Source organism: Bombina bombina, chromosome 1 (genome assembly GCF_027579735.1).
Source record: "Bombina bombina isolate aBomBom1 chromosome 1, aBomBom1.pri, whole genome shotgun sequence".
NCBI lineage: Eukaryota > Metazoa > Chordata > Amphibia > Anura > Bombinatoridae > Bombina > Bombina bombina.
The window spans coordinates 1,038,829,011-1,038,901,099 of NC_069499.1; the positions used below are offsets into that span (position 1 = coordinate 1,038,829,011).

Below are 72,089 nucleotides of genomic sequence, written 5' to 3' on the forward strand. Positions count from 1 at the left end.
CCTGTCTGATATTTATAGCATTCCTTGCTCTCTATTGCCTAATATACATACTGCCAAAGAATCCCTGTTAATGTCTGGCAGTTGCCTTTACACCTTAATTAAATCATAGGACACTAGCTATATTAATACTCCAGCCCAAGTTAAAATTAATAAATAGATATTCCTTAGCACAGCGTCTGAACATCCAACTATTGCCATTAGATGGACAAGGCGCTGCAGGAGAAATCTTTTTGTTCCTATTTAAAATCTCTAAAAAATTCATATGTTAAAAAAAATTGTACATTCCCTGTGTCAATAAAAAAACTCCCTATTTCTTATATAAAGAGTGTAATTAAAATATAAGTAGACAACAGATATACATAAGTAAAATCAGATCATCAAAGGCATTTAACTACAGACAAAAGTAGTTTTGGTATTTTGATTGATGTCTAATTGTATATTATTATATATATTATTTTCTTACAATAAATAAATAAATAAGGGCTGAGATGACCCCAGCTCAAGTTAACTGATATACATAAATAAGGAAGTGTAATTGTACATTATGTTAATAAAAATACCCCCAAGTGTATAAAAATTACACAGGAACTTAAGGTAACAAAAAAGGTGCCAATTTAAAGGGGACTTGAAAATATAAAATTACACAAATTAAAAAGTCTAACATTAAATAAAATAATAAACCAAATTATATAAAAAAAAAATCAACCTAATCCCTATGAAAATAGAAACCCCCCAAAACAAAAAAAAACCCTAATCTAAACTAAACTACCAATAGCCCTTAAAAGGGCCTTTTGTAGGGCATTGCCGTAAGTTAAACAGCTCTTTTACCTTTAAAAAAACGAGCCCCCCTCTAACAGTAAAACCCCCACCCACCAAACTAAAAAATAACTAACGCTAAAAAATCCTAAACTACCCATTGCCCCTAAAGGGGCATTTGTGTGGGTGTTGCCCTTAAAAGGTATATAAAAATAGTGTTGCGCTAGGACAATTTATATCACACTCCTCACTATAAGCAACTCCTTCAAATTGCTAAAAAGGTCAAATTAAAATAGGTAGAAAATAAGTGAGGGCACTAAAACAGCTAAACATATCAAAAACTACTCATGGGTGTTATATACATTTATAAAAAATATATATATACAGTATATGTGTTAAATCTAACAACTCAATATAAAAATGGGATGTCTCCCTTAATCATCTGTAAAATCTGTTCAGAGGCATGTACATAAGTACAGAGTACCCAATATAAAATAGACTATACAATGTTAACTAGACCTGACAGTACAATGTTAACTAAATCAATCCTGTATACAAAGTATCGTAAAATAAACAATGGAAACTAATGTGCCATACAGTTAGCTGACTTGCATAGTATACACAATACTTTGAATGTGCTGAGTATGAATGTCTCTTTAAACCATAGTCTATTAGGCATATACCATCAATCTTGTGATCTACAAAAAATGGAAATTAGTACCTCTCTCAGCAGTTGGTACCCGTATCCTGCTATAATATATAGAGGGAAATGGAGCTGAAAAGTCGATATCTTCCAGGCGATTTACTACCTTTTAGTTCCTTTTAGTTAGCTCCCTTTAGGTTAGATTGCCGATACTATCTGTAAATAACAAAGGTACCTGTTTTCTTTTGGTTCTCATACGAGTCTTGGAGTGTATTTGGCTCTTGGTTCACACAGAAATGAGATCTGCTTCTTCACCGATGGCGGCTGACGTCACAGGTGACACTCACATTTGACGATATCGTAGATATCACTTTAGCATGAGCTATCAGTGAATAGCGGTATACTTGTTATTCCTCCACTTAGTGCTCTGTACGCAGGGAAGATCCTTGTGAATTGCTGTGTTTTTCAGCTATAATATAGCTGGATGGTGTGAGCAAAGTCTTTAGTGAGTAACCCGGGTTAAAACAATTGATAATAAGAACAATAATAGTATTGTCACACAATGCTGGATGCCACAAATACGACGTGTTTTGCCCTTACCAGGGCTTTAGTAGTTTTTTATATCTTTAGCTGTTTTAGCACCCTCACTTATTTTCTACCTATTTTAACAATGCCCCTAAAAGGGCATTCAGCTCTTTTACTGCCCATTAAATCCCTAATCTAAAAAATATATATATTTTTTTTAAAAAGCCTAAGTCTAACCCCAGATAGGTACTCACGGTTCCTGAAGTCCGGCGGTGAAGTCTTCTTCCATCGTGGCGACCTCTTCTATCTTCATCCAGGATCGCGGAACTGAAAACCGGCGACCGCGAAACTGAAAACAGGCGAGCTGTTGGCTGTTCAAATCAGCCAATAGGATTTCAGTAGCTCTCATGGTACAGACTAAACGTATGGTACAGACTAAACGTATGGTACAGACTAAACGTTTTTTTCCTTACCACTTTACAAAAAAAATGCAAATAAAATTATAATCACATTTCTTACCTGCAGCTACTGTAATTTTATTTTTATTCTCCAGAAAAGCTTTAAAATGTATGATCTGGAGTTAATCTTAATCTGCTATCAAAGAAAAGATTAAAGTCTCTGAGAAAGAAAGGGGTGTTACACTAAAACATAGCCCCACCCCTAAAGGTGTGGAAAAGGCACAAACCAGAAATATCTTTTTATGTGTGATAACGGAGGAAGGGAGGAGTTTATGAGGAGGAAGCACAGTGATTCATTGCGTGACTGAGGTAGATTGACAGGAAGGTGGAGAAAACTCCTCCCTACGGTGTCCATTCTCCTCTGAATCTCTGTCAATCAACAACCCATACTCCCTCCTACCTCCTAAAAAATTCTGTCAGTCATCCAACATCCAACAAAACTTCATCCTCCTTCCTAACAAACTCCATCCATTCTCATGCATCAGACATCATAGCTCAGGCAAAAGAAAATGACCAATGGCACTACTAGTATAATATTTGTAGACTTATATCCAATATTAGGATACTTGGGTATTATTGATCCAAGTTCCAGGATAGGTGCTGTGTATATTAGGAACTACAATTTGAGAAAGTTGTGGAGAGGAGAGAGCTCTGCACAACAAGTATACACTTGTAGCACTCTAGAGTGCTACAAGTGTATACTTGTTGTGCAGAGCTCTCTCCTCTCCACAACTTTCTTAAATTGTAGTTCCTAATATATCCACAACTTTCTCAAATCATAGCTCAGGCATCGCACAATATCACAACACAATCCATGAAATATCAAAGCCATCCTTGTATATTTTTTTAAATTTTGTGATATATATTTGTCCAGGAGTGTATATGCTACAAGCTAAAATGTATATTTTTTACATCTAACAAATATATATTTAATTTTTTTCGTATATCTTTACAGTAACGAATATAACATATAAAAAAGTTATAATTGCGCTATATAAGCTTCTGACTGGATAGCTAATATTTTGGAAAAATATAATAGGATGGCATTGATAGTTGATGGATTATGTGGTTGCCTGATGAAAACAATGAAAATACAGTCCTGATACCTGATGTCTGATACCTGATGTCTGACACCTGATGTCTGATACCTGATGTCTGAGTCCTGATGTCTGACAACTGATGTCTAATACCTGATGTCTGACACCTGAGACCTGATCTCTGACACCTGATGCCTTATGTCTGACACCTGATGTCTGAGACCTGAGTCCTGATACCTGATGTCTGAGACCTGACTCCTGATGTCTGACACCTGATGTCTGATAACTGAGGTACAATGGAGTTTTCAAGGATGGAGCATAGAGTTTTAGAGGATGGAGGAGGGAGTTTTACAGGACGTAGGAGAAAGGAGGGAGTCTTGCAGGAGGGAGCATGGAGTTTTAAAGAATGGAGGAGGGAGCAAGGATGTCCTAAAATGGACACTGTACACTTAAAAATATACAAGCTCAAAATCTTTAGATACATTTTATTTACAAAAGGAGTGTGTGTTATTTCTTACACAATATAGCAATTGCTGTTGGGAACTGTTATATGATATAATAATTTCCTAATAATTGAAATAGAGCAGTTCTTGGTATATTAAAGTGTCAATTCATGTACAATACATCAGTATAAACCACCCAGTAATTGACATGTCTTTATTTTTGAGTTTTGGAATCCAATGACATGCTGGTTACACACATATTGATTCAAAACAATTATGATCATCTGATCTAGATTTGGACAGCTAGAACATCAAAATATCATCGAGAAAGATGTAATAAATGGTACAGGATGCAGAGAAACAGCTCTCTCGATTTATTGGTGGAGATAGGCGTCAGTCAACGGCTGACCAATCTGTTAACATATCCGGCTATTGACCAGATTACAAGTGGTGTTTTTTCACTTGCGCTAACACCACTCCAAGTAAACTTTTAACGCAGGCGGGTTAGCGTGTGTATTACAAGTTGAAAATAAAAAGTTAGAGCGAGCAAACCTGTTGTGCCCTAACTTCAGGACTTCGGATATCACGTCCGCATTAACTTCTTCTCCCCATAGACTTCAATAGAGTGCACTTAAAAACCCCAAAAATACTAACACTTATCCTTTGCTCGTTAACCCAACACTGCGTTAGACAAAATGTGCTAAACCTGAAGTAAGTTAATAATATTTCACATTCCATTGTTCTTCACATAGAAGCAAATGTTTATATAAAGTACAGTTTTCGATGTATAGAGTGATTTTCAGCTGAGCCATGTATTAAAGGACAAATGCAATATTATTGGTCCGCAATTGGGAAGTTCCAGTGGTTGAGTCATGGTTGCCCTCCAATGCGATGGTACAGATGGGGAGGCAGAGATATCACACTTCAGTCACAGTAAGTTCAACAAGCAGTTTAATAGACCAGACATAGTGGAAGCCAGTGAGGTATGTTGTTTTATATCTGCGCGGCATATATTATAAACTGTTTCAACTTCAGGATATCCCTTGATTGAACAAATGTGAGAATGTATGTGTTGGTTACCTTTATAACATATATCTCCCTGAGAGGGTTGCCGCAGCAAGAGTGATTCCCACTACTATTTGGGCCAATAGTTTAATTATGGATTCCTCACTATATTGCAGCTGCATATAATATTTGGGAAGGCAAATGTTGCTCTGCCTCCTTTTTGCATTGGATTATCTATATATATATATATATATATATATATATATATATATATATATATATATATATATATTATTTGGACATACGCTGCTATACAAGATTTAAGAAGTGGGCCCACTTTGCAGTTCTGGGAATATATGGTGGACTGCCATTATGAGAGACTTTAATCTGACATTATAGCATATTTAGTATCTTGTATCATAATTTGTAAAATAAATTGGAGATAGCTGTGGATTTGTCTATTCCTTTACCTAGGAAGTGAACAATATTCTGAGTATATGACTCGTGTGCTGGATATGGGAGACTGTTGTTTCTTAGGAATCTATTATTTCTTTTTTGATTTGAAAAACCCCCCAAATATATATATATATATATATATATATATATATATATATATATTTCTTTCATGTAATTAGCAAGAGTCCATGAGCTAGTGACGTATGGGATATACATTCCTACCAGGAGGGGCAAAGTTTCCCAAACCTCAAAATGCCTATAAATACACCCCTCACCACACCCACAAATCAGTTTTACAAACTTTGCCTCCTATGGAGGTGGTGAAGTAAGTTTGTGCTAGATTCTACGTTGATATGCGCTCCGCAGCAGGTTGGAGCCCGGTTTTCCTCTCAGCGTGCAGTGAATGTCAGAGGGATGTGAGGAGAGTATTGCCTATTTTGAATGCAGTGATCTCCTTCTACGGGGTCTATTTCATAGGTTCTCTGTTATCGGTCGTAGAGATTCATCTCTTACCTCCCTTTTCAGATCGACGATATACTCTTATATATACCATTTCCTCTACTGATTCTCGTTTCAGTACTGGTTTGGCTTTCTACTACGTGTAGAGGAGTGTCCTGGGGTAAGTAAGTCTTATTTTCTATGACACTCTAAGCTATGGTTGGGCACTTTTATATAAAGTTCTTCATATATGTATTCAAACATTTATTTGCCTTGACTCAGGATGTTCAACGTTCCTTATTTCAGACAGTCAGTTTCATATTTGGGATAATGCATATGAATAAATCATTTTTTTCTTACCTTAAAAATTTGACTTTTTCCCTGTGGGCTGTTAGGCTCGCGGGGGCTGAAAATGCTTCATTTTATTGCGTCATTCTTGGCGCGGACTTTTTTGGCGCAAACATTTTTTCTGTTTCCGGCGTCATACGTATCGCCGGAAGTTGCGTCATTTTTGACGTTTTTTTTACGCCAAAGGTATCGGCGTTCCGGATGTGGCGTCATTTTGGGCGCTAAAAAAAAATATGGGCGTCACTTTTGTCTCCACATTATTTAAGTCTCATTATTTTGTGCTTCTGGTTGCTAGAGGCTTGTTCTATGGCATTTTTTTCCCATTCCTGAAACTGTCATTTAAGGAATTTGATCAATTTTGCTTTATATGTTGTTTTTTCTATTACATATTGCAAGATGTCCCACGTTGAAGCTGAGTCAGAAGATACTTCTGGAAAATCCCTGCCTGGTGCTGGAGCTACCAAAGCTAAGTGTATCTGCTGTAAACTTTTGGTATCTGTTCCTCCAGCTGTTGTTTGTACTGTTTGTCATGACAAACTTGCTAATGCAGATAATATTTCCTTTAGTACTGTTACATTACCTGTTGCTATTCCGTCAACATCTAATATTCAGAGTGTTCCTGATAACATAAGAGATTTTGTTTCTAAATCCATTAAGAAGGCTATGTCTGTTATTCCTCCTTCTAGTAAACGTAAAAAGTCTTTTAAAACTTCTCATTTTTCAGATGAATTTTTAAATGAACATCATCATTCTGATACTGATATTGGTTCTTCTGATTCAGAGGATTCTGTCTCAGAGGTTGATGCTGATAAATCTTCATATTTATTTAAAATGGAATTTATTCGTTCTTTACTTAAAGAAGTCCTAATTGCATTAGAAATTGAGGATTCTAGTCCTCTTGATACTAAATCTAAACATTTAGATAAGGTTTTTAAATCTCCTGTAGTTATTCCAGAAGTTTTTCCTGTCCCTGGTGCTATTTCTGAAGTAATTTCCAGGGAATGGAATAATTTGGGTAATTCATTTACTCCTTCTAAACGTTTTAAGCAATTATATCCTGTGCCATCTGACAGATTAGAATTTTGGGACAAAATCCCTAAGGTTGATGGGGCTGCCTCTACTCTTACTAAGCGTACTACTATTCCTACGGCAGATGGTACTTCCTTTAAGGATCCTTTAGATAGGAAAATTGAATCCTTACTTGTGTTCAGGTAATCTTCTTAGACCTGCTATATCTTTAGCGGATGTTGCTGCAGCTTCAACCTTTTGGTTAGAAGCTTTAGCGCAACAAGTAACAGATCATAATTCTCATAGCATTATTATTCTTCTACAACATGCTAATAATTTTATTTGTGATGCCATCTTTGATATCATTAGAGTTGATGTCAGGTATATGTCTCTAGCTATTTTAGCTAGAAGAGCTTTATGGCTTAAAACTTGGAATGCTGATATGTCTTCTAAGTCTACTCTGCTTTCCCTTTCTTTCCAGGGTAATAAATTATTTGGTTCTCAGTTGGATTCTATTATCTCAACTGTTACTGGAGGGAAAGGAACTTTTTTACCACAGGATAAAAAATCTAAAGGTAAATTTAGGTCTAATAATCGTTTTCGTTCCTTTCGTCACAACAAGGAACAAAAGCCTGATCCTTCATCCTCAGGAGCGGTATCAGTTTGGAAACCATCTCCAGTCTGGAATAAATCCAAGCCTTTCAGAAAACCAAAGCCAGCTCCCAAGTCCACATGAAGGTGCGGCCCTCATTCCAGCTCAGCTGGTAGGGGGCAGATTACGTTTTTTCAAAGAAATTTGGTTCAATTCCGTTCACAATCTCTGGATTCAGAACATTGTTTCAAAAGGGTACAGAATAGGCTTCAAGATAAGGCCTCCTGCAAGGAGATTTTTTCTTTCCCGTGTCCCAGTAAACCCAGCGAAGGCTCAAGCATTTCTGAAATGTGTTTCAGATCTAGAGTTGGCTGGAGTAATTATACCAGTTCCAGTTCTGGAACAGGGGCTGGGGTTTTATTCAAATCTCTTCATTGTACCAAAGAAGGAGAATTCCTTCAGACCAGTTCTGGATCTAAAAATATTGAATCGTTATGTAAGGATACCAACATTCAAAATGGTAACTGTAAGGACTATCCTGCCTTTTGTTCAGCAAGAGCATTATATGTCCACAATAGATTTACAGGATGCATATCTGCATATTCCGATTCATCCAGATCACTATCAGTTTCTGAGATTCTCTTTCCTAGGCAAGCATTACCAGTTTGTGGCTCTACCGTTTGGTCTAGCAACAGCCCCAAGAATTTTTACAAAGGTTCTCGGTGCCCTTCTGTCTGTAATCAGAGAACAGGGTATTGTGGTATTTCCATATTTGGACGATATCTTGGTACTTGCTCAGTCTTCACATTTAGCAGAATCTCATACGAATCGACTTGTGTTGTTTCTTCAAGATCATGGTTGGAGGATCAATTTACCAAAAAGTTCATTGATTCCTCAGACAAGGGTAACCTTTTTAGGTTTTCAGATAGATTCAGTGTCCATGACTCTGTCTTTGACAGACAAGAGACGTCTAAAGTTGATATCAGTTTGTCGAAACCTTCAGTCACAATCATTCCCTTCGGTAGCTTTATGCATGGAAATTCTAGGTCTTATGACTGCAGCATCGGACGCGATCCCCTTTGCTCGTTTTCACATGCGACCTCTTCAGCTCTGTATGCTGAACCAGTGGTGCAGGGATTACACAAAGATATCTCAATTAATATCTTTAACACCGATTGTACGACACTCTCTGATGTGGTGGACAGATCACCATCGTTTAGTTCAGGGGGCTTCTTTTGTTCTTCCGACCTGGACTGTAATTTCAACAGATGCAAGTCTGACAGGTTGGGGAGCTGTTTGGGGGTCTCTGACAGCACAAGGGGTTTGGGAATCTCAGGAGGTGAGATTACCGATCAATATTTTGGAACTCCGTGCAATTTTCAGAGCTCTTCAGTCATGGCCTCTTCTAAAGAGAGAATCGTTCATTTGTTTTCAGACAGACAATGTCACAACTGTGGCATACATCAATCATCAAGGAGGGACTCACAGTCCTCTGGCTATGAAGTAAGTATCTCGAATTCTGGTATGGGCGGAATCCAGCTCCTGTCTAGTTTCTGCGGTTCATATCCCAGGTATAGACAATTGGGAAGCGGATTATCTCAGCCGCCAAACGTTACATCCGGGCGAATGGTCTCTTCACCCAGAGGTATTTCTTCAGATTGTTCAAATGTGGGGACTTCCAGAAATAGATCTGATGGCCTCTCATCTAAACAAGAAACTTCCCAGGTATCTGTCCAGATCCAGGGATCCTCAAGCGGAAGCAGTGGATGCATTGTCACTTCCTTGGAAGTATCATCCTGCCTATATCTTTCCGCCTCTAGATTCTGAAGGAATGCTCGTTTGTTCTGCTGGTAGCTCCAGCATGGCCTCACAGGTTTTGGTATGCGGATCTTGTCCGGATGGCCTCTTGCCAACCGTGGACTCTTCCGTTAAGACCAGACCTTTTGTCGCAAGGTCCTTTTTTCCATCAGGATCTCAAATCCTTAAATTTAAAGGTATGGAGATTGAACGCTTGATTCTTAGTCAAAGAGGTTTCTCTGACTCTGTGATTAATACTATGTTACAGGCTCGTAAATCTGTATCTAGGGAGATATATTATAGAGTCTGGAAGACTTATATTTCTTGGTGTCTTTCTCATCATTTTTCCTGGCATTCTTTTAGAATTCCGAGAATTTTACAATTTCTTCAGGATGGTTTATATAAAGGTTTGTCTGCAAGTTCCTTGAATGGACAAATCTCTGCTCTTTCTGTTCTTTTTCACAGAAAGATTGCTAATCTTCCTGATATTCATTGTTTTGTACAAGCTTTGGTTCGTATAAAACCTGTCATTAAGTCAATTTCTCCTCCTTGGAGTTTGAATTTGGTTCTGGGGGCTCTTCAAGCTCCTCCGTTTGAACCTATGCATTCGTTGGACATCAAATTACTTTATTGGAAAGTTTTGTTCCTTTTGGCTATCTCTTCTGCCAAACGAGTTTCTGAATTATCTGCTCTTTCTTGTGAGTCTCCTTTTCTGATTTTTCATCAGGATAAGGCGGTGTTGCGAACTTCTTTTAAATTTTTACCTAAGGTTGTGAATTCTAACAACATTAGTAGAGAAATTGTGGTTCCTTCATTGTGTCCTAATCCTAAGAATTCTAAGGAGAGATCATTGCATTCTTTGGATGTTGTTAGAGCTTTGAAATATTACGTTGAAGCTACTAAGAATTTCCGAAAGACTTCTAGTCTATTTGTTATCTTTTCCGGTTCTAGGAAAGGTCAGAAGGCCTCTGCCATTTCTTTGGCATCTTGGTTGAAATCTTTAATTCATCATGCTTATGTCGAGTCGGGTAAAACTCCGCCTCAAATTATTACAGTTCATTCTACTAGGTCAGTTTCTACTTCCTGGGCGTTTAGGAATGAAGCTTCGGTTGATCAGATTTGCAAAGCAGCAACTTGGTCTTCTTTGCATACTTTTACTAAATTCTACCATTTTGATGTGTTTTCTTCTTCTGAAGCTGTTTTTGGTAGAAAAGTACTTCAGGCAGCTGTTTCAGTTTGAATCTTCTACTTATAATTTAAACTTTATTTTGGGTGTGGATTATTTTTCAGCGGAATTGGCTGTCTTTATTTTATCCCTCCCTCTTTAGTGACTCTTGCGTGGAAAGATCCACATCTTGGGTAGTCATTATCCCATACGTCACTAGCTCATGGACTCTTTCTAATTACATGAAAGAAAACATAATTTATGTAAGAACTTACCTGATAAATTCATTTCTTTCATATTAACAAGAGTCCATGAGGCCCACCCTTTTTTTGTGGTGGTTATGATTTTTTTGTATAAAGCACAATTATTCCAATTCCTTATTTTTTATGCTTTCGCACTTTTTTCTTATCACCCCACTTCTTGGCTATTCGTTAAACTGATTTGTGGGTGTGATGAGGGGTGTATTTATAGGCATTTTAAGGTTTGGGAAACTTTGCCTCTCCTGGTAGGAATGTATATCCCATACGTCACTAGCTCATGGACTCTTGCTAATATGAAAGAAATTAATTTATCAGGTAAGTTCTTACATAAATTATGTTATATATATATATATATACCAATCTCCCGTAAAGGATAAACACAGTCTTACACAGTTATCACAACTCACAACTGCCAGGGTGCACTTTATAATCATATTAACAATCTCCATCGTAGAAAAGGCACTCACTGGTCTACATCAAAATATCATATTTATTTCCAAAAGTGAAATAATGTCTCTGTAATACTTTTGGAAATAAATATGATATTTTGATGAAGACCAGTGAGTGCCTTTTCTACGAAGGAGATTGTGTGTATGTATATATATATATATATATATATATATATATATATATACACAGTGGAAAAATATTACTTTGACTTACTAGTCAGGGGTTAAAAGCTACTAGCCCAGAGGGAAAAAGTCCACTCAATGTTAAAGATAGGAAAAAGTCACATTTCTAAGTCGTCTGCTGCAATTTCTAAGTTGCCTGGGACTAGTGGACCACTGTAATTTTCTAGCTCTGTATATATACAGTATATATACAGTATATATATATATATATATATATATATATATATACATACAGTATCCCACAAAATTGAGTACACCCCTCACATTTTTGTAAATATTTTATTATATCTTTTTATGTGACAACACTGAAAAAATTACACTTTGCTTCAATGTAAAGTAGTGAGTGTACAGCCTGTATAACAGTGTAACTTTGCTGTCCCCTCAAAATAACTCTACACATAACCATTAATGTCTGAACCATTGGCGGCAAAAGTGAGTACACCCCTAAGTATTCCCTCAAAGAAGTCAATAGAGAAAGAAAGTGGGAAAAAAAACCTAACAACCTACTCTCATGCAAACACGATTGCATATTCTCCTTTGCGCTAACCCAAGATGAAAATATGAATAACTCATATTCCAATGCTTTTTACATAACTGAATATGTTCTATTAATTCCTAAATACATATGTCTACATATATCCAATGCACAAATATATATTTATACCTATATATATATATATATATATATATATATATATATACAGTATATATATATATATATATATATATATATATATACATGATTATATATAGGTATAGAAGATATATACAGATCTATATAGAAATATATATTTAAAAATACATACAACATATTCTGCTATGTGCAGAACATTGGAATGTGAAATATTTACAATAAATACACAGTTAAAAACCTTTATTAAATATGAATATTGCAAGAATATGTTTTTACATGTTTTTCTCTACTTAAAGTGAATGTCAATTTTCAGCAATGAGTGCCCAGTTTTTAAATATACTTGTAAAAACAGGGGCACTTTCATTGATGAAAGTTTACATTGCACCAGATTTGTAAAAATACATACATATACATTTGTAAATACTGTATGTGTGTGTGTATATAAATATATATATATATACATATGCACACATATAGTTAAGTGCATTAGAGCCCTTTGTCGTTAAAGTGAATTTAAATTTGCAACGAGTGCCCAGTTTTTAAAAATACTTTTAAAAACAGGGGCACTTTCATTGATGAAAGTTTACATTGCACCAGATTTGTAAAAATACTTAACTTTTACTTCTCCAAAACCGGATCGCCGATCCCCGCATTTTTCTTCCTGCTGTACAAACACAGCAATGACGAAATTGGCTTACTCCAATCATAGCCGGGCATCATGAGATGGACGCTCTGGGGGGGAAGCCATGATTGGAGAAAGCTGTTTTTGTCATTTCTGATGTCAGTACAGAGGAACTGAGGCTGGGATCGGTGATCCGGTTTTGGAGAAGTAAAAGGTAAGTATTTCTACAAATCAGGTGCAATGTAAACCTTCATCAATGAAAGTGCCCCTGTTTTTAAAAGTATTTTTAAAAACTGGGCGCTCGTTGAAAATTTAAATTCACTTTAACGGCAAAGGGCTCTAATGCACTTAACTATATGTGTGCATATGTATATATATATATAATATATATATATATATATATATATATATATATAAAAATACATTAATATATATGTACATATATATATATATATATATATATATATATATATTTATATACACACACACATACAGTATTTACAAATGTATATGTATGTATCTCTATGTCAAAGCTCTTTACCTGATTTTTTTTTTCTTCTAACACCCGAGATCTCATATCTTTGAGCCCTTATAACTTTTGTGTGCAATATTTTTTATGAATAATTTTTTTTAGATAGTGTTATAATGAGTGCAACTGTACTTTGTAATGTATTTTTTATGTGTTTTCTGCATCTTTATATTTCCGCGAAACAGTTAACCACAGCTCTGAGATTGCTGCAATGATTCTAGCGTAAATTGTGATTGTGCTCACGCAGTCGTGTTTACTTTCAACTTGTAATACGTGCGTTAAGCCCAATTAGCGTAAAACCTAACGATTGCGCTCCACTTGTAATCTATGTATCTTTAATACTTTCAATACTATCCAATATGAAATTTGATATAGAAAGTATACACAGTTGGCACGTGTTATCTGTGCATTTCTATTTCTATTTATCTTTTGTGCCATGCCTCTCATTTCTATACTACCCAGGGATAGTGTTCTGTTAATTTGTTTAACAAGATTACTGCTACAATAAAATTTGTATCTATTCCAAGCAGTAATGGGTTTTTAATTAAGAGGGCAGCAGGCATTTTGTTTACTTTGGCTGACTTTTTTATATAGTGGTTATTAAAGTTTTAAAGTAACTTTGCAAGTTATGTAATATATTGTTTTTGTGCTAATTAGCATTCTCTTTGATTATCTATTCTGTCAAAGGTTAACTGTTTTTGCAGTTTAACTAATGCAATTCCAAACCTCTGGGTTTTGACCTAGCAATAGCACCTAATCAAGGCCACCCTGTAGAATACGACAATACAAAAAGTTGCATAATTGGGCCTTTTTCTTTTTGGGGGCTAATGTTTACATCAGATGTCGCCTTAAAAAGATAGGAGCCGGATTTAACTTTGGTGAGTACAATCTTTTTTTTAGGAGGGGACTAGCAAAAAAGCTAAATGCCCTTCTAAGGGCAATGCCCAACCAAATGTCCTTTTCAGGGCAATTGTTGAGTAGGTCTTTTTAGATGGTGAGTGAGGGGTTGCTTGTAGAATGGCTTAGTATTTTTTTTGTGACAATAAACTAAATCACTTTAGGGCAATGACCTATAAAAAATATCATGCTATAGTTTAGTTTAGCGTTAGTATAGTTTTTTTTATTCTGGGGTGTTTTTTTTTGTTAAGTGGGGCTTTTGTTTTAGAATAGGCATAATAGGTTTTTTTAATTTTTGGTAATTGTTTTTTTTCTGTAATCGTAAATTTTTAATGTAATGTATGGGTTTGTTTTGTCTTCATTGAAGGTTAGTTTTTTTTTTTGGTAACTTAGGGGTGTTAGGTTAGGGGGATTAGATGATAGTGGGTATTTTGCGATGGAGGTTGTGGCGGTTTAGTTTTTTTTAGTATAGAGGAGTATTTTGCGATATGGGTTGTGGTGGTGTAGGAGTTAATAGTGTAGTGGGGTACTTTGAGATGTGGGGGTGTGGTGGTTTACTGGTTAATATTGTAGCTGGTACTTTGTGATTTGATGGTGTGGTGGAATAGGGGTTAATAATGTAGCAGGTACTTTGCAACATGAGGGCGTGGCAGTTTAGGGTTAAATAGTGTAGTGGGGTACTTTGCAGTGGGCTGTGTGAGGGTTTAGGGGTTATTAGAGTAAATGGCTTATGGCGATTCAGGTTAGCATGCAAGTATGTTTTTTTATACTTTTCTTGCTTCGTTGAAGTCTATGGGGAGTACTTTAATGCGGTCACAATATTCTAACTTCGGCTCTTTGTGCGTGTCATGTTAACACACAAGCAAAAAAAATACTTTCAACTTGTAATACGCAAGCTTCCCGACACGCGCAGACAGCCAAAAGTCGAGTGGAGTTAGCATGCAAGTGGGAGCGGTAATTACCGCTCCAGTTGTAATCTAGCCCTTAATAATTTTTTTCTAATCCAAGTTTTATTGAAAATTGTTTTTGATACATTTTACATTAACTTATATAAGTATAATGACATTGTATATAGGCGGATTCATAAATATTAAACAAATAATAATATAATAATAAAATTAATAACAAATTAATACTACATAGGTACTCCCTTTGGTTTAAGCCTAGACATTTAATAATTTTAATAAAAGTTACGTTTTATTAACAATATGCAACAAGCAATATAGAGGATGTGCACATAAACTCATATTTCCTATTTACATACACCTGCACATAGACCCCTGATTTGAAATAAAAGTGTAACTGTGACTGGTTACCTTATTTTAAATCTTTTATAAGGGTGCTAAAGCTCCCTGGTGCCCAGCAACGCAGGTCATCGCTATTACTATGACATCAGCATATATTCCACTCTTTCGAATGAGTGATTTCATGTCCCACTAAGCAGCTAATGTGGGGCAACAGGGGATCTGTAATACACTCCAACTCCAATACTATGCCCCTGATATATAATGGGGCCCAAGTGACTCGTCATTTAAGAAGAGCTTTCCCTCTTTCAAATAACAGATCATCTGTTTATTTGTATTGCATAAGTATGAGATAAATGTTTTGTCCTCCACCTCACTACACATCACTTGGTGCTCGGTGTTGCAGGTTCTTCCCCTCTTTCGAATACAGAGTGGGAGCTGAGCTAAAGGCTTCATTACAGAGCCCAGGAGCAATACGGAAGTGCCTCTGACTCGTTATTTAGTACCTAGAGAAATAGCAAGTGGGTTAATGGACAGCTCAGTCATGTCCTCCTCACCAGGCCGCTAGGTTGCAGATGTGTCTGAGTAACCTACATCATTGAAGAAGTTGGATTATGGTCCTTTAGACCAGAGATTAACCTGTTAAATTAAAAGACGTGTGGGTTGGCATTTAAATAGTAAGACTTTGAGAAGAACCTACTTCCACTTTTGTAGTTGTAGTGCTGACTCTGGGAAATAAAATGTTTGATTACACAGAAATACCAATGTATGCTAAGCTTAACAACAAGGTTTTCAGTGTACATCTTTCAGAGTTGATTACAGATCAGGGCTTTAAAATATCCTTATGTGTACAAACTCAATACCTGAGCAACTTATTTACTGAACTGGGCTCACAAAGTTGTTTTCTTAAACCTGCTCTATATCAAGCTCTCAATGATCCCATTGGACAAGCCAGCTTTCTACTATTTATTGTGGTTAAACTAACAGAAAGATAATAGGCTCACACAAGAGCTCAAAATGCCAAAATATATCAAATGTCAGCCACTTTTAATAGAAAACCGATTCTTTTGTTTTTTTTCCCAAGAGATTTTTTAAAGCTCTGCAGAATTGTCAGTGTATTTGTCCTCGGTTACGTCATTGTCATTGGTTGTCCTTCTATCACTGTTTCTCACAGCATTCTCAAGAGCTTTTTGCTGTCGGTAAAAGTGCGAAAACTTATTAAATATAATTGTTATAGGCAGAGCCACGACCAATATCCCTCCTAAGATACAGCCAGAGGCAGCTAGTTTTCCTGCAACAGTCGCGGGCACTACATCTCCATAGCCTACAGTGGTCATGCTCACTGTTCCCCACCACCAACAAGAAGGGATTGTGTCAAATCCTGTGTCTTCATCCTTTTCTGCAGTATATGCCATTCCAGAGAAAACAGACACGCCCACTGCCAGATAAAGGAGCAGAATTCCCACTTCTCTGTAGCTATGCTAAAAAAGAAAACAAAAAATAGCATTAATCATTCAAAAGAACATGAAAAACTTTAGTTTTATGTACTGAGTTGGCTTTATTGCAGGCAGTTATTTTTACTGAATAGTTATACACAAACAATACACCATGGGGGGAATTTATCAAGAGGCAAATTCTATTAGTTGCAGTCTCCCTCATCTGATATTTAAACCAGAGTTGGAAGATACTCGTGGAATGATAAATATGGTGACTGAAATTCACCCCGCAATTAGTGAACTCGGAGAGTCAGGTTCACTACATATTAACCTTGCACAATAATAAATCTGCCCCATGGTCAAGTACAAAATTCTTTACATTGAATCTAGCAGGAAATGAATGAGGTACATTGAATGAAAACTACCCCAGTTAGTGAAGTCTATTATGTGTATTACGTATGATGAAGTGTATAATAGGGTTTGGACTTAGTAAAGCGAAACTTCAGTTTTATAGCATATTATGTAGCAAATGGTCTCCACTATGCAAGAGGGGCCGCTCTTGGACACCTTAGCTTATAAAAAAATGAGTACGTGGGGAGGTGGCGTTTGTCTTGGCCAATCATGGGCCATAGTACATAGAGGAGAAAGGTGAGCTCAGCGGGCAAGAGCCGCTTGTAATAAAGGGGGGGGGGGGGAGAGTGGGGAGCTCTCTAGTCTGCCAAAGCATAGTTATGAGAGAGTGGAGAGGGTGGGCTTATAGTAAAAATAGTGGGGTGAAGATGTCTGAGGGTAGGGGTCTATAGAAAGATAAAAGTATGGCAAGATATTTACACTGAGTCTCCACTATCTGTTATCCTGAGCCGGGTTCCAATCAGAGCGTGAACATTATAAGCTATTACATGCACTAATTTGCTATATCCCATTATTAAAGATCCTGGAGTTCATAAAGGAGGGTGGTTAACCCTGTAGTGAGTGGTGAAAAAACACAATCCATGGGTACTGAACTAACTGCTTATTGAAGGTGTATAGTGTTAAAATATATCGAACTGACTTACACCATAGGTCTGCCAACCCATGCTATGTAAATGGTACAAAACACAAAAGCATCAATCACAAATTCTGTACCCAATGTAGTGAAAGAAACAGTAGTGGCTCATGGTGAACTTACAAGTTGATCCTGACCAATGACCATACAATAGTGATGCTGTAGTGTACAACAGGGAGAGGAGAAAGGTCAACGCCCCTGATCTAATACAACATAAGAATGAAGTAATACGATCGGCTACCAGCATAAATAGCCTGAGAAATCAACTTTCATCAAATTGTACAACAAATGGATATAAAAATATAGTTGGCTGCAAACCTTTATGAGCTGACGCTGACCACTTCATATATAAGATAAGTAAACCAGGTTAAATAAAGGGCCAACAGCTCAACCGCTGTCTAGAGGGAGTGACATTCCAATGGTTGCTAATAAACCTTTATGAGGAGAATGACCCTGGGATGTTAATTAATTAGATCTTATTTATTTATCATTGCAATATGTAGTCGAACCTGCAGGCAATAGAACTATTGGGTGAGAATGTATGGGATGGAGAATAATTACAGAAGTGATCTAAAGAATAGTAAATAATAACTGCTCGATATAGGGGAGTATGTGAGGAAAATGATGCTAGTATATATGTTCTAAGCTAGGAATCACTGAATTGTATATTGGGCTCAATTTGGGTTTCTGTTCTTAAAATGTCAGTTGAAGATATGGTATAATAGAAGTATAAGGGAGAACTAAAGTCTCCTAATAGGATTTGCAGTAGAAGGAAATTTCTGCAAGGGGATGAGTAATGGGTGATTAATCTCTAAATATATAATAAATAAGAACCCCCTTTGGGAGCTATGAGTTTACGCTCCGATATTAAAGTATTGTGGGACATAGGGCTCATGCAGTCTAAAGACCATAAGAACACCATTATCCTTATTTTAGTAATCAGCCTATTCTAACTAAAGTTAGACTTGTGAAAAACAAGGCAAACATCGTTGAGGATATAGGTAGACCCCTTATGTCCGGTCTTGAGATCTTCATCCTGGGGAGTAGTTAGGTATGAGACCGTGTCACAGCAGATAATATATACCAAGTAAATGAACTAAGGATGATCTCCTATCATATAGTAGCCTCTTATGTTACAAATTAAAGGGAGGAGAGGCTCCTTACATTAGGAGAATCAAAAAGTTGCTAAACCCAGGAAAAATGAACAATTTAAAATAAATTAAGTTAGCCCTCTGTATGTCAGCGGTAAGGGGTGCATCTAAATGTATTATTGACTTTAAATGGGGTAAGTAATCTAAGGGGGGATGAACACATGCCTATGCTATTACCCCTATGTGTTCTGATGTGAGAGAGAAGTTTCAGTTGGTAACAAGTGTTAGTGAGGGTAATTGGAGAGTTATTGAGAACTTATAGTGGTGCTATAATGGATAAGCATTTGGGTCATTAAATTGATGTGCTATCTTAGAATGCATACACCAACCCCTTGATCAAAGGTGTGATCTTAAAAGCACAAATTGGGCTCTCACATATGATAGTTAGGGATATAAAAGAAGTGTGAGTTTAAAATAAATAAATGCTTATATACCCATACTGTATTATGGAGCGAAGTGTATGTGACCTCTATGCAGCTGTGATTCTCATAATGCTGCAAGTAGTCTCTTGAGTTATCAAGTGGTAAGTTGAGGCACCCGACCTCTCCAGGGAGGCCAGCCGCATTCCCATACGGAGCCGTTGAGGGCAGTGTCATTCCCACCATGTCCGGGAAGACTGTTGCAGGCTTCGTTGTTAGCAGATCAGGGCATATTGTGAGTTCTTGCGCTAGATGCTGTAGTGATAGGAGATGGGCTGTTGAAGCTTTTGCGCTCGTCTTTAAGTCCGGTACAGAGGTTAGTGGTGTAGTAGTTTCCCAAAGCACTATCTTCAGGTCATCAAATCTACGACTCATCAGGCTGTCAAAGGCTTCCAGCTGAGCTAGTATAATTGCTTGGAACTCTTCCATGTTTCTGAAGCAGCTGCTTCTCCTGGAATGATACCAAGTAAACAGCAAATATAGCTAGGGTTTCACGTAGGTGATAAGATGGCTGCTCCCTAATGGCCACTGCGATTACCTTTGCGGGGATAGATTATGTCGATCTCCTGTAGTCAAATTGCTAAGGGTTTGAGGTGTCTCCCTGGTACATATACCCCACCTTAGCAGCAAATTGGACTGCACGGAGCAGTCAGAGATGAGTAGATTGTCGGAACAGGTCCGGAGCTGTTGTGATAGGCGACCTCTCAGATGCAGAGCTTGCTCCGCCACTCCAACATTTTTTTTTTAATAAATGGTTTTGTCTGGTGAAAAAAATAGTTACTTTTTTAAAAACGCATGTTCCTGTCCTGAATAAGTCAATGTTTTTTATTGCCCATCTTGCGACACCAATAGTGTTTCTGGAGTTCTCCTTATCAACCAATAAGCATTAGTAGAAACTGATATTGCTGTTTTAGTTTTACTTTACATTTAAATTGCTTTTATGTAACATTTCTTTACCCATAAATATTTTTTTTTAAAATGCTTCTCTATCATGTACATGAGAGAAAAAATAAAATACATAAAAAAAAGCTTAAAGTAAAAAACAATGTATCAGCAAAATCTAGTTAAACACAAAAGGCCAGATTACAAGTGGCGCTTTCACTCTCTCGCAAACATCGCATCGACATCATATTAGAAGTTGAAAGTAAAATGTTTGCATGTGAGTGAAAGCTGATGCAAGCTAACTTTATATATACAGTATATATATATATATATTTTTTTTATTTTTATATATATATATATATATATATATATATATTTATGGGTATATACAGATATATGTATTTAGGAATATCTATTTAAAAATACATAGATAGAACATTTCCCCTATGGGAAGAACAGAGGAATGTAAAATATTTACAGTACATGAACACTAAAACACATATTAAAATTGAAGTAATTTCCCCCCCATATGTGCAGGTATTTGAGTGGAAAGGGCTCCAAAGTACAGTATAAATTAATATGTATATATATATATATATATATATATATATATATATATATATATATACACACGATACAGGAGTGCCACATGATTTCAAGTGTGTTTGCTGATTTTCCAAACAGAGGAAAAGTGACAAAAGGACAGAACTCCCATATTGTGATCATCATGTACCATAATGGAACACTGTGTGTAGCATGCAATGGCGTTAGGCAGCATAAAGATAATTGTAACAAATTATATTGTGGGGGGGGGGGGGATACAAAAGCATATATCAATATAAAACTAGAATGGATACTTTTTGTTAGAAAATGTTAACATATTTCCTTTATGAAATGGCATTCAGTTTCATGAAATATGTGATGGGAGCTCTGTTGGCTCATTACTTTCTAGCGGTCTAACAGAAAGATTTCCCTGTGGTTTTCCAGTAGTGCTATTCACATAACAATGAAATGCTAGATGTGTGCAGTGATATGGAAGCATGTGTATGGCATCCTTTCATTATTAAAAATAACATGCAAAATATCAGTATGATTGGAACCTATGTAACTGAATACAAGTGGCCCTCGTTTTACAACGGTTCAATTTACGCCGTTTTAGAATAACAACCTTTTTTCCCAGTCATGTGACTGCAATTGAAAAGCATTGAGAAGCAGTGCATTTATTAAAATAGCCAGTAGGTGGAGCTGTCCGCTTATGTTGCAGCAAAGCCAAGCAAGCTGAAATTAATCAGTTTAACCAGACCTGGGCTATCGAGCAGATTTCAAACTAACATGATCTTCCTGTCTATAAATCAGTCCAGATTGGAATGCATAGAAAGAACTGTTTGCAGAAAAATGCAAGTGAAGTCTGTGTTGTGTGATTATTTTATTAGTTTTATAATGCTGCTTAGCAAATGTTTTTGTTCATTTAACTTAGTTTAATTATATATTCTGTGTTGTGTGATTATTTTATTAGGTTTATAATGCTGTTTAGCATTTAAAGTCTTCATTTCAAAGCTTTAAAAATAATGTATTAGGTGTTACTTATGACAATTTTGAGAGGGGCCTGGAACCTATCTCCCTCACTTCCCCTTAACTTACATTATAAACTGGGTTTCAATTTACAGTGCTTTCGATTTACAACCATTCCTTCTGGAACCTAACCCCGGCGTAAACTGAGGGCTACCTGTATACTTTTCAAACCGCCTAGCATTTAGACATTGCATGATTAGCACATGTTCTATTTAGTGCCCTGGTAACCGAGACCCACATCTGCCCCCCCCCCCCCTCATTCTATTCCTGACTTTATTTGATTAATGGAAAAAGTAGTTTCTGTTACCCTCTTTTATTATAAAACAAACTTCCTGTGGCTTTGTCAATACTTTTAGATTAAAATATATTAATAGACGTCTAACACATAAAACTTTTAAAAGACTGAGATAACAATATTTACTTTAGGAAGCTTTTTTTTAAGTATATACCTTTGTGAGCGATAACATTCTTATTTTTATCTTTTGGGGGTTTTCATTTATAGCACCTATATCAAAAGCACTTGAAATATTGACACAGGAACTCACATTTTAATAAAAGATCTACAGTTACAGCACATAGTTAACATGCACACAGGAACATGTTTAAACTAAAGTAGCCTTGATGTCATATTCAACATCAATACAAATTTTTTGGTGAAAAGTGAAGTTAGATGTCTTCTTAAATGTCAAATACTTATTATTAAGTTTCAGATAGTATTCAAAGCAAAGAGGATACTATGCAGATAAATTATTTTAGTTGTTTAAATATTAAAAGAAAATAGTAAAGTTTGAGTGTCCATAAATCCAAGGGCACTGCCATGTTGTAACTTAGGTATTCCTCTCTGCTGAGGCCAATTAGAAAAGTTATAAATAGGTCACTAGAGTGTACAACCAATAACTGTGTGGAATATAGCAGTGTTGAGTCTGAAGCTCACGTTTGCTTCCATGCACTAAGTTGGAGAGGCTGCTTTGGTGCCGTTGTGGTGCCTGCTTACCCCAAGTAACAAAGCAGCAGTCATACAGCCATTGCTATTTTACCTCTTTGTCACCTCTGAGGTGGCTCAAACTCGCTTGTTCAGAGTGATTGAGGCCCTGCTTTCACTCAGGGGACACACTGCAAAAGGAAATACTTGCGTAGTAGTAAATAACTACAAGCAGTGGAGTTCCCAAGTAGACTTGACCGTCCGTACCTTACTTAATATTATTAAACTTTTTTTTAATTTATAATTTTTTATAAAAACATTTCTGGATAAAAAATTCAGTGAGGAAGGAACATTTGTGGAATATGTCGTCGGGGTCATCAAATTTCTTTTGACTCACAATTATTTCGAGTTTGGAGGGGAGTTCTTTCTCCAGAGACGTGGGACAGCTATGGGGGCAAAGTTTGCCCCCCTATGCTAACCTCTTTATGGGTTGGTGGGAGCTGTGCCACGTCTTTGGAGAAACAAACCCTCACAGACGAGAAATTTTGTGGTATGGTCGCTTCATAGATGACATGCTCTTCATCTGGAAAGGCACAGAGAAGAGCATGTGTGCATTTGTAGCCTACCTCAATGAAAATGAGGTTGGCATAAGCTTTACCGTTGAGTCACATGAAACAGAAATACATTTTCTTGACCTCACTCTTATGGGCAAATCAGATAGAAACATAGAAGCAAAGATCTACCGTAAGCCAATATCAGGCAACTCACTACTCCATGCCTCTAGCTGTCACCCACAAAGAGTATTTGAGGGAGTAGCAAAAGGACAGTATATACGGTTAAAAAGAAATTGCACAAGTGATGGAGAGTACGAGAGGCAGGCTGATGATTTAATAGTAAGATTGAAGGAGAGAGGGTATAAACACTCTACCATCCAGAAGGCGAGGCGAGTAGTCAAAACATTGGATAGGGACAACCTTCTCAAAAAGTCTAAATGTAAGCAGATTAGTGAAATAGAGAGGCATAGCAACAAGGTATTGTTTACCACTGAATACTCCCGTCAATATACCCAGATTTGCAAAATAGTGAGGAAGCATTTCCCTTTAATTGCAGCAGATGAAGGTGGAATTAGATTTACCTACAGGAAGGGTTTGACTATTGGAAACATTGTGGCACCCACGAGGCTTAAGAACACGGTTGTAGACAATTCAGCTTAGCTCCGAATGAATGGAATGTATCGTTGTAACAACATGACCTGTGTGGCTTGTGTCAAAGCATCTATTGGCAACAGTTTTAAATCATTGGTTACAGGAGAGACATTTCACATAAAAAGCTGTCTTAACTGTCGTTCCACTTACATTGTGTGATGAGAGCAGGATGTGATGTCACTAGTATGTGGGCGGGGCTTAGGTCCGGTGTCTGTGTCGCAGTTAGTTTAGTACAATCAACCTGTCTGGATGTGTATTGCTATGCTCTGTAATAAAATAGAGTTGTACCATCATTGCTGTGTCCTGCATATGTCCTGCATCTCATGACATGGTGTCAGAAGTTCTGGACTGCGCTTCTGTTCCTGATCGATTGTAATGTCAAAGTTTACCCCACCTGAGCCTTTTGACTTTTCTCAGTCTGCAGCTTGGCCCACATGGCGTCAGCGGTTTCAGCGCTTCAGGATTGCATCCAAACTGAACAAGGAGAGTGGTGAAGTACAAGTTAATTCTCTTTTATACTCTATGGGGAAAGATGTAGAGCCAGTGTTCAATGCTTTTACTTTCCAAGAAGGGGAAGAAGTTAACTTTGATATAGTTATGGATAAACTCAGTGCCCACTTTGTGCCCAAAAGAAATGTGATTCATGAGAGAGCTTGTTTTCACAAACGTAATCAGCGTGTGGGAGAATCTGTGGAGTCATTTGTGCGCAGCCTGTATGAACTAGCTGAATTCTGTGAGTTTGGTGTTGCTAAAGAAGAGCAAATCAGAGACAGAATAGTTATTGGAATTGCAGATGCTGAAGTCTCCCTGAAGCTGCAGTTAGAGCCTGATTTAACGTTAGACAGGGCTATTAGGATGGCCCGCCAGAGTGAACTGGTGAAAAAGCAAAGTGCTGATCTGAGGTCTGAGAGTATTGTGGAGGAAGTGCAACAGTCTAGGAAAATTACTAGTGAAAGGCACAGTGTGAGCGGTAGATCTAAAGTACTGGAAAGGCCTAGAAGTGGATGGGCGCAACATGGCTGATGCACACGGTGCTACCGGGCTCATGATCAGAGTGCTATATGCCCGGCCAGAGATAAAAGATGCAGAAAATGTAACAGAATAGGCCATTTTGAAGTGGTGTGTAAAACTGAATACATTAAGGAGATGCAGGTGGACAGTGACCAGGAGGGTCAGGAAGTGTCTTTTGTGGGGTCTGTTGTGGAACGGACAAGCTCAGAGGAAGATTGGAAAGTTACTTTTACTGTAATGGGAGCCAAAGTTGATTTTAAGATTGACACAGGAGCAGATATCACTGTAATGTCTTTTGCTGAATTTATGAAACTGCCTCGACAGCCCCAGCTGGCGAAGGTTACTACAAATGTCCATAGTCCTGGTGGCCGCATTGATTGTGTGGGGAAATTTCTTGCCAGCTGTGAGTACAAACAAAGGAAGTTCACCATGTGGGTGCATGTGATCCGAGGTCAGTGTGTTAACAGTTTATTGAGCAGAAAAGCAGCCTGTGACTTGGGCCTCGTGGCCAGAGTGAATGAGATCTCTGAAGATATGTTTGGCGAGTTGGGCCTACTGAACTGCAAACCTGTCCGTATAGCACTTAAAAGTGACGCAGTCCCATACAGTATTTCTACTCCTCGTAGAATTCCGTTCCCGCTCATGCCTCAAGTGGAGAAAGAGCTCATGCGCATGAAGTCTATGGGGGTTATTGAAGAGGTTGTTGAAGCAACTGATTGGTGTGCCCCCATTGTTCCAGTTGCAAAGAAAAATGGAAAGGTGCGCATCTGTGTGGACCTGAAAAGGTTGAATGAGGCAGTGAAGAGGGAGAGATTTGTGCTGCTGGCATTGGAAGATATAGCCCCGAGGTTGGCTGGGGCGAAGTTCTTTTCCACATTAGACGCTTCTAGCGGCTTTTGGCAGATCCCCCTGGATCCAAAGTGCCGCAAACTGACTACCTTTATCACACCGGTAGGTCGGTTCTGCAGACTCCCCTTTGGGATATCCTCCGCTCCTGAAATCTTTCAAAGGGAAATGAGTTCTCTCCTGAGTGGCCACGTGGGCACAGCGGTCGTCATGGACGACATTCTAGTGTATGGGTCTACAGTGGAGGAGCATGATCAGCTTTTGAGTTGTGTGCTGCAGGCTATCAAAGAGTCTGGGCTGAAGCTGAATAAAGAAAAATGTCATTTTAGGAAAACTGAATTATGCTACTTTGGGCATATCATCAACGGGGATGGCATCAAGCCGGACCCCGAGAAAATTCGGGCTATTGAACAGAGGAAAAGCCCTTCTGATGTACATGAGCTGAGACAGATATTGGGCCTTGTAAATTACGTGGGCAAGTTTCTTCCAGATTTATTTACAGTTTTACACCCTATCACAGAGTTGCTTAAGAAAGATGTTGCCTGGGTCTGGGGACCCTCACAAGAAAAAGCGTTCCTGCATGCCAAGTCCCTGCTGGGGTCTGCCCCAGTGCTGGGGTTCTACGACCCTTCAAAAAAGACTGTGGTTAGTGCTGATGCAAGCAGTTATGGGTTGGGGGCTGCACTCCTGCAGCTGAATGACAACAAACTACAGCCCATCGCCTACTGTTCCCGCACACTGACGGCTGCGGAGTCAAAATACGCTCAAATTGAGAAAGAGTGCCTGGCTGCAGTTTGGGCTTGTGAGCGCTTTCAGCGTTATCTAGTGGGTTTGGAGAAATTTAGTCTGGAAACTGACCACAAACCGCTAGTCCCTCTAATCAATTCTTATGACATTGACAAAACACCCTTGAGATGCCAGAGACTTTTAATGAGACTGCTCAGGTTCAATGTTCAGGCAGGTGCCTGAGGTGCCGGGGAAACAGCTGGTTGTGGCAGATACACTATCCAGGCTCTTGCTGGCTGCTGCTGAAGAATCCTCCACAGAATCGGATGTGAAAGTGTATGTTGATTCAGTTCTGGCCTCTAAGTCCATTTCTTCAAGGAAACTGGAAGAGATAAAGAAGGAGACATATTTGGACACAGATCTGCAAGAAGTTATAAGGTACATAAGAGAAGGCTGGCCCGAGAGCCGGGCAGCCTGGATGTCTTTAAGTGCTTACCAGCCTGAGAGGTCGCAGCTCACGGAGCTGGAGGGGTTGGTGCTGTTCCAAGACCGCATTGTAATTCCTGTCAGCATGAGGAAAGAGATGTTAAACAGGATTCATGATGGCCACTTAGGCATTACAAAGTGCAGAGAGAGAGCAGCTACAGCTGTGTGGTGGCCTGGGATCAGCTCCGACATTGCAATTCACATGTCTAAATGTGTCTACTCAGAGAAGGGAGCCCTTGATGTCTACTCCACTGCCTGCGGGGCCGTGGCAGAAAATAGCTGCTGATTTGTGTGAACTGCACGGGAAACAGTTTCTTGTTGTGATCGACTACTATTCCAGGTATTTGGAAATTGCACCCCTGAATGATATCACAAGTCAGGCCGTTATCATTCACCTGAAGAGCTTGTTCGCCCGCTTGGGCTTTCCAATGGAGCTGGTGAGTGATAATGGTATGCAGTTCGCTTCTACAGAGTTCAGTGCTTTCAGCAGGGAATATGATTTTGTACATTCCACGTCAAGTCCACATTATCCGCAGGCCAACGGAATGGCTGAAAGGGCAGTTCAAACAACAAAATTCATTCTAAAGCAATCTGAGCCGTACCTAGCCCTCTTGTCATACAGGGCGACGCCCATTTAAGCCACCGGGTTTAGCCCGGCACAGTTGATGCTAGGACACCAGATTCGCACCACTTTACCCTCAGTGGGTGTCTTCAAGCCGCCTGGCCCTGTTCCTCGGGACGAAGTCCTTAGGAGGGATGAAGAGGCCAAAAAGGGTTATCGTTTCTTCTACGACAGGAGACATTCTGTCAGGCCTTTACAGGAACTGAAAGCGAGCCAAAGTGTCAGAATTAAACTGGATGATGAGAAGAAATGGAAGACGCCTGCTACGGTAGTGGGCCGCTCTCCAGAACCAAGGTCTTACACAGTCCTTACAGAGGGAGGGACGGTTACACGCCGTAACCGAAGACATCTTCAGTCTGTACCTGAGAGTCTGGAACCGGATACCTCAGTACCACCGCCGGTGGGATCCCCTGTTCTAAGAGAGGTGCCTTCCCCTCAGCAAGATCACAGCGGGGATATATCTTTGCCTCCAGCAGACTCTTGTTCACCATCTTCTGTATCAGAGGACAGTTCATGCAAAGTTACATCAAGCGGAAGAGTGGTGAAACTTCCGGCCCGATACAGGGACTGACTTTAGCTAGAACAGTGACCGGAAGTATGGGCAGAATAATCCCATGGTCACTGTGGACTAGGGTAGTCTACCCCGATGTCCAAGTCAGGATGTAATTTATTTGTTCCAAGTCAGGATGTAATTTATTTGTTCATGTTTTCTAATCTATCTGTTTTTATAATGTTCAAAAACAAAAATGTTGTTGTATACCCTGTTGGTGTACCTTGTTATTTATTATATGCAAATGTATGCTTTGCCTTTGAAAAAGGGGAAGATGTGATGAGAGCAGGATGTGATGTCACTAGTATGTGGGCGGGGCTTAGGTCCGGTGTCTGTGTCGCAGTTAGTTTAGTACAATCAACCTGTCTGGATGTGTATTGCTATGCTCTGTAATAAAATAGAGTTGTACCATCATTGCTGTGTCCTGCATATGTCCTGCATCTCATGACACATTGTATATGTCATCTCTTGCTTACAGTGTGGCCTTCAATATGTGGGTTTGTCCACCCGAGAAGCTCGCGTTAGGATTAAGGAGCATCTAGGAGACATTAGAGCAGGTACCCTTACCACCCCTCTGTTAAATCATTTTGCTAGGTTCCATGGTAAAGATGTGGCTCACTTTAGATGGAATCTAATAGAGAGGGTCCACAAGGTGAAGCCAGGAGTGAGTAGATCAAGAAAATTGGCAGAGAGAGAGGCCTTCTGGATATTCAGAATGAGGACTAGAATTCCAGAGGGTTTGAACTCTGAATTTGACCTCATTAATTTTTGGTAATATTCAAAGGATATAGAGAAGGGTCCTAACTGCAGTAAGAAGTGTTACTAGAGTCCCCCTCTTTAATTTAATATAGTTAATGTCCATATCGGGTTCTATAAGAGGGTTGTAAATAGAGCAGTATTCTTTTAAGTGTCAGGTCCTATCATCACCCTTATGTGTGCCTTTTGTGGCAGTTTTTTGATCATTATACAGATTAATCAGCGTTCTGTATATATATGTATCAAGCATGCTAGGTGTTAGTTATGGATATGACTAGTGACCTTTGGGCACACACTATTGAGGTGTAACGGTTTACCTCATTATACCAATTTTTAATATCGGGTCAATATTTAGATTAACTGACTGAGGTTCCTTTAAGTGAATATGGGAAAGTTTGGTTTCCCGTACACAGAGTAGGGTATAGTTTAGTTGTGGTGTCACAATTGCTGATATTTGCATCCCTCCAGGCAGCTGAAAGTATTCATTTGAAATAGTACAGGCATGTAAGCTGTGTAATTGAAGCCGGAGGAGAGGAGCGAATACTAGCGATATACGGAATAGCAGGGCTGATCGAGAGGAAGGAAGTGTTTAGAATGTGTGTTCCTCTACTCCTATCAGAAGTTAGCAAATGTTTTTAAAGGTGTGTGAGAATGGATTTTACACATAGGCTACGAGTACGGCTAAGTGCCCAAACATGTCAGCCATTGTCTCTTTTGCCTCCCGTTACAGAGGTTTCACTTAGGGCATTGTTCCCTTTATTTTTTAAATTGTAAGCAACAATAAATATTGATTTTAAACCCCAACCACTTCGTGCTCCTAACTACTACTACATTGTCTGAATGTGGAAGCCGTTTGGCCAGGAGTGAGCACAGTTGAGTGGGAGGGTTTCTGCAGGGGAGATTTTACAATATCTGTGTACACTTTCCCAAGGGTAGTGAAAGAAAGTCTGCATTAAAAGACAGCCCATGAAAGTGGATTGAACACAGCACAGAGGGCACAAAACGGATTGCACACTACGAGTTTACAGCTCTCCACTACGGAGCCAGGAGAGAGTCATAGCGGATATCAAGGGAGATCCGTTCTTAAAGGGATATGTCACTGTGAGTAGGCTGCTTTTGTTTCATGTTGTTGGAGTATAGTTGTGAACCTTGTATGTCAATCTTCTCCATTTTAAACATAGCACTCACATACATATAACCCTGCTAATCTCCCATGAGGATAGCTGTTTTGGGAGTAGTGAATACGGAGTTTTTCAGGAACGGTGGTTTTTGGGCAGTGATTGATTACCAATTTGTCAATGGTTGAAATATATTAATAACAGTTTGCATTTTTCACATATGAATATCTAAAAGGTAATTGGCCCCAGGGTGGACAGTGTATATGCCGGCCTGATCCAAGACTAAAAATGTATATGTTCAAGTGTGTGAGTCCCAACTTCTCCCTCAATTGGTTGTAAATGCTTCTCTTACATCCATTTGTTCAGAAATAGCAGACATATATGTCTTTGGCTGTGCTTTTTGGTAATTAGAAGGCCGCTAAATGCCGCTGCGCACCACACGTATTATGCCCAGCAGTGAAGAGGTTAATTAGGTAACTTGTAGGGTTACTTTTAGCTTTAGTGTAGAGATCAGCCTCCCATCTGACACATCCCACCCCCTGATTCCTCCCTGACCCCCTCAAACAGCTCTCTTCCCTCCCCCACCTCACAATTGTCACCGCAATCTTAAGTACTGGCAGAAAATCTACCAGTATGAGAATAAAAACCTTTTTTTTTTTTTTAATATAGATTTGCTGCAGTGTAGGTTCCCCCCTAACCCCCAACCTCAAACCTCCCTGATCCCCCCAAAAAAGCTCTCTAACCCTCCCCCCTCTGCCTATTTGCTGCTATCTTAGGTACTGGCAGCTGTCTGCCAGTACTCAGTTTGCTGCAAATTTGGCTAATTTAAAAAAAAAAGACCAATTTTTTTACTGTAGTGTAGCTGCCCTCCCCCTCAATACTTTACACTCTCCCCCTCCCAGATCCCTTTCCATTAACAGATCCCACGTGGGATCCCCCTCATTGCCCCTACTCCCTCCTTCCCCCTCAATGAGGCAGTTATTTTATAATTTTTATATCCCCTGTAGCGTGGCCGAGTGGTCCCACCCACTCTCGCCCCCTCCAGTGATGGGCCTCCCACCCGCCTCCCTCCTTGCCCTCCCACCCACCAACGATCGGCACCACCGTTGTCCGATGAAAATCCATTTCTGCAGTGCCCCATGCAGAAATAGCGCAATCTCTCTATTTTTAGCGAGATTGCGGCAGAGAGAAGCCCAGGACTGCAGCGATGTACAGGGTATGGCACTGGTCATTAAGGGGTTAATAAGTGCTGTGTGTTTAATATGGTGTTGGGTTAGTGCGCATTGCAGTCTATGGGAAGAATAAGTTAACGCAAGTGTGCTATCCTAAGTCCTTTAGTTAATGCGCAACGTATTGTGATCACAGGCAAAAGTTTTACTTTCAACTTGTAGCCAGCGCATGAAAAAACTTTACTTTTGGCGGTATTATCACACAAGCAAAAGTTTTAAATAGCGAGACACTTGTAATCTAGCCCTAAGTTGGAAAAAAATGATTTATAAAGCAGTGGTTCAAATGAGCGAGCTTGCTACTGATAGGGTCATTCACCTCTTGATAAATTAACCACTTAGCAAAGTTACTAATGTATCGAACCACCTGCATAGGAACCCTTATTGCAAAATGATGACTAATCACTATGGCCACTTACTAAATAATAAATACAAGGGTATGACTAAGATCAGGTTATCCATTTATTAACCTCAGTGACAATATATAGACACTTGTTTCATTGCTAAAATTATTTTTTATTCTCAACAGGATTAACTTTTTTTTTACTGTTACTGATTTAACAGATTAAGTGCTTTTTGATATTATTGATGCATTAACTCATTTAAGAATGCAAATATCAATTATATACACAAAGGGCCAGATTACAAGGGGAGCTCTAATTAATGCTCCTGCTCGAGCGTTAATTGCGCTAGAAGTAAGTTTTTTTTGTGCACGTCGGGTTGCACACATTATTATTATTATTATTGGTTATTTGTAGAGCGCCAACAGATTCCGCAGCGCTATTAACAAAGGCGGAGTACAAAAAAACAGTTATAGGGATCAAATGGGTAGAGGGCCCAGCCAAGAGTTGCACTGTTGTAGTCAGCTCTTGAGAAGGTGATCAACAAACAGCTGGACTCTTAAGCTTACATGCTAGGGGGGGTTCAGGGGATACCAATGGAGGAGAGTAGGAGGTCATGAGCAGAGCGAAGGGGACGGGAGGGAGAGTATCTGGAGACGAGGTCTGAGATATAGGGGGGAGCATTTCAGTTGAGGGCTTTGTATGTCAGAGTGAGAATTTTGTGTTTGATCCTAGAGGCAAGAGGAAGCCAGTGAAGAGATTGGCAGAGAGGTGCAGCAGATGAAGAGCGACTTGTAAGGAAGATGAGTCTGGCAGAGGCATTCATTAAGGAATGTGACCCTGAGACATCGGGCATGCGGGGTAGGGGTAATGATGGAGTTGTCGACAGTTATAGAGAGATTGGGGGTGGAGAGTTTTGAAGAAGGGGGGAAAATAAGGAGCTCAGTTTTGGAGAGATTTAGCTTGAGGTAGTGAGAGGACATCCAGTTGGAGATGTGAGAAAGACAGTTAGTGACACGGGTTAGCAAGGAAGGAGAAAGGTCTGGTGCAGAGAAGTAGATTTGGGTGTCATCGGCATTCAAATAATATTGTAAACCGTGGGACTTTATTAGGGAACCTAGTGATGACGTGTAGATTGAGAAGAGAAGGGAACCGAGGACAGAGCCTTGCGGTACACTGACAGAAAGTGGTGACGGGGCAGAGGAGGCCCCAGAGAAGGCTACACTACGGGTTGACAGGTAGGAAGAGAGCCACGAGAGGGCTGTGTCACATATGCCAAAGGATTGGAGGGTTTGGAGCAAGAGAGGGTGGTCAACAGTGTCAAAGGCTGTGGACAGATCAAGGAGAATAAGCAGAGAGAAGTGGCCTTTTGATTTTGCTGTAAGTAGGTCGTTGGTAACCTTAACAATTGCTGTTTCTGTGGAGTGATGGGGACAAAATCCAGATTGTAATGGGTCAAGGAGGGAGTTTATTGTAAGGAAATGGGATAGGCGTGCATAAGCTAGTTTTTCAAGAAGCTTTGATGCAAGAGGGAGGAGGGAAATAAGGCGGTAGTTGGATGGGGAGGTAGGATCAAGGGAAGGTTTTTTGAGGATAGGTGTGACCAGTGCATGTTTCAGCGATGTGGGAAATATACCGGTGCTGAAGGAGAGGTTGAAAGTGTGTGTGAGTATAGGGGTAAGGGTGGCAGAGAGGGAGGGGAGTAGCTGTGAGGGATAAGGTCAAGGGAACAGGTAGTGAGGTGAGAGCGCAGTACAAGTGCCAAAACTTCTTCCTCAGTAACAGGGGAGAATGAGCTAAGTTTAAGGTTATGTGGGATGTGGTTGATTGAGAGGGGGTGAGAGAATAGAATTATGTTGAGAGCTGATTTCATTTCTGATGGAGTTGATTTTGTTATTGAAGTGGTTGGCAAAGTCTTGAGCTGACAGAGAAGTTGTATTAGGAGGTGGGGGAGGGCGGAGAAGAGTATTGAAAGTGGAGAACAAACGTTTTGGGTTTGAAGAAAGATTAGAGATAAGAGTAGAGAAGTAGTGTTGCTTATGGAAATTAAGGGCAGAGTAGTAGGAGTTCAAGATAAATTTGTAATGTTGAAAATCAGCTGAACTTCTAGATTTTCTCCAGTGCCGCTCAGCAGTACGGGAACATCTGCGTAGGTATCGTGTCAGAGGAGTATCCCAGGGCTGAGGATGAGTGTTTGATTTCCGAGCTATGGTAAGAGGGGCGAGATTGTCAAGGACGGATGTAAGGGTGGAATTATAGTGGCAGATAGATTGGTCAGGGCATGAAAAGGAGGAGAAGGATGAGAGGAGAGGTTTAAGGGAATTAGAAAGCTGTTGTTGATCTAATGACGTAGTGCTTCTGTGAAGTTTGGTGTGAGGAGCAGAAGGAGGGATAGTTGTAGGGAGGGATGATATGTTGCAAGTAAGGAGATGGTGGTCAGAAAGAGGAAAGGGGGAGTTTGTGAAGTTTGAGAGGGTGCATCAATAGCTAAAGATCAGGTCAAGGGAGTGACCATCTTTGTGAGTGGGAGAATCAGTCCATTGTGACAAACCAAAAGAGGAAGTGAGTTGCAGAGGTTGTCTTGCAGAGGAGGCAGTGGGGTTGTCAAGAGGGATGTTGAAGTCACCAAGAATGAGGGAAGGGGTGTCTGAGGAAAGGAAATAAGGTAGCCATGCAGCCAAGTGATCTAGAAATTGAGTTGAGGAGCCAGGAGGACGGTATATGACTGCGACACGTATAGAAAGAGGAGAGAATAAGCGAATCATGTGGGTTTTCGAATGAGGAAAATGTGAGGGAAGAGATGGGATGTATTTGTTGAAAAGTGCAACGAGAGGAAAGTAAAATACCTACACCACCTCCTTGTCTATTACCAGACCTAGGAGTGTGGCTGAAGTGGAGACCCCCATGTGACAGAGCAGCAGTGGATGCTGTGTCTAGGGGAGAGAGCCAGGTTTCTGTTAGGGCCAGAAGGTTGAGGGAGTGGGAGATAAAGAGGTCATGTATAGAAGTGAGTTTGTTGCAAACAGAGCGAGAGTTCCAAAGTGCACAAGTGACAGTGCAAGTGGCTTTTGGTGCAAGAGGAATGTGAGTAAGGTTGTCAGAGTTTTGTTTTTTGAGTCTGTGGGATGGTATACATGGATGTGCATGGCTAGGCAGTTGTTGGGGACCAGGATTAGGGGAGATGTCACCAGCAGTTAGTAGAAGCAAGAGGGAGAGTGATATGAGATGAGATACAGATTTGCAGTAGTGAGACTGCTTTTGAGACAAGGGGCAGGGGGGGGGGAGAGTGTTTAGGAATAGGAATATTAGGAGTTGAAATTAAATTGTTTGCACATACGCGTGCTAACCTGAAAAGCCAAAAAGTTAGAATATTGCATGTGGGTTGACGTATTCCTCCATAGAAGTAGAATACCCGATGGCATATTCTCATGTCCCCTAACCCGACATGAAAATATGAATATTTCACATTCCAATGGTCTTCAAAAGAAAGAATATGTTCTATTTATTTATAAATAAATATTTCTACATATATCTGATGTTTTTGTGTACAATATATACAGTATCTATACATGATTATATATAGGTATAGATATATATGGATATATATATGAATATCTATTTATAAATACTTTAATACATATTCCCCTATGTGCAGAACATTGGAATGTGAAATATTTACACTAAATACATAGTTTAAACCTTTATTAAATATGAATATTGCATAAATATGCTTTTACATGTTTTCATCTACTTAACTACAAAGGACTCCAATGCACTTATATATATATATATATATATACATATGTATTTATGTGTTTATATGTATATATATATATATATATATATATGTCTGGAAATAATGGAAATAATATATTCACATATAAATACATATGTATACATTTATAGACATATAAATATACATACCAATAAATCTTTAGACATGTTTATGTATGTATCTCTATGTTAAAGCCCTTTGGCTGCCTCATATCTTTTTTTTTTTTCTTTTTTTTTAAATAATTTTTATTGAGGTTAAATAAGCAATATAACAGACAGATGAAATTTCAAGTATCATACTTAGTTATAGAGAAAAGAACACATCAATCCAAAATATATAATTGTATCCATTACATCACGGTATGGCTAAACATGTTAAGTTTAAACCTCACATTTTCTATGATGAGAGATAAAATTGTCCTCAATTCTTAGACTCAGAGGACACTCCCAGACCTCACTCACTGGTTACAACATTAAGTTTGTGGGAGGACAAAACTATGAACATTAGAAATATTGAACAAAAGAATAATATATAAGAGATAAACCCACATAGGATACTTGCCAATAGAATATAAATAACCTTTCATATACAATAATTCAATAAAATTCTGCTATCTTATAATTATGTATTCTAAGTGGTATGGCAAAATGTGCAAGGATGAATTTTTGGATTTAAACCTTTAAGCTTAGTTTATAAATGATGCTGATCAATCATGGAGAGTATTAGGGGTTGCGGTATAGACAAGATAAACCGCACAATTCGTCCTCCTAACCTAGGAGGCACATTCTATAGTGGTGGGGGGGGGGGGCGGAAAGATAATTATATAAATGTGGTAAATAGCGATACGTCATATCAATGTATAAAGACTCATGAGCTTATGGGCTAGTAGGAGAAAAAGTAGAAATAGACTGACTATTCATTTAACTAAAGTAAAATTACCCTTGGTACACTGGAGCCTCAAGTTCTCAATTCTCAGAAGCAACACAGTTTATGCATCCCATTTAAGATGTTGTAAATAATTAGGCCATGTATGATAGAAGCAGCAATGCAGGACCAGCCTGCACTAGGAGTATACTAGGGGCTTTGGATTAAAGCTATGCGCACCCTGTAATAAAGGCCATAACCTCTGTAATATATAATGGAGCTGAAGCGCTCTAAAGTCTGTTAATTCTATGGACAATGCTAATGCTATAATAGGAGCGCAGCTCTATGAGGAAAGGTGTTCTATGCATGAGCAATACCTACAGGGCTGATGTAAGCAAGGTTTGCTGATTACGCAGGAACTGCTATTTGCTCCAAGTTGTGACTAAGGAGTAGAATAGATAAAGGAGCTGAGTAATGATTGCTTAAAGTGTGAGTCTGAAATCAAGGTGGTTTCTATGTAATGAAACACTTGTCTTCTGAACAGCAAAATATAGTATGGACTATGTTAATTTTGAGCAATCCTGAATATATCTGTCTTAGTACTGATGAGTCTTATTGCTCGGGTGCGGGCCCTTACACCCGTCAACAGACAATCCATATAGGTATAAATATATATATATATTCATAAAGATAGAAGTCCATAGCTAGATAGTGATATGGTAAACTCAGTAGACTGTACACCTATCCACAAGTGTGGTTTAATAAGGTACGGGTGGCATTCAACTACTTGGAATATATGGGCCTGCATTTTTTTTTTTGTCTACATTTTGGCTTAATAAAAAATGGGTACATTAAAGTATCATTGTCATCTACGGATTCATGTGTATGGAGGGCAATAATACAATTGATAAGTATAGTATAGTTACCTTAGATGAACTTTAGTGGTGTTATTGAATTTGGCCTGTCCCTCCACACACCCGTAGCATTTGTCAATTTAGCATTTTAATAAAACATTGTAAAATCCTGGTACGGCAGAGCTGATCCCTGGTAATTAGGTCCACTTTGGTCTCATTATTTTTAGTTCTATCACAATAAGATATATATGAAATAGCAAAACCTGGCTATTGTAAAGTATAGTATCTATGCACACCTTTGTCTCATCTATAAGAAACTGTGTATGCCACATAGTATTAGTTAGTAACAGGAAAACGGCTGTGCTGAGCTGTATGAGAAGGAGCTTAGGTAACAGGTTAACGTGGGAGAACAATAATATGCCTTTTTATATGGTTCAACTAGCACATTCTGGGTCATTATACACTTTACCAGCTGCAGAATACTATAGCTTCAGTCACCTAATATAATACAAAACTAGCACCTAGGTTTCACATTCTGCACCAAGCAAGAGAACCTTAAATTCAACTAGAATCTCTATATGCAGAGCTATAGGGGAAACATATTCAAGGTATTCAAGTATGTCATAAAATATAGCTAGAGTGAAGCTAGGGATAACCAACCCTGTCAATATAGAATATGGGAAATAAGATATTGATATGTTATGGGAGAACAAACAATTCCATAAGGAACCAATATATGTAATGTAGCGTGCAATCTAGCATTATTGAAATATGAACATTTTACACAACAAAAAAGTTCCACATGTGTACGATTACAGAGTTCTCTCTCAAGGAAGCATGCCACCACCAAACTCCAAGTCCGGCTGGCAACACACTGTTCGCTAACCAATACCTGCCCTCCATAGCTCTGCAGTGGGCATGGGAAACAGATTGCTATCGGATGCCAAAAGAGCCTTGTCCCAGGTTGCCTGGATCAGACAAAGTTGTTGTCGCTGAGGAAAATTTTTCCTGGTACTGATTTCATTCTCAGCCTTGTAAGGTTATTATCGCGGCAGACCAGGTGGTAATGAGCGCCCTCAGTATGTGTGTTACTCACAGGTGTCATTATGGGGGTCTGCATGGCTCGTTTGCGGTCATTGAAGTTCCGTATGCCAATCTGGATTGTGCAAGCTTTGGGTCCCAGAAGGGAGTCTCCAACCTCCTCTGTGAAAAAAGGAGCCTCTCTGTGTAAGATGCCATCACGCTGACATCAGAGTTCCGAAGCGCAACCTTCAGCAGATTCTATCTGCTTGGAATTTGGCTGAGTAGGCAGCTGGGTTGCACAAAAGTTGCCTTTGCCGAGCGCAATGCATAAGGTCTTCTCGAAGGCAGCGTGGTGCTTTGCTAGCATGTGAGCTAGTTCCTCAATGAAGCGGCTGGTGTTCATCTTGTAAGCCACCCTTTAGCATAGGCTAAACTCAATAGGTTAATGCCAGTTGGAACAATGGGACACTAGGTATGTACATAGTAATAGGGAGCAACAATAGCTATGAGGACCCATGAGGGATTATGCTATAGTTTCTTGAGCCCTCCATCAACAGGTGATCCCGGTCTGAGAGGCCTGCAGATAAAATGGCCGCGCTCGTCATACAACAAAGTCGTAAGGTGAAAGCTTTGCATGCATCCTCTATAAATGGCTTTCCTCTATGCTACGTGCTTAAGCAAGTGCTCATGAGCTTTTAGATGTAATAATATGCTTGTAGTAGAGAGACATTTTCTGTTCTTTGGTCCATAGCCCAGGAGCTCCGTTCAGATGCGACTGACCTCCATGGCGGTTGGCCCCGCCCCCAGACCTCATATCTTTGAGCCCTTAAAACTTTTGTGTGCAATTTTTTTTTAATAATTTATATTAGATGTTATTATTATTATGAGTGATAGGGGCCAATTTATTATCCTGCGGATGGACATGATCCGCTGTAGCGGATAATGTCCACCGCACATCAATAAATGCCGACAGCTTACCTTGTCGGCATTTATCATTGCACAAGCAGTTCTAGTGAACTGCTTGTGCAATGCTGCCCCCTACAGATCTGCGGCCAATTGTCCGCTATAAGGGGGTCTCAAGCAACTCGATCATATACGATTGGGCGGATTGCTGTCCGCCGCCTCAGAGGTGACGGATGAGTTAAGGAGCAACAGTCTTAAGACTGCTGCTTCTTAACACCTGTTTCCAGCGAGCCTGAAAAGTTAACCAGAGCTCTGATGACGCTGTAATCATTCTAGCGTAAATCGTGATTGTGCTCAAGCAATCACGTTTACTTTTAACTCATAATATGAGCGATAAGCCCAACGAGCGCAAACACCCAAGATAAACCCCTTATTGCTTGTGCACAAACGTTTACGTTCCACTTGTAATCTGCCCTGTAAGAACCCTATAAATAGCATTTTCTTCCTCAATATTCATGTGAAATGCAATGGAACATTCAGTTTAACATGTGTGGAAATTCCAATCAGGAGCTGAGATACAAAATTCTCTTTGACACATCTGGGCTAAAGCGAAACAATACTCAGATGATAAAACCAATATATTTGTATTTGTTAATTTACAACTCGGTTACAAAATGTTACAAATATAAAAGCCCTTTAAGGTAAAAAATCACTGAAGACGTCAGAAACTAGAAGTCATGTAGTTTGTTTTTTTTTTCAACACACCTAAACAAATCTGGCACTGGAAACAAAATGGAGTTTTTTTTTTAATCACTGTCAAAAGTTGGGCCAAGAAGTGGAACTCAAATAGCCAAGTGAAATTGGCAACAATCTAAAAAAGGGGTGGGTGCTGGAGGTGATAAGCTCACAGTCATTTTGTAGAACCTGCTAACATAGGTGTCCACAAGGCGGGGAAGGGTGTGCAAGAGGGGCAAATTCCCTATTTGGGAAAATATCTCAAGTATAGTAACAATCCTATATAACTTAAAGGGACATGAATCTTCTATTTGAACTATGAAGTTATGTGACCCTCTGTTTATCACTTGGGCAGTTTTTTTAAATTGTTAGACACAAGGTTTGAAGTAATATTTATGGGAGATGTCTGAAACTGTGTCAGGAAACAAATACATCTATACACTATTGAGAACATTATATTAATATCATAATATCACTGAACACAGGGGTCACTGACTTGTAGGGGTCAATTTATTATTGTGCGGACGGACATGATACGATGTAGTGTATCATGTCTGCCGCACATCGATAAATGCAGACAGCATACGCTGTCAGCATTTATCATTGCACCAGCAGTTCTTGCGAACTGCTGGTGCAATACCGCCCCCTGCAGAATCGGCCGCTAGCAGGGGATGTCAATCAACCCGATCGTATTGGATCAGGTTGATTTCTGTCCGCCGCCTCAGAGCAGACGGACAAGTTATGGAGCAGCGGTCCGTACGGAACTTGATAAATTGACCACATGATGTTAACTATTAAGCTCTTTAGATATCATATGTTTGATAAAAAATGATGAATGTTAACTGTATTACAGATTGAATTAATTCAATGAATTAAAATTGATTGATTAAAGATATTGTACCACTCTCTACAAAAGAAAATTCCGACACACAGTTCAGACCTCACACTATAAGAGCAGAACGTTTTTCCTGTGTCACCCTTGTCAGTTTGGTTGTAAGCAAGCATTGTGTGGCTGTAGGTTAGGGGCCCAGGGAGGAAGAGACTTTGGCGTGGTCCTGGGTTTAAACCATTTGGTCAAATGATAACAACAGTTCTACTGATGGACAAAGACACCATTAGCCAAGCATGACATCAAAAAGTAATTTTACACAGCATGGGAACATCAAAATAAAGAGAACATCTGTAATGTTTTAAATTACACTAAAGCAACATCTATCACTCTCACCAGCATTGCAAAAAAACCCTCTAATTTACTGAATTTAAAAATAATCAATAGAATTTATCAGGAAACTCTCAGGTAGAGTTATGCTTGCTATAGGGAATTTAACGAATGCAACAAAAGTTGAGTTATTTCACCCTCTATAGCGTAGCCATTGCAAGTTTTGAAACAGCCGCCCTGTGCGTGCGATATGGTTGCGTTGTGCTCCATACCGCACAAAATACAACAGCAGTTTTGACGTTTTCATGCACGCTTTCCCCATAGACATCAATGGGGATATCGGGTTATAAAAAAACACCTGAAGTGGGGAATGAAAAGCTCCATTTATGTCTATAGGGGAAAAAAGTAACGTTTAAACCTAACACCCTAACATAAAACCCACGTCTAAACACCCCTAATCTGCAGCCCCTGACATCGCCGACACCTACATAATGTCATTAACCCCTAATCTGCCGCTCCCGACATCGCCGCCACCTAAATAAATCTATTAAACCCTAATCTGCCGCTCCCTATATCGCCGCCACTATACTAAAGTTATTAACCCCTATTCATTTGCACCCAAACATCGCCCACACTATAATAAATCTATTAACCCCTATTCCGCTGCTCCCCAACATTGCCGCCACTAAATAAAGCTATTAACCCCTAAACCTCTGGCTTCCCACATCACTACCACTAAATAAACCTATTAACCCCTAAACCGCCAGCCCCCCACATTGCATCAATCTAAATTAAACTATTAACCCCTAAACCTAACCGTAACCCTAAACCTAACCTTAAACCTAACACCCCCTATCTTTAACATAATTAAAATAGAGCTAAATTTTTAAAGTTACAATTATTAACTAAATAATACCTTAGCTGTAAAATAAAACCTAAGCTAGCTACAATATACAACTAATAGTTAAATTGTAGCTAGCTTAGGTTTTATTTTTATTTTACAGGTAAGTTTATATTTATTTTAACTAGGTAGACTAGTTAGTAAATAGTTATTAACTATTTACTAACTATCTAGTTAAAATAAATACAAACTTACCTGTGAAATAAAACCTAAGCTGCCTTACACTAAAACCTAACATTACAAAATAAAAACCTACCATTACAACAAATAAAAAACACTAAAATTACAAAAAATAAAAAAACCTACCATTACAAAAAATAACAAACGAAATTATCCAAAATAATAAAAATTATTCCTATTCTAATACCCTTTTAAAAAAATAAAAAACCCATCCCAAAATAAAAACCCCTAATCTATAATAAACTACCAAGGGCCTTTTTGTGGGCCCTTAAAAGGGTCTTTTTGTAGGGAATTGCCCTAAAGATAACAGCTCTTTTCCTGCAAATGAAAAACAAACACCCCATAACAGTATACAAACCCCCACCCCCCAAACACACAAAATAAAAAATAAAGTAAAACCTAATCTACCAATTGCCCTGAAAAGGGCATTTGTATGGGCATTGCCCTTAAAAGGGCATTCAGCTCTTTTACCTGTCCTTAAAATGGCATTCATCTCTTTTATGAAATGCCCATCCCCTAATCTAAAAATAAAAACCCACCCCAAAACGAAAAAAAAAAACATTACACAAAATAACAAACAAATTATCCAAAATAACAATTATTCCTATTCTAATACCCATTTTTTTTAAAACACCCCCCAAAAAAAAGAAAGCTAATCTAGAATAAACTACCAATAACCATTAAAAGGGCCCTTTGTAGGGCATTGCCCTAATTATATAAGCTCTTTTTTTGAAAAAAATACAAAGACCCACTAACATTACAAACCCCCACCCCCACAAACCCACAAAATAAAAAAACTATCTAAAAAACCTAATCTACCCTTTGCCCTCAAAAGGGCATTTGTATGGGCATTGCCCTGAAAAGGGCATACAGCTCTTTTGGTGCCCTTAAAAGGGCATTCAGCTCTTTTAAGAGTGCCCACCCTAATCTAAAAAAAAAACCACCCCAAAAAAACCTAACACTCACTCACAGTTGTTGAAGTCCCGCTTGAACGATCTTCATCCTGGCGGCTCCATCTTCATCCAGGCGGCATGCACGGAGGCGGAGGTCCAAGGCGGAGGTACAATGCAGAGGTCAAGGCGGAGGTCCATCGATCTGACGTGGAGGTCCTCTTCATGCGATCGTCCACCATACACTGAGGATTGAAATGGGGGTACCATTGCATTCCTATTGGCTGAAAATTTTGAATTAGCCAATAGGAATTAGGGCTGCTAAAATCCAATTGGATGTTCAAATCAGCCAATAGGATTTAAGCAGCTTTCATTCTAGTGGCTTATTCAAATTCAAAGACCTTAGACCTTCGCTTGGACCTCCGCCACCGCACAACGACCGCTCCACCTCCGCAGGAGTGAAGAAGATGCTGGTCCCGCAATGGATGAAGATGGAGCTGCCTGGATGAAGACCTCTCGCCGCCTGGATGTCCGGACTTCAGGAACTGTAAGTAGATCTTCGGAGGTTTGTAATAGGATTTTTGAAACTTTTTTGGGTGTTTTTTTTTTTAGTTTAGGGTTTGGGCTTTTCTTAAAAGAGCTAAATGCCCTTTTCAGGGCAATGCCCATACAAATGCCCTTTTCTGGGCAATGGGAAGCTTAGTTTTTTGTTAGAGTAAGGTTTTTTTTTATTTTGGGGGGTTGGCTGGGTGGTGGGTTTTACTGTTGGGGGGTCTTTGTGTTTTTTTTTACAGGTAAAAGAGCTGTTTAACTTAGGGCAATGCCTTACAAAAGGCCCTTTTAAGGGCTATTGGTAGTTTATTGTAGGCTAGGTTTTTTTTTTATTTTGGGTGGGCTTTTTTATTTTTATAGGGCTACTAGATTAGGTGTAATTCTTTTTTATTTTTGATAATTTCGTTTGTTATTTTTCGTAATTTAGTGTTTATTATTTTTTGTAATTTAGTATTTTTTATTTTTTGTAATTAGATATTTTGTAGTGTTAGGATTTTTTTAATATGTATTTTAGTTTTCTTTACTTGGTAGTTAGTTTCATTTTAGTTTAATAGTTATATTAGTTAAATTGTTAGTTTAAACTTAGTTTTTTTAATTTGACAGGTAAGTTTTAATTTAATTTAAGAGAGGGAAATTGTAATTTCAATATAAAGTTAGGGGGACGTTAAGTTTAGGGGCTACTAGTTTAAATTAGTTTATTGCAATGTGGGGGGCTTTTGCTTTAGGGGTTAATAGTTTAATTTAGTATATTTCATTGTGGGGGGCTTTCGGTTTAGGGGTTAATAGGTTTATTATAGTGGCAGCGATGCCGGGGAGTGGCGGAATAGGGGTTAATAAATGTTATTAGTGGCGGCAATGTCGGAAGCGGCAGATTAGGGGTTAATAAGTTTAATTTAGTGTTTGTGATGCAGGGGGCCTCGGTTTAGGGGTTAATAGGTGGTTTATGGGTGTTAGAGTACTTTGTGACATTTTAGTTATGAGTTTTATGTAACAGTTTTGTTGCGTAAAACTCATAACTACTGCTCTCAGATTGCGAAACGGATCTTGTCTGTATAGGGTGTAACGCAAGCTTTTTAGCCTCACCCCAAAACTTGTAATGGCTGCGCTATGGAAGTCCCATGAAAAAACGTAATTTTTACGTGTGGGGGACTGACGTTGCGTTACAGGCTAAAAGGCTTGCGGCACAGCTATACCGACAAGACTCGTAATGACTGCGGTTCTGTTTTAACGCTGAAATTACCATTTTTTCAGCATTAAAACACAAACGCAAAACTTGTAATCTAGGTAAAAATTAGTTATTTTAGGTAACTTTATATGAAAGTTACCTACTTCTTTTACCCTTTGATGACAGATAGATAGATGATAGATAGATAATAGATAGAAAGATAGATAGATAGATAGATAGATCTCAATGGCGTTTATTCAATAAATCCCATTTGTGAAATTAATATCTCACTTAAAAAAACTTGCATCATCATCATAGAAGAATTCATAAAAATGTGGACCTTCCTCTTGTCACAGTTAATGGATTATCTCACAGCCGTTAAAGAGACAGTGTACTGTATAAATGGTTTCCCCTTAATGTTTATGACTGTTATGCCAGCTGCAAATGTTTGGGTATTTGCTACTTTAGGTATATTTTTTTAATATGAAATTGCTTTCTCTGCTAACTGAAACCACAATCCAATCAAATGAGCTGAGATTGCAGAAAGCACAGACCTCGACAATTTATTTATCTCTCTAAATGTACTCAAAATTCTACTTAACTTATCTCTCGCTGTGCACACAGAGAGAGGAATACTTAGGGTTTGTTGTTCTAAGCATTGTCACAATAGCGCTATATTATATAGGTATCCAGATCGCAATCGAGATTGCAGATTAAATTTAATAAAGGGATCTAATTACTGTTAGAAGGTAGTGAAACTTGTACATGAATAATAAATCTATATGAGCTGGGGGATTGTGAGTTTATTGTACATATGTGTATATAATAGTGTGTTATACATATTTAGTATACTGTCAAATAGCATATATTTAAACTAAGTTAGTTTTTAAATAAACATGCTTTAATTTTTTAATTTATGTATGGTATATTAATATCACGTAGAAGATAGTAGTTGCAAGTTTTTAATTTTACAATACAGGTAGAAAACTCATTTATCCAAACTGCTTGGGACTGGAAAAGGTTTGGATTTCAGAATAGTTTGGATTTTGGAATATTTGCATCTTTTAAATGGGACAGTTTGGAGAGGGGATGGAACAAGTTTAAACAACAATATCTTATGTCATTACATGTCATAACATAGCTTATTCATGTAAGCTAAAGGTAATTTTATATCATTTTTAATGCTATTGTATCAGGGGCGTATTATAGCCTAGGCCAACAAGGCCGGTGCCTTGGGCAGCAGATTTGGGAGGGGCAGCACATCTGCCCTATCCTCTCTCTAAAAGCTAGCACACGGCACAGTGAGCGATAAAGTGCAGGCTTTTACAGAGAAGACAAGGCACGTGCACTGATTAAGGTCACTCTTCACAGGCAGAGCTCCTTTAAACCGTTGCTTCATTTAGAGCTGACAGCATTTTTGCAGTGGAAGGGTTCTTGGTGAGAATTGAGAAACTTGCCCGGGGATAGGCTTACAAGGTGAGGCTGGAGGAGAACCCTCAACTCCCTCCCTCAACTCCCTTCCTTCTTTCTTTCCTTCCCCCCTCCCTCCTTTGCTCTCTTCTTTCACTCCCCCTTTTCTCCTCTCCCTCCCCACTTTTATCTTCTCTCTCTCCCTTCTGTCCTTCTTTCCTTTCCCTCCCTTTTCTCCCATCCCCTTCTTTTTTCTTCTCTCAGGGAGAAAATGGTATGAGATGCATGCAATTCAACCCACCTGTATGCAAGTGTTTTGCTAGCCCATTTTCTTTTGAATTGTTATGAAAAAAAAACCCCAAAAAATAAAGGGGAAAAAGGCCTAAAACCATTGGGGGGAGGGGAGGGCAGCAGAATTTTTAGTGCCTAGAGCAGCACAAAACCTAAATACGCCACTGTATTGTATACAGAGTATCCTCAGAAAAGGTAGTACAGTACTGTAATCAGAAAGGTAATAATTGTTAAATAAATATAGACTATTATTTGCATTTTATACACAAAAAAACAAACAAGCAAATTAAAAACACAGGCAGAGGAGATTATGACTTACAGGCACAGAAAACAATACTTTTTTAATAATTAATTTAAAAAAAAATATTAATTAAAAAATTTGAATTTCCTAATAAGTTTGGATTTTGTGATTTGTACCTGTAGTACATTTACATAGCACTTTGTAGAACATGCTTTTAAAAGAAGATGGCTTTAACATTGTATATGTATTGCATATTGATATATAATCACAAAGTAAAGTACATTTGCATACTTGCTTTAGAAGCTCATTTAGGCCTAGATTTGGAGTTCGGCGGTAAAAGGGCTGCTAACGCTCCGCGGGCTTTTTTCTGGCCGCACCATAAAATTAACTCTGGTATCGAGAGTTCAAACAAATGCTGCGTTAGGCTCCAAAAAAGGAGCGTAGAGCATTTTTACCGCAAATGCAACTCTCGATACCAGAGTTGCTTACGGACGCGGCCGGCCTCAAAAACGTGCTCGTGCACGATTCTCCCATAGGAAACAATGGGGCTGTTTGAGCTGAAAAAAAACCTAACACCTGCAAAAAAGCAGCGTTCAGCTCCTAACGCAGCCCCATTGTTTCCTATGGGGAAACACTTCCTACGTCTGCACCTAACACTCTAACATGTACCCCGAGTCTAAACACCCCTAGCCTTACACTTATTAACCCCTAATCTGCCGCCCCCGCTATCGCTGACCCCTGCATATTTTTTTTAACCCCTAATCTGCCGCTCCGTAAACCGCCGCAACCTAAGTTCTCCCTATGTACCCCTAATCTGCTGCCCTAACATCGCCGACCCCTATATTATATTTATTAACCCCTAATCTGCCCCCCTCAACGTCGCCGACACCTGCCTACACTTATTAACCCCTAATCTGCCGAGCGGACCTGAGCGCTACTATAATAAAGTTATTAACCCCTAATCCGCCTCACTAACCCTATCATAAATAGTATTAACCCCTAATCTGCCCTCCCTAACATCGCCGACACCTAACTTCAATTATTAACCCCTAATCTGCCGACCGGAGCTCACCGCTATTCTAATAAATGTATTAACCCCTAAAGCTAAGTCTAACCCCAACACTAACACCCCCCTAAGTTAAATATAATTTTTATCTAACGAAATAAATGAACTCTTATTAAATAAATGATTCCTATTTAAAGCTAAATACTTACCTGTAAAATACATCCTAATATAGCTACAATATAAATTATAATTATATTATAGCTATTTTAGGATTAATATTTATTTTACAGGTAACTTTGTAATTATTTTAACCAGGTACAATAGCTATTAAATAGTTAAGAACTATTTAATAGTTACCTAGTTAAAATAATAACAAAATTACCTGTAAAATAAGTCCTAACCTAAGATATAATTAAACCTAACACTACCCTATCAATAAAATAATTAAATAAACTACCTACAATTACCTACAATAAACCTAACACTACACTATCAATAAATTAATTAAATACAATTCCTACAAATAAATACAATTAAATAAACTAGCTAAAGTACAAAAAATAAAAAAGATCTAAGTTACAGAAAATAAAAAAATATTTACAAACATAATAAAAATATTACAACAATTTTAAACTAATTACACCTACTCTAAGCCCCCTAATAAAATAACAAAGCCCCCCAAAATAAAAAATTCCCTACCCTATTCTAAATTAAAAAAGTTACAAGCTCTTTTACCTTACCAGCCCTGAACAGGGCCCTTTGCGGGGCATGCCCCAAGAATTTCAGCTCTTTTGCCTGTAAAAAAAACACATACAATACCCCCCCCCAACATTACAACCCACCACCCACATACCCCTAATCTAACCCAAACCCCCCTTAAATAAACCTAACACTAAGCCCCTGAAGATCTTCCTACCTTGTCTTCACCATACCAGGTTCACCGATCCGTCCTGAAGAGCTCCTCCGATGTCCTGATCCAAGCCCAAGCGGGGGCTGAAGAGGTCCATGATCCGGTCAAAGTCTTCATCCAAGCGGGGCAGAAGAGGATCTTCCATCCGATTGAAGTCATCATCCAGGCGGCATCTTCGATCTTCTTCCATCCGGAGCGAAGCGGCAGGATCCTGAAGACATCCAGCGCGGAACATCCATCCGGACCGACGACTGAACGACGAATGACTGTTCCTTTAAGGGACGTCATCCAAGATGGCGTCCCTCGAATTCCGATTGGCTGATAGGATTCTATCAGCCAATCGGAATTAAGGTAGGAATTTTCTGATTGGCTGATGGAATCAGCCAATCAGAATCTAGTTCAATCCGATTGGCTGATCCAATCAGCCAATCAGATTGAGCTTGCATTCTATTGGCTGATCGGAACAGCCAATAGAATGCGAGCTCAATCTGATTGGCTGATTGGATCAGCCAATCGGATTGAACTTGATTCTGATTGGCTGATTCCATCAGCCAATCAGAAAATTCCTACCTTAATTCCGATTGGCTGATAGAATCCTATCAGCCAATCGGAATTCGAGGGACGCCATCTTGGATGACGTCCCTTAAAGGAACAGTCATTCGTCGTTCAGTCGTCGGTCCGGATGGATGTTCCGCGCTGGATGTCTTCAGGATCCTGCCGCTTTGCTCCGGATGGAAGAAGATCGAAGATGCCGCCTGGATGATGACTTCAATCGGATGGAAGATCCTCTTCTGCCCCGCTTGGATGAAGACTTTGACCGGATCATGGACCTCTTCAGCCCCCGCTTGGGCTTGGATCAGGACATCAGAGGAGCTCTTCAGGACGGATCGGTGAACCTGGTATGGTGAAGACAAGGTAGGAAGATCTTCAGGGGCTTAGTGTTAGGTTTATTTAAGGGGGGTTTGGGTTAGATTAGGGGTATGTGGGTGGTGGGTTGTAATGTTGGGGGGGGGGTATTGTATTTATTCTTTTACAGGCAAAAGAGCTGAAATTCTTGGGGCATGCCCCGCAAAGGGCCCTGTTCAGGGCTGGTAAGGTAAAAGAGCTTGTAACTTTTTTAATTTAGAATAGGGTAGGGAATTTTTTATTTTGGGGGGCTTTGTTATTTTATTAGGGGGCTTAGAGTAGGTGTAATTAGTTTAAAATTGTTGTAATATTTTTATTATGTTTGTAAATATTTTTTTATTTTCTGTAACTAGATCTTTTTTATTTTTTGTACTTTAGCTAGTTTATTTAATTGTATTTATTTGTAGGAATTGTGTTTAATTAATTTATTGATAGTGTAGTGTTAGGTTAATTGTAGGTAATTGTAGGTAGTTTATTTAATTATTTTATTGATAGGGTAGTGTTAGGTTTAATTATATCTTAGGTTAGGACTTATTTTACAGGTAATTTTGTTATTATTTTAACTAGGTAACTATTAAATAGTTCTTAACTATTTAATAGCTATTGTACATGGTTAAAATAATTACAAAGTTGCCTGTAAAATAAATATTAATCCTAAAATAGCTATAATATAATTATAATTTATATTGTAGCTATATTAGGATGTATTTTACAGGTAAGTATTTAGCTTTAAATAGGAATAATTTATTTAATAAGAGTTAATTTATTTCGTTAGATAAAAATTATATTTAACTTAGGGGGGTGTTAGTGTTAGGGTTAGACTTAGCTTTAGGGGTTAATACATTTATTAGAATAGCGGTGAGCTCCGGTCGGCAGATTAGGGGTTAATAATTGAAGGTAGGTGTCGGCGATGTTAGGGAGGGCAGATTAGGGGTTAATACTATTTATGATAGGGTTAGTGAGGCGGGTTAGGGGTTCATAACTTTATTATAGTAGCGCTCAGGTCCGCTCGGCAGATTAGGGGTTAATAAGTGTAGGCAGGTGTCGGCGACGTTGAGGGGGGCAGATTAGGGGTTAATAAATATAATATAGGGGTCGGCGATGTTAGGGGTAGCAGATTAGGGGTACATAGGGATAACGTAGGTGGCGGCGATTTGCGGTCGGAAGATTAGGGGTTAATTATTTTAAGTAGCTTGCGGCGACGTTGTGGGGGGCAAGTTAGGGGTTAAGAAATATAATATAGGGGTCGGCGGGGTTAGGGGCAGCAGATTAGGGGTACATAAGTATAACGTAGGTGGCGGTCGGCAGATTAGGGGTTAAAAATTTAAATAGAGTGGCGGCGATGTGGGGGGACCTCGGTTTAGGGGTACATAGGTAGTTTATGGGTGTTAGTGTACTTTAGGGTACAGTAGTTAAGAGCTTTATAAACCGGCGTTAGCCAGAAAGCTCTTAACTCCTGCTATTTTCAGGCGGCTGGAATTTTGTCGTTAGAGCTCTAACGCTCACTTCAGAAACGACTCTAAATACCAGCGTTAGAAAGATCCCATTGAAAAGATAGGCTACGCAAATGGCGTAGGGGGATCTGCGGTATAGAAAAGTCGCGGCTGAAAAGTGAGCGTTAGACCCTTTAATCACTGACTCCAAATACCAGCGGGCGGCCAAAACCAGCGTTAGGAGCCTCTAACGCTGGTTTTGACGGCTACCGCCGAACTCCAAATCTAGGCCATAAGAAATACTGCAACAAAACGGCTGTCCAGTATTATCTCAGTTGTACGGTGAAATAAATTGGTGTAAACATTAATATATTTTATAGTCCTGAGAGACTGTTTTCATCTCAGTAAAGATGCACCATATTTTATTATATCTTCCTGAGTATTCTCCCTGGATTGGTTGATGGAGGAGAAAAACTGAAACATGTTCAGAAGAAAACTCATATTCTAAACCACGTGCAGCAGCTAATTACTGTCACCTTTATTTATGATATGTTTTTCTATAGTTGCTTACTAAATAGCTTTAAATGCATGCAGTAGGATATTTCAACCGCATAACTGCCGTATTAGGGAAACATTTACTCTTCTCTTTTGTTTGCCCCTGACATCCAGTCTGTAGATTAATCCCGCCATTGTCACCCAAGCAATATCTCCAGAATTCACCATTTATGCACAAAAGACACAACTATAATTGTAATTCAGTCATTTATCATATTTTGCCTTAACTACTGGAACATCATCTTTGATGATCTCCCACCCTTACGTCTGTTTACACACCAATATATCATGAATACATCTCCTTATCTGCTGCATCTCTCTGTAACTACCTCCTCTTATTCTCCCGTATAACGTTCTTCACCCAATATCTCCAATATATCTTCACTTTTTTGTGAATATTCCTTTACTTGCCTCCTTCTTTCAGATCAAACCCTACACCTCTCTTCATGTAGCATTGCCTCCTTACAACTCTCAACTACAGGGCTTTCCTTGAAATTGCTTTAAGCTTTTAGAGATTACAGTGTACCTAACAGTGGGCCAGATTACAAGTGGAGCGCTAAATATCACCATGTATATACACATATTAACACATAACTATATATGTATATAAGCATATACATATAATTTTACTAGGAACACACAGTTCACATAGACCGCAATGTAAAGGCACTTTCTAACACCCCACTCCCGCCAAATTTATCCCCAAAATACTGCCTAGTGCAATTATTTTATTGAAAAATTATGCTGTTATCTGTTTTTTTTAATAAAATACACTACACTGTATTTTGGGGACATTTGGGGTGCATTTTATAAAATTAACCAGAGATCTGATGTTATAAGCGTTAATTGGTACCACAAGCTTGCTGTAGCAATAACCAGCCACTTGTAATGGCTGGTTAATTATCGTGCGCCTGCAAATCAGCAAATTTGCCCGTTTGCGGGCGATTGATAATTTAGTGCTCCACTTGTAATCTAGCCCAGCAAAATTGATAATAGAAGTACATTGGAAAGTTTTTTTTTATAATTAAAAGCTCTATCTGAAACATGAAAGAAAAAGTTTGGTTTTCATGTCCCTTTAATAAATGATATACCATCCACCTTTTATAACTCAAATATATTTAACACTATTTATGCCTTGTTACCTTTAGTGTTGCTCCAAGAGAACGTAGTCCGGTTGAATGTCGGGCCAACTTCAGCACTCGAAAAATTCTCATTAGGCGAAATACTTGCACTACTTTCCCCAAATTTCCCAACTCATAATCACTGCCAAAAGTTACATCCACCAAAAGGGTAAAATAAAATGGTAGCACAGATACAATATCAATGAGATTTAAAGGATGCTTGAAGAATTTCTTAAGATTTGGTGCAAGAATCAGTCGAGATGATACTTCAAAAGTAAACCAAGAAATACAGAAATATTCAAGATTATGCAATATTGGGTCATCAATCAGAATATCATCTTCATCAAAGTGCTGGTACTCTGGCATGCTGTTGATACACATTGTAGATATAGAGAGTAGAACCACGCAAATTGAAATAAAACTAAAAATTTTGCTAGGTATAGAATAGCCAGGATTTTCCATGGTAAGCCAAAGTCGTTTACGCAAATTGCCGCACTGTAAGTTGTTAAACCGCATTAGGTCGATGTTAAAATCAGAAATTTCATCGGCTGAGGTATCAATACTGCTTACCTCACTTTCTTCATCCCAGTTGCGCCGTCTACTCTCTAGCTTACGTTCATGATACCGATAACTGCAACAAGTATCTAAAAAAAATTCACTGATTCCCCAATATTCAATTTCTTGGGAGAATGAAAAGGCACATAAATCTTCCATTAGATGGAGCTTACCAGTTTCATAGAAGTATAGAACATAAGGAAATAGGCCAGGGTTTCTATCAAAGTAAAATTCCTTAGACACCAAGTCATAATCATCACAGATTTGTAAGATAGACTCTTCTGATTCACAAGATAGCAATCGTCCAAGTCTAGTATCTGGAAACTGGGACAGTGTAATGGAACTCACCCGTTTCTTTAACCCTCCAACGTTTATGTTTATTATGTGATCTTTAAAATTTGTAATCCAAAATGACTTGCTTTTATGAACCATGGTTGCCAGATGAAGTATTGTCTTGATATTATAAAAAGTAGACTGAAATACAAAAGAAATAAAAAATACAAATACTATTAGCAAAGGAAATAGCTTTTAACACTTATACTGTTAGCACTGTTCTATATATGAAACAACCCCCATTGTATTTCTATTTAATCATGTGTGTGTGTGCTGTCTATATATCATCTATCTATGTGTCCTCTATCAGTCTGTCTGTCTATCTATATATCTTAATATGGCATAAACATTCAATCAGATAAGCAGATTGTGTTAATTTGTGAAATAAATTAATTGGTCACCTTTATTATGTCTTTTAATATAAGTAGTAAAGAAATGTAAAATCATTTCGTCCATTCAAAATGTGAGCGGATGACCATTTCAAGGCCTGGATGAGTTTGCTCATGCCCAAGGTCATCATACTATACACTTGAGTATTAAGCCACATGTACATAAGTTTGTGAACTGCTTTAAACAATGATTGCAGATTCCTGTTTTTTACCCTATACATAGAAAATGCAAGATATTACCCATTTGAGACAATACAATTGCACTCCTCTAAATTACACGAAATGCAAATGGTTTAAAACATGTGCCACTTAAGTGTTGTACTAACTTGGTGCAGAGATAAACTGTAAAAACTAAAAACAGCTTGTTTTTATCTGAAGGAGTGGGGTCTTAAATTAAGCCACTATATCCCTACATTCAAATGAGCAATGATTTGTACCCCTAGGATCCAGGTGGTCACTATGACAAACCGTACTCCCCTGTCTCACTGGCCATTAGGGAATATGCCACGCAAAAAAAAAAGGACAAGGTAGTTGACAGGGGAACAGGGATTTCAGAGTTCCTATTACCCTCTATAAAATAGGGGGCTGAGTTTATCATATTTCCTTTAAAGAGACAGTATACACCCATTTTAATTTAACTGCATGTAATAGATACTACTATAAAGAATAATATGCACAGATACTGATCTAAAAATCCAGAATAAAACCTTTGAAAATTTACTTAAAGGCTTCCAATTTAGCACTGTTGAGGCGGTTAGTCTGGAACACCCACTAAAAGGGGATGAGAGCAGACCCTCCCCTGCATATGAATAGACAAATTATACAAACAGAAACAATGTGAAGTCTGTATACATCAGTAAATATCTAAAACTTTGGGGCTTGGTTAGGATTCTGAAAATCAGCACAATGTTATTTAAAAAGACCCCCAGATGGGCTATATAAATGGATCATCTACAACACATTTATGCAAAGAAGATTCTAGTGCACAATGTCCATTTAAGGGAACTCATACTCTTGTCATTAGTAGGTAATTGCTATGAAAATGTTGCTCCAAAGAAGGCCATATCCCCTACAAACTGCATACAACACATACACACAATATAATAGAGGGAATTACCATTTCTGGTGAGAGGGGGGTGGGGGTAGAGTCCTTTATATAGCACTGTAAAAAGCACCTAGTAGTTAGTTTAATCTAATTTATATGGTAATCACCAATAACCTAAAATGGCATGAAACAATGAATTTGTTAGTCCCGGTGTGTGAGGAGTGTTGTATTCATTTCTGTTTTGTGCTGCCTTTAGGGGAAAAGGGCTCCTTTGCAGCTACCTCCCCGTATACAATACATATGTTAGGTAGGTCATTTGTATGATACTCATCTACTAATTATAGGGCTATAAGACAAACACTGATGACTGGAGTCTCATACCTCTCTGCATACCTGCTTAATTGGGGTGGGTGATCCCTATTACTAAAGTGAATAATTAGAAATGGTATAAGACCTCATTTAAAGGACCAGTCAACACATTAGATTTGTATAATCAACAAATGCTAGATAACAAGACAATGCAATAGCATTTAGTCTTTACTTCAAATGAGTAGTAGATTTTTTTATAACAAATTTCAAAGTTATGTATATTTCCACTCCCCTTGTACCATGTGATAGCAATCAGCCAATCACAAATGCATATACTTATAGTCTGTGAATTCTTGCACATGCTCAGTAGGATCTGGTGACTCAAAAATTGTAAATATAAAAGACTGCGCACATTTTTTTTAATGGAAGTAAATTGGAAAGTTGTTTAAAATTGCATGCTGTATCTGAATCATGAAAATTAAATTTAACCTGAGTGTCCCTTTAAAAGAGTGAAAATCCCTCTTTCACATGCACAGTCTCATATCCCTCTCCTTAAATAAGAGGAGTTACTTGCAGTCACCATTTTTGATAAGCTGCACCTTAGGTGGAGCCTGTACTTTGAAATCTGGGGTGACTTGTCCATTTAGCACAAACAAGAGGGATATAGGGGCTCTGTTAGATGCCCCCACTCCTTCCTTAGTGCACACAGCACTTTACAGTGAGCACCTACATCTTATAGGGACATGCGACCCTTCTGTTCTAAGTTATCTGGGGACTGAGATTTGGGCTACTAAAATCTCACCGTGCCACAGACTTACTAACAAGGAAATCCCTGCACCAGTCTCCCTTTACATGCTGTAGTGTAGAGGATCTGAGGATGACACATTGTCATTCTCCACCCTGTCATACTTTGCAGTCTGCAGGTTGAACTCATAGCATATTTAAGCTCTTCATATAAAAAATGTTGTTAAATCACTCAGCACTGTTATTTTCTCATTTTACAAATCAAGAGCAGTTCAGGAATACAACGTGTGAAAAGTCTGGTAAAATCCATGATCCTGGTCTCCTTTGCTGTGGCTAATTAGGGAAAGATATAAATGAGCTTATGATCTGATCTAAGCAGTCCTTATAGAATGTGGCAGGCTCAGGTAAATTTCAACAGACATATACAGACATTTTCAGACTGATTTTACAGCAAAACATGCAAGATAAATAATAAATGTATCATAAATGTTTGATTTTCCTTAATTAAGCATGGTTAAAAATGAACATAATAGAAACTCTTAAAAACATTTTATAATAGATTTTAAATAGAACATAGTATGTTTTTATGTATGTACACATACACACTACTTAATGAAATAAAGCATTAAAGGGGCATTTATTGTGTACAGAAAAAAATCTATATATGATAACGCTGATTACGCATTTTTAAATTAAAAAAATAAAAATAAATCAGAATTAAATGTTTATGTTAAAAGTTCTATTAAATGGGGGGCGGAGCTAGCCGTTGATCTGAGTGGAAGCACTTGTGGAGAGCTCTGTCTAAACATCACCTATTAATTGTTAAATCAAGGCAAATTACTGGTCTGGGGTTGAAATAAAGGCCCTTAGGCTGCCGGGTATACTGGACAGACCAATTGGTTTGTGAATTTGGTGAGACTTGTGTGAGTGTCAAACTTCCGGAACTGTCTTGGCCGGTTCAAAACTAGGTAAGACCATGGCTGCGGCCTACTCCGGAACTCGCAACCGCTCCAAACAGGCTGAAACTTCTGGCACATACAGAATATCATCCGGTGAGCGGGTGGACAGATCCAGGGGACAGCAAAGGTGTACAGATAGCCATATTCACCCAAGATCTAAGAGAACAGAACTAGAGGCTAGGACCGGAGAGGTGCGGACACATATCAGAAGCCAAACATAACGCTGTCTAGCTTGCTTGCCAGCTCAAATAAGGAGCACTAAATCTGGACAGATTATCTCACTCAAGCAAAGGGTACAGGAGCAGAAAAGGTGCAGTTGAAGAGGGGTGAGTGGCGGTAAAATCACCATCTTTGCTTACACAAATAGTAAAGAAAGGCCTAGTAACCATTCTCAGACTCTAATATCAACTAATTATCAAATAGTGTTTATTATTGCCTCCCAATCAAACACCTTAGCGTGTGCTACTGGCCTATATCACACCTCTGATAGATACTGAAGTCACAACAGCCTCCAAATATATATTTTCTTTTACCTTGGACCAGTGTAACGGCCTACTGAGTGACTGACTTGCAAAACAGGAACCCTGCAGCAGCAGTTAACTTCCTCTACCCTAAATTGTATTGCCATATATCTGTCCTTGTTCCAGTGTGACATATTGCAAAGTTGGGCCTTGTGGTCCTCAATTCCTATATTCGGACATGCAAAAGCTTCCTACAAATCGACAATGGTTGCATAACACGCTAAACTGGCACCAAGGGGGACTATGTATGTATTATATTTATACTAGCATCCACGTAGTGGCTGTAGAAAGCTAGATTGTGTCATTGCTCCAGTAACAGTGCCAAGACATTCCTTTCTGTTCTTATACTATGTCTCAGGCAGCTAAAAAGAAGCCAAAGACAGTACCCCATCCAAAGAAAACAGTTGCAGATAATTTTAAAGACCAACCTATATCACGGTTAATGTCAGCAAGAGATTCCCGTCCTTCATTGGATATGAGCTGTTCAGATAGCAGCATGAAATCTCAACCCCAGCAGGAGATGCTAGGGCCTCTAACATTGTTGAGGTCCTCACTCACCACATGAAAATGCTCCAGGATATTCTGACAAGAGAGACAAAGGGCTCTGCTGCCGAACTTTGTAGGGATATAGCAGCGTTAGGTGAACGCACGGAGGCTTTGGAGAGGAATCATGAGGACCTAGCCATAGACCATGCAAATCTCCTTTCATACTCCCAAAATCTGTCTACCCAGATTTCTGATCTGGAACTCAAACTAGCCGATATGGAGGACAGATCAAGAAGGATGAGGTTCAGGGGAGTCTCAGAGGAGGTTGGTCAAGCCGACCTGGAAAAGTTCATCTTAGAACTGTGTCATCATATTTTGCCAAATATGGAACCACCAGGTCTTATTCTAGACAGAGTTCACAGAGTTCCAAGACCTAGAAATGTGTCTCAAGATAAACAGAGAGATGTGCTAGCAAGAATTAAATTTACCCATAAAGAAAGGATTCTCTGTGAAATGGGCAGTAAACAATCCTTACCACAAAGATTCCAAGTGGCGATATTCCCGGATATCTCATCCTACACTCTACAAAAGAGGAGGACATTCCGATCCATCACACAAGCTTTAAGGAAAGATAACATCAGATATCGATGTGGATATCCAATTAGGCTGATTGTTACTAGGGAAGGAGTAACACACACCATAATCACCCCAAAACAGGGTCTTCTCTTGCTGAAAGAATGGGACATCTCTCTCTCATCAGATCAAGACTCAAGGGAACCTTCTACTTTTGCACACAGCTCTGGAACTACCTCTGCGCTTCATCTGGCAGCCCCCGAGTGGTACCCCCTGCCACAGCGCACAAAATCCTGATCTCTTAAGTATACTGGAAATGTAGTCTTTTTCTGCCTTATCTAGGCATAATGGACCATAACCAAGTTATGGCATCAGTTAGTATTGTATTTTTTATGTTTCAAGTTTTGTTACATGAGTTAAGCTGTACACATTTACACACCCCGGATTAACCTGGGGACAAAGGGTTAATATATCTTATACAATACTCACCAGTTCACACGGTATACATTTTATTTCATATGTTCATTTTCCTCTCCCCTGCATGGTGCCAGTGCACTAGAGTTGCTCTTTACTTTGCAACACTCATTTCCCCTCCTCATGTAAATACTGATAGTAATATCCTCTCTTACAGGGACCGAGGAGGACACATAATCTTATAGGTGTACCTCTTCCTCTGGCGGAAGACTTAACCGCCTTATCTATTAAACAAACCTAAGTCCATCTCTTTTTCAGAAATTTGAATTGATTAATTTAGGGAAGCCCAGTTAAACAGGTAACTCAAAGTACAGGTACAATTGTTGTTTTTGAACATCTGCAGATTCTGTATTGTCATATTCTGTTACTGATTAGACAGTTTACATATTTGTCTGTTTTTATACCTCCAGATCTATTCGAGCATACCAGCTAGACAGTTATGGAGGAAATATTTGGTTCAAGAGACCCGGTTCCATGTCCCCTCCAGGTGCAGTGAGTTGCCTCTGATCCATGCCCTCTCCCACTTCGCCCCTTATTACGAGAAGTCCCCTCCCCTCACCCCCTAGAAATATGGAAGAACCTTGACAAACTATAAAGTTTGCTTCTTTAAATGCTAAGGGTTTAAACTCCCCAAATAAGCGAAGCTTGTTAACAAATTTAATTAGATCCTTGAAAGCCCATGTCATTTTTCTACAGGAGACCCACTGGGTGGCCTTCCGCCCAGATCCATACAGGTCCGCAGAATTCCCAACGTTGTTTCATTCATTGTTTGAGGAGAAATCGAGGGGTGTAGCTGTGTTAATCCACAGGTTGATAGGGTTTGAACACATTTATGATGAAACAGGTGCACAGGGAAGATATCTAATCTTAACCTGCAAATTAAATGGCTGTTTGTTCACTTTGGTAAATGTCTATGTCCCCAATCAATCTCAACCAAGTACCTAAAGTCACTACTCTCCAAAGTTGAGTCACTCAAGATGGGCACGCTAATCCTGGGGGGAGATTTTAATATGGTGTGGGATCCTGCAGTGGATAAACGGGTCCAGGCTGGTAAGGAAATAGACACATACACCATAAATACAGCAGCCAAATTCCGGTCCCACATAGCACAGTAGAATTTATACGATATCTGTCGATTCAACCACTAAAGATTACACGATTTTCTCTAGACCCCACAACACATACTCTCGGCTGGATTATTTCTTTACTGACTCTTGGTCTCTTGATAGAATCTCCAATTCCCTCATAAGTACATGCTCATGGTCAGACCATGATGTATTACTGTTTATCCTCAATACGGATTTGACCAGGGCATCTAGACCATCCTGGAAATTCCCCAAAACACTGGGACACAACCAGGAATTTAGCTCCTCCCTTCAAACATCTATAAAAGACTTTCTCTTGATCAATGAGGACACCGAGATGTCACATCAGGTGGTTTGGGCCACTCTAAAAGCGTATATTAGAGGCATTTGTATTAAAAAGCAGGCATTTATTAGAGCTCAAAGGAGCACACCCCCCACTAGGAATCCTGGTTTCCAAACTTAGAACCAAAGAAGCCATTAACAAGACTGATCCTTCTACACAACTGGCAAAATATATTTCCACACTTAGGAAACAAATTGAGGAAATATAATTATAAAGGGTAAGAGAAGCGCATATACGCTTCAAACAAATTATATATTATCAAGGAAATAAAGCGTCTACGCTTTTAGCTCGTAAACTAAGAGGGAGAACAGCAGCAGCCATAATCCTCACAATTAAAAGAGGAGACATAACAGTTACTTCCCCCAGGGATATAGGAGAGACTTTTTCTGACTACTACTCTAAACTATACAACCTCAAAAAATCTATGCACGGGTTAGAGTCCCCAATACATGCCATTTCATCATTCTTAGATAAGCTGAAGCTCCCCTTTCTCTCTGAATCAGCAAAGTTAGACTTGATAAAACCATTTACTATGAGTGAAATCTCTGCAGTCATTAAACACTTGCAAAACAATGAGGTGCCGGGCCCGGATGGCTACTCGGCGGCCTTCTATAAGTTAGTTCGGATGAACCTAAGTCCGATCCTTTTGAAAGTCTTTGCAGAGGCAAGAGAGAATGGAGTTCTTAGAGGGGAATTTTTGCAGGCTTCAATTCTTACCTTACCGAAAACAGGGAAAGATCCAACACACTGTAGTAGTTATAGACCAATCTCGCTGATCAATTTAGATGCAAACATGTATGCCAAATTGTGGGCGAATCACCTGCAACATATTCTCGGAAGCCTCTAGACGGGGGTGTTCCATGCTGGCTCTGTCTTTAGATCCCGAAAAAGCGTTTGACAGGGTCAGATGGGATTACCTATGGTCGGTGATGGATCACTTTGGGTTCCCTCAGGAGATTATAAGGGCAATTAAGGCACTGTATTCGAGCCCCATTGCGGTTGTTAGGGGAATGAGTTTTTCATCTCCTGTATTCCCCATAACTAATGGCACGAGGCAGGGGTGTCCCTTGTCACCCCTGATTTTCACTCTAGCCATAGAGCCTCTGGCTCAGGCCATACGCAACTCACCTCAAGTCCAGGGGGTGTCGCTCAGTCAAAGGGGGGAGAAGATTGCCCTCTTTGCTGACGACATCACCCTCTTCTTATCCAGTCCCTTGGGTTCCTTGCCAGCAGTCTTTGAACTTATAGAGACTTTTAGTAAATGTAGCTATTATAAAATTAATTTCACAAAAACTGAGGCTCTTCCCATTCATATACCTAAGCTGGAACTAGAGATATTACAATCTGCATACAAATTCCAGTGGTATGATCTTAAACTAGTGAGGGACAAAAACTATGACCACATTTTTCAGGAGGTTTCAATCCTCTTAGATTCTTGGAAATTCCGAGAGGTATCTTGGCTGGGCTGAGTTATCTCCCTAAAGATGACTATTCTTCCCAAACTCTTGTACTACTTTAGATGCTTACCACTTGACATATTTAAGGCAAGACTGAGTACGTTTCATTCACACTTCTTGAAATACATCTGGGGATCCACGAGACCGAGAATAATGGGAAAAATCCTACAAAAAAGTTTACTCATGGAGGTATTGCCTTACCCTATATTCAGTACTACTACGAGGCTGCCCACTTAACACACATTTCAGCCTGGTCAAATAAGGGGGAAACACAGGTGTGGAAAGATATAGAAAGTACAGGTTTGCCAAAAGGGATGGGATTGGAGGATCTTCCTTGGGTTTCAGCATATCGTCTGGAAGCACTGCAGATCAAGAACGAGATAGTCCTAGGAAACCTGAAAGCCTGGCATGCATCAGAGATAGCGCAGCATCCCTCCCCGATACACTCTATTCATGGTCTCCATACCAACATACCAGTTATCCATGGGTCCCAGTGGAGGCAGTGGGACGTAAAAATTGTGTCTCAACTGTACACATCGGGCTCTTTACCGCTACCTGGAAACTATAATGTGCCTACATAGAATCCCCCCCATGGATCATGTTCGAATATATTAGGTTGTACAAACTGTTACTGTCCTGGGGTTTCCCGAAATCTGAGTGGCGCCATCTAACCAACTGGGAGAGAATATGGTTGTCTAAAGTTAAACTCCCCAAAACACTGTCTGGACACTACAACATGATACTGACCTCCAATAATTCCGAAAGGATTTGGCAACTGAATGCTTGGGAATACGACGTGGTGGTTGTCATTGCGGACATGGACATGCAAAGAGCCATAACCCTTACAAGGCAAACTCTCCACTGTGCCAACTCGATTGAGTCTTACATGAAGATCCTCTTGAGGTGGTACTACACTCCAGCTAGATTATTTAAGATGTTTCCCAATACATCCCCGCTGTGCTGGCGTGAGTGCGGGGAGAGAGGTACGGGCATTAATGTGTAGTGGAATTGCCCAGTGCTGGAGCAGTCTTGGAGTAAGATATTCCAATTATGTGAGGACTTGGGAATACAACATCCAAGGAGATCAGAAATAGCACTTTTCCATCTCTTCCCATCTAAAATTCAGATCTAAACTACTCATTTTTATTTTCGCAGCCATGAAGCTGTGCATAGCCAGAACCTGGAAGCAGTTTGCACCGCCCCCCCCCCCCCCCTGAGATCTCAACAGTTATAGAGACAGTCAATTCCTATGCTAAAATGGAAAGGATGTTCTATTCTAATATGGATAGGGAGATGTTGTACTGGGAAATATGGGAACCATGGTTCCATTATTTAGAGAATAGAGAGGAAACAGGATAGGCTTTGACATCTCTCCTCCCTCCCTGGAGTGAGACTGTGTTCTTCTTCCTAGTAACCTTGGCCCTCACCCCTCTTCCTTATTCCCTGCCCAAGGATGCACCTGGTGGGAGGACATGGGGCCGGGTCAATGAAAGCCAAACTAGATGGTATATGCGAACTGTTCTACACACAGGTCAGAAAGTATATATTGAATTGGTATTGTGTTATTTGTAATGTACACAGGTTCATCTCAATAGTTACCACTGTATTTAACTGCTGCCCAACAAACTAGGTTTGAATTGTGATGTGAATATGTATAACACAAGAGGAGCCTTATATGGACGACTTTTTGGAAGGCTCCAATGATCATCTGTGATTATCATGGACTTTATTGTAAAGTCTCATATGTTCTTGGATCCTTAATGTTGAATATTGTTTGTTTGGTTTAAAGCCTGTGGACTTTTCCATCTTATGATCAGGCTCATTCTGTGATCGTATGGTTTTACCAAAGATTATGTTTGTGTTTTCTGTATATTGCTGCAACGTGTTGTTGCATTTGTTTCTTCAATGATAAACAAAAAAATAAATATTTGAAGAAAAAAAAGTTATATGAAATGTATATTGCATTCCTTTACATAAACTGGCTGATATAGACAGACTCCTTAGCTGTAATGGTTGAGAGGGACAAAACAAGCTTCCAAAATGATGGTAACAAAAGTAGGTTTATTCTGCTGAGAGGCATAAAAAAACATAAAAAGAAATTAAAGAAATTAAAAATAAAATAAGTACACACTGAAAACATAACTGATGGTAATTTGCATAACTCTTCATAAACTATCGGAGTGAAATTGTAGGACCCATAAGTGTAATACTGGTGTTTTTTTCTAGTATTGCTCTCTGACAACCTGATCATTATATTAGCATTTAACACTTCATATGTATATGTATATGAGATAATTGTTATTACTGATCATTTTATACTCATCAATTGTTTTATTAGTTGTATTTTTATGTCTATGGATCTTATTCTAAGCGAGACATTCTAGTCTTTTATATATATTGTGAACATTTGGTGAATATATGTAATTTTTGCTCTATACTTTCAATACTTTTGCACTATATATTTTTGCATTATATTTTTAATACTTTTGCATTTATTCTTTAGACCAACTGATATATTTGATATCTTAAGCTTTTGGTAGTGCCCTCTAAATACAAACAAACCTTTTGCATACATTTTCTTTTTATAGGGGCATTCCACCTAAATACTCTTTTAAAACCATATAGCTAGTTTTGTGCTGGAATGTTTCCTTAAACCTCCTGTGTTGACTTTAATTCCATATGTATAAGCCATTCATATTATAGTAAATAAAGAGTAAAAGAATACACAAATACAAGGCATTCTTGTGAACCTAAAATTAGGCACAATAGGCACATAAATATGCTTCTAGGCACTATTTTTGAAGATTATATTTTGTATCTGTATTTTTAATTATCTCAGATCATTATCTCTAACATATTCTGCACCTCAGCTCAGCACAATTCTGTGTACAGTAAATTGTCTCCAAGTAGCTTAAAAGAAATAGTGCTATTTTCAAGTAATATTGCATATTAAACAAGTTATTCTTTAAAGTTCACAGATCTCTCCATTTTCTTAGGAAATAAGATGGGAATTAGTGAGAACAGTGACAATTACGATATTACAGAAGCTGTTAGTGAATGTACCAGACTTTGGGCTAGGTTATAAGTGGCTTGCTTTTGAGTTTTTTTAACTCCCTACCCTTTACACGAGTTCTTCAGTTACACTAACCCAGACAATCACAAATTGCAATTGCACTCAATCAAATGCATTTACTTTTAACTTGTAATATGGATGCTTTTTCCACCGCACGCAGAAAGACAAGAAAAAATAATATCGCTCAAGCGCAAATGTTAACGCGCCACTTGTAATCTAGCCCTTTAATGGGACACTCCAATATTTCACTGCATGTGATGGAATCTGTAAACATGGTGAAAACTCTTTGAAACCAACACAATATGGAAAACAATAAGTAAACTTGCACTTCTTAGTGTTTTAGGTTAATATAAGGTGTACAATAAGCATTGGTCAATGTAGAAGGGGAATTACATTTAGGGCATACTAAATTTTTGCCCTAAAAACAGTCATTCTGTTTTCCTAGTAAATGATCATATGTCTAATAAACAGGTATAAAACGATTTCCTATATTTTGCAGAAAACAGCTACATTTAGAAATAAGAGAGAAATCAATATGCACCTTGTCTCCAGCCACAAATGCATTTAACCAACAGCAAAATGTACTGTATGTCCTGCAAATGTAACTGTTTTAGAATGCAGTGAGAACGTACTGACATTATATACCGCCGCATCACTTTGTTAATCCCTTGTCTAAGCTTTCAAAATAAATATTCAATTGTATCCCTGGCTATTTTGGATGAACTTTAGAAATAATAGCACCTTTTAAATTGTGCATGTTTGTCTATTTACAATTGATTATCTTATATAAGCATTTCATGCAGCTCAAAACACGCAGATATAGATGTACAGATGTAATGGATAAAGCAATAACCTTAACGTTTCCTTCCTATTAAAGTTTATTTTTTAAACAAGGTAATACATAAAATAAAAAATCAAAGGCTTTAAATAAACATGGTTTGTCCTTTATCAATATATTATTTCAATTGCTGCAAAGAACACAATCAAGTTAAGTACTTTGAAAACCAAACACTAATGGCAATTTTCTCACAATTACACAACGATCTTGTACAGCCACAGACAACTAAAACATTTGTGATCAACAGCAAAATAGCCTCATCCTACTATAATATGTTGTATTTCATAAAATGTCAATCACTTAAATAACAGAACATATTATCATCTTACCTGAGTTTGAAAGTCCACAAAAAAAATTTGCAAATCTTTTTTTTCCATGAAACATTTAAAATAGAAGAAAAAAAAATATATTAAAAATAACTGTTAATTAGATTAATGCTTCTCAAGGGCAAGCAACAACACCACAACTAGCCATGACCTTTTGGGAAAAAAAGGTTTTAAAAGTGATGTGCTTAAGATCCACTTAAAGATCTGCGCCTCTGTCATCTGAATCCCCTCCCAGCTTTCTCAGTCTTGTAGTTAGATCTAGTTACTTAAATATTGATGTACTGTACACACATTTCCAGGCAGCTCTAACTCAAAGATTCTAAATTTGAAGAAAAAAAATGTTAGCAGTTAACCACTTGAGTGGTTTGGGATCAGATAACACTTAAAAATACAGATAATAAAACAAAATAACAAAATAATAGATAAGGATATTAACTAAAATATTAAAAGAATGACACATTTCAGTACTGCTAATGTGTTGTAAACTAAATAAATATTCATTATGTTGAAATGCTCATGGGTTATAAGAATTCAGAATTATGTCTGACAAAGTACCTTCACTTTTTATTATCTGGTTTTAAATAAACAAACTATTATTTGACTTGTGCTTTTTCAACTCCAGTCCTCAAGTGGGGTGCCACTGCCCCCCACTAAAATACTGGATGACCTGAAGGTGAAAGGGTTCAGGTGGAGGGAAAACTCAGTTTTCCCTACCCAAAGTTTTACATTAAACCATAATTATGTATATATATTTTTACAGTTGAGCAGTGATTGTATCCCTATGGCAGCTTAATAAATTAATTTACATCTTTGGTTGCCAGTAACACACACAAGACACAACCGTGATTTGACCCTCCAATGACAGGATGCCGGTAACACACAGAATAATACATGTGCAATGTTACTTCTTTCTAGGCCATATTTGTAATGTAAATAAGTGTATGAAACATGTAAAATGCAGCTGCCACTAATGGAACTTAAAAATACTGGACATTTAAGGAACTAGGATATTGTCGACTATCCATTCACAGTGTTTCAAGTACCATTTTGAAGTAGGTGAGTTACTAGCCAACCGTTCACGCGGCCCTTGTAGATTAGCAGGGGAAGTCTCTTTCTGGCTGACATATGTGGAACAAACCTCAATGGGAGGCCCACTGTCTCAGAAGCTGCTATACTACTCAGGAGGGTAGGTAGCATCCTCTCATCTAACATGAGAGCAGAATCCAGAATCCATTTGGAGATCTTCAACAAGGCTGTTGGCTGTGGATGGATTACAAAGATAAAAGAAGACAGATGCGCCACATGGCCCAATATTGTTTGGTCCAAAGATATATGTAAAGATGTACGTGGATTGAACTCACATTTATTAAAGCACCTCAGTTAGTGCTTTAGAGGCAGTCTGGGATCTCTAACAGTCACCCAGGGGACCAAACTCCGGCAATAGTGTGTTGTCTGTATCAAATGACAAGAGAGACAAAGTGCCTATATGGCCTAGTATTGTCTAAGCAATAATTGCAGAATAATAAGATAGAATGGTACTCACAATAGTTGTAGCATCTCCTTTGATGCTATAGAGGCAGAGTGGGATCAATATGGTCACCCACCAGACTTAACCAAAGGCTCACTGGATGCAGATGGAGGTAGAACCACCATTTGTCAGGATTACCAGGATGAAATGTGTCCTCTCACTCAGAGGGATAGCAAACCAGCAAACAATGAATAGCAAGTGTTCCAGATATATATAAAAAAGTTTTATTAAAATCATAAAACAAGGCAACGCGTTTCTCAGCTCTAGGCTGTTTCAGGCTTCATAAAAACATTAAGAACACTTGCTATATATACACTTAGATCTAATTAGTCTAAATCAGAATCACATGGTGGTGGGAGGTGTCCAAGATGCAAATAGAGCACTATTGGCCCATTTTGTTGTAAACAATAACACACCCATTGGCAGATATATGAGTAAATATATAGACATACTTAATAAAATAACAATATTTAGATATAAAGTTGTCATATAACTTAATAACACTTTGTATAAAAAGATCAGCTATAATCAATATAAATCATCCTAAACCATCTCAGATAATATATAGAATAAACTGATAACTTTCATGTCATGTTTGATATTATTTAACAGTCAACATGATATTATTTAGCATCAGTAGTCTAAAACAGTTCGTACTCAGATCAAATAGAATAATAATGACCCTAGGTAGTGTGGGGCCATATTAGATAATCACTTCTACAAATATAAGAGGCCTCTATGGCGTGCGAGTTCAGACCCCCCTAGTATATACCAACATTGATAATTGATACAAGTTATTATTTAATCTAAATGAGCTAATAGTGACTAGCCTCAATAGATCGGACAGTTTGTGAATGGTGTAGCGTTTACTTACAGCATGATCAGTTTGTTACATTGATTCTAAAAATTTTTTTTTTTTTTTTATATTTTGGAGGCTGATAGAATACTCAATGATGCCAGCCACTATAGGATCTTATCCAATGACCCCACATCTATCTTCTCCAAACAGCTTCTCTCCCTCCTATTGGAAGGCTTAGATGAAGGAATTATCACAAAAAAGGAGAAAGACTATATTTTTCCTAAGAATCTTTGTGTGGCTTTCTACTACCATCTCCCAAAGATTCATAAGGACACGCTAAATCCCCCTGGGAGACCTATAGTGGCTGGCATCGACAGCCTCACCGACCACCTCTCTGCTTATGTAGATTCATTTCTACAGAAGCATGTGATCAACTTACCATCTTTCATTAAAGATTCTACCGATTTACTTAATAAACTGACGGACCTGGGAATTAACAAAAATTATTCTGAACTTTGGTGGATAACTAGCGATGTGAGCTCATTATACTCAAATATACCACACGACAAAGGCCTGACAGCTATTTTATCATTTTTGGAAACTGATATATATATGCCTCGCAAACAACAGCTGTTTATCATTGATTTAATCCGTTTCATATTATATCATAATTATTTTATGTATCAAGGGCAGTACTATCTTCAGGTCAAGGGGACGGCCATGGGCACCAGATTCGCACCTAGTTTTGCCAATCTATACATGGGCAAATTTGAGGAGACCCATGTTTATGGGTCCCCTATGGGTGCGAGTCTGGTGTTCTATGGCCGTTACATTGATGATCTCATCTTCATTTTTAGGGGAACCTATGAAGAGGCCCTTCAATATTCATCATCTCTAAACTCCAATGAGTTTGGCCTTGAATTTACAAGTAATATTCAATCCACAAGGATAGAATATCTTGATTTTCTACTATATTTCTCTGAAACTGGCACTATAATGTCTGAAACCTTTTTCAAAAAGGTAGACTGTAATAGTTTCCTAAATTTTAGGAGCAATCATTATTATAGTTGGAAGAAGAATGTGCCATATGGCCAGTCCAGGCACATTAGGCGCAACTGCAGTACGCTAGATGGATATATTGGGCAGTCTGCTATACTAAAAGACAGATTCCTTGAAAAGGGTTACCCATTAGACCTTGTACAAAAAGGTTATCTGAGAGCACTAAATGATGATAGAAATAAATATTTAAAATCTACCAAAAATAACAATAAAAAAGGGAAACTACAATCCTCTGACACGTTGAAAACCCCTTTATTCATAACAGGCTATAACAAACAATATAGAGAAATTAGAAGAATCATTCATAAACATTGGCCAATAATCTGTGATGACCCTTTTCTCAAAAATTATATCTCCTCTAAACCGCGTGTTGTATATAGGAGAGCACCCACAATAAAAAACAAACTAGCTCCCAGCAAAATTGTTAGAGACAAGAACAAGGGCCCCCCACAAAACTCAGGACATAGTAGTACTTTCTTGGGCAATTTTTTGCCCAGATATGGTCTTTTTAAATGCCTGAAATCTAGGTGCAACATGTGTAGAGTAGTTAAAAGTGGAACTAGCTCCTTTTCCTCCAACCAAACAGGTGAAGCATTTAAAATCACCAAAAGGATGTCATGTGAATCCACATATGTTGTATACTTGATTAGCTGTGACTGTGGGGTCCAATATGTGGGCCGCACGGGGCGTACCATTAGAAAACGTTGGAGTGAACACGTATATAACATTAAAAGGAAATTTCTGAAACACAGCTTATCTAGACACTGCGCATATGCGCATAAAGGTAGTTCAAAATCACTATCCATATTACCTATTGAACAGATACCCCGGAATAGTCACAACTCCATGTTGACTTTGCGTCGTAGAGAGACCTTTTGGATTCACAAATTACACACACTAGCTCCTGATGGCCTCAACCAGTGCGTTGATTTAGCTGCCTTTGATTTATGAGATATACTGTACTGTTCAATACTATATATACTATTAGTTAGATTCATAGACCTTTGATTATAGTCCATACATTTATATATAGTCACATATTAGTCTCATGATCACTCCATGGTCACATGAGACAGCACTCTTCCCAACACATTATGTTTGGGCTTATAATAATTATTATATTGATCATAGACATCACTCTATCTGATATCATCTCTTTGACAAACATTAGTTTTTTATATATAATCACTAGGTAGGTAGCACATTATTTAAGTCTCATTGGCTAATATTATTATTTAGTTAGAATTATATACTACACAATAGAGCCCATATACTTTATATGTTATCACTATGCAGTTCTGTCACCATCTTCAATATCACACGTGACTGCACATTTTAAACACATTAGGGATTATAATCATCACACACACTTTATATTCCACATTTTTATTGTCTATACAATCGAAACAATACCAGCTGTATCTCATATAATCATCAGCAAAATATTACATTATATTTACTGTCCATACAAATCACTATATATATTAGATTTTTATCCACTCTTTTACATCACTAATGGGTTACCACACAGTTACCACTAAACTCTACTGTTATCGGTTAGATGGAGGAACATCCAAGGTTTTCAAAGGATGTTTATTTTACTCTGATATCAGGCCCACCCTACATATTGCCAAGATGAAAATAAAATAAAATAAAATAATAACTTTTTAGCAGATGTCACAAAATACTATTGACATTATTCATACACTCAGTATTTAGTCTTTATACACTCACGTTTTATGAATATTTTTAGTCTAAAATAATATTTCTTTATCACTTTGGTCTCAAATATATGTGCAGAGATAGCATGACTGTTTTTACATGTAAATATAAATATTGATGAGTATATTTACTTATAATAAGACATGATAAATTTCACAACATCTTTTGATATTAACAGTCAATTAGTATTATACTACATTCATTCTGACTTATCCGACACATATTTAGTGACTATTTTATAACATTGCACATAGAGACCATTCCGTCTCTATCGATCATACTTTTTCTATCATCACTTATATATATTCTTTATACAGTCAATTTTGATAGATATACATATAGTATTATGTTGCTTATATATACAAACTGTACACTGTTCTGGTCTTATAGCTTTTTTCTAAAAAGAACAATCATTACTTATTTGTAGGATGTTTACATACTGTCAATATGTCGCTAATGACGTTAGTAACAGCAACACGCCCCATATTAACATACCGTTACGTATTTCTCAATATTGAGGATAAGCGTATACTAACTAGGGTAGACACCACTCTGATCCGCCCCATGACGCATTGAGATACTCCGATAACAAACACTCGCATCCAATCCCGGAGCCTAACGTAAGAGCTAATAGGTGTGGCTGAGATAGGTCAGTTGCCATTGGACAATAAACCTTATACTTACACTCTATATCGGACGTATCAGCACAACTTAGATCTAAGTGAACATAAAATAATTGAGTTTGAATGCTCGATAGTATACTATTTGACAAAATTCAATCTTTAACTGGTATT

General features: G+C 38.5%; 1 protein-coding gene across 1 annotated transcript; it reads right to left on the reverse strand.

Annotated features, from left to right (window-relative positions):
• Positions 1–16,580: 16,580 nt before the first annotated feature.
• KCNS1 (potassium voltage-gated channel modifier subfamily S member 1) lies at positions 16,581–53,664 on the reverse strand. The gene is made up of 2 exons (XM_053693467.1): positions 52,699–53,664; positions 16,581–16,970 (listed from the first exon to the last, which is right to left on the reverse strand). Exons 1-2 carry the CDS (start codon positions 53,662–53,664, stop codon positions 16,581–16,583), a joined length of 1,356 nt encoding a protein of 451 aa, XP_053549442.1.
• Positions 53,665–72,089: the final 18,425 nt, after the last annotated feature.

Excerpts from the sequence above, each read along its gene's own strand:
- KCNS1 (XM_053693467.1), bottom strand. The coding sequence starts at position 53,664 with ATGGTTCATAAAAGCAAGTCATTTTGGATTACAAATTTTAAAGATCAC. Across the intron at positions 16,971-52,698 it reads CTCTTGGAGCAACACTAAAG|CATAGCTACAGAGAAGTGGG; the intron begins GTAACAAGGCAT and ends TTTCTTTTTTAG.